Below are 72,089 nucleotides of genomic sequence, written 5' to 3'. Positions count from 1 at the left end.
GAGTCATGTTAGGCTAGTTAGAATAATCTTACTGTGTTTTGGGACAAGTCCTCACCACAAAATACCTCTTATATACCCGTAATGAAGCAGAAAATGGCAGCATTGCTCAAGCCATTTTGGAGAAAATAAATGAAATTGCATTAAAAATAAACTTTTTTGTGATTATGAATACATTTCACCCCAAAAAATTAATCCATATGATGGAAGAATTCAACAATTTTTCTTGCTTCAAATTTACACGCCATGTTGACATTTATAACTCTCTGGATTATTCACAGTAAATGTATCAAGTGAAGAGTTATCGCTCATGTTTGTTTTGCTACAAAGCCAATACATGAAACGCATTCCTTCATTATAAACAGCTAGGCTCAGGGGCCATAAAACTTAGATGAGCTCACTTTTGATCTCGGTCTCACTTTTAGAAAGGAATAGATAGTGGAAAAGTGAGACTTACATCAAAAGTGAGCCAATCTAAGTTTTATGTCCCAGAGCCAGGTGCATGGGACATTATCATTTTAACAATTAGAACATTTTATCGAATGTTAGGCCAGTTAGCTTACTTCATATATAATAAAAACGTATCCATTAACATGATCAATATTAATTAACAAAAAAATGACTTATTAATTTTTTTATGTATATTTTACATGTATAAATATCAATTGGCAAAAAATATGGTTGGTCACAGAAGGGTGTCCTAGGCTGCCTGTGTCCCTTGTACATCATTTACTCACTGATAATGTAGAAATGTTTGGTTTGTAATTACAATTAGAAATTACCTCCTTTCTGATTTAAGGTAACTACAATTAGAAATTACCTCCTGTCTGATTTAAGACTCATAAAGCCAGTATATATTCTTATTTAAATGATTATTCTATTTTCTTTATCCAGATGGCTCTTAGAGGTATCAAAGTGATTGAGTTTGCTGGTCTGGCTCCAGGACCATTCTGCGGCATGATTCTCTCTGATTTTGGGGCCAAAGTAATTAGAATTGATAAGGTATTTTTCTTAAGTGTTGCATGCAGTGAAATTTCATACACCAAAAAATACTTCAGATGCTTCACTTGGTGGGATTTTCTTTCATATCCATTTGGGTCTGAAAAGGGAAATTTTCACAGATGATCTTACTCTACAGTCAAATGGAGACCGGCATTAAAACTGTCATTCGTATCAGTAGCTTTTTATGTATACTTTGTAACAAAAACCAGTCACTGTGATAATTCTATTTGTCAGAAAGGTTATTAGTGAATATAGACTTGATTGTGTTTTGACCCAAATTCAAGGTCAATTGGATATTAAGTGGCAGTACCATATGACATTTTTTAATGTTTTATGAGATGTAGCTTTATTTAAAATAAGCCTTGTAAATGACAGTGACAGCACTGCTCTTTAACTGGAATCTAATTAGTAATGAAGCAGAAAATTTGATAGAGTTCACTCTGATTCCTCTTTGTCAGCCCCACTCAGTGGACATGGATAAGCTTGCCAGAGGGAAGCGCTCTATAGCCATTGATATGAAGAAACAGGACGGCATTAGCATTGTCAAAAAGCTGTGTTCTGATGCTGATGTTCTTATTGAACCCTTCAGAGCAGGTGAGGTGAAAAAAAAAGCTGTGGCTACAGAAAAGTTGCTGGATGATACTCCATTGACAGTAAAGTGGACATTATTTCCTTGTCCTACAGTACATGTATTTCAGTTGTAATAATCAAATTGCATACTTATAGTAAAGAATGTGTCTGAATTTCTCATGCAATCAAATTATCAAATGCTGAATAAAATATTATCATTGTTCTTCATGAAGTTATCATCAATAATGCACTATTTTCCAAATGAGTACCCAATACATATGTACCTGTGTAATTTATTCTCTTCTAAAAACATTGTTTATTTGATCCGAGTACATTGTTCTAATGTTTGTCTATTGTAGGTGTAATGGAGAAGTTGGGTTTGGGACTTGTTTATTTGATCCCAGTACATTGTTCTAATGTTTGTCTATTGTACAGTAGGTGTAATGGAGAAGTTGGGTTTGGGACTTGTTTATTTGATCCGAATCCATTGTTCTAATGTTTGTCTATTGTACAGTAGGTGTAATGGAGAAGTTGGGTTTGGGACTTGTTTATTTGATCCGAGTACATTGTTCTAATGTTTGTCTATTGTAGGTGTAATGGAGAAGTTGGGTTTGGGACTTGTTTATTTGATCCCAGTACATTGTTCTAATGTTTGTCTATTGTAGGTGTAATGGAGAAGTTGGGTTTGGGACTTGTTTATTTGATCCCAGTACATTGTTCTAATGATTGTATATTGTAGGTGTAATGGAGAAGTTGGGTTTGGGACCTAAATCTCTTCTGAGTGAGAACCCAAAGTTAGTGTATGCCCGGTTAACAGGGTATGGACAGAGAGGAATCATGTCCTCCCGAGCTGGCCATGATATCAATTACATAGCTACCTCAGGTGAGGTCCCCAAGCAGGTCATAATATCAATTACTTAGCTAACTCAGGTGAGGGTCCTGAGTGGACACAATTACATAGCTACCTCAGGTGAGAGTCCCTGAGCATGCCATGATATCAATTACATTGCTACCTCAGGTGAGAGTCCCTGAGCGAGCCATGATATAACATACCCACCTCAGGTGAGAGTTCCCAAGCAGGTCATGATACATATCAGTTACATAGCTACCTCAGGTGAGGGTCCCGAGAGGCCTACGGTATCAATTACATAGCTACCTCAGGTGAGAGTCCCTGAGTGGACCATGATATCAATTACTTAGCTACCTCAGGTGAGAGTCCCAAGCAGGCCATGGCATCAATTACATAGCTACCTCAGGTGAGGGTTACCTATTCAACAATTCAGCATCAATTCAGTTTTAAAATGGTATATGATACACATTATTTACTGTTGTATGATATATTTTTAAAGTAACTAACAGAATTATAATGTTTTAGCAAACTTTTAAAGATCATGATATCATACATAGACATAGAAGTTCTTGTAAAGCAATATTATAGCCCCACTAATGTAAATACATGTATGGTAGCTAGTACTTGTTTAATTCATGTCTTTGCAGGTGTTCTGTCATATCTTAGGAGGAAAGGAAAAAAACCACATGCTCCTGTGAATTTGTTGGCAGACTTTGCTGGGGGAGGAATGACCTGTGCTTTAGGGATTATGTTGGCCTTGTATGAAAGAACACAATCAGGTCAAGGTCAAGTCATTGATGCCAGCATGGTGGAAGGATCAGCCTATGTAGGTATGTCAAATGATGTTTGGCTGTCCATCTGTCCATTTTCATGAAGTTCTAGGTGGAATTTGCTATTGACCTACTTATAAGTTTTTTACGGATTTTGCTAGAATCTATTCACAATTTCAAAGTAATATTCTGTTGTATTTACCTGTGTTTCCAAGTATATTTTGGGGTATGACATAAATATTTGATTAGAGTTTTGGGCTAAAATTTAACTCCCAGAAATCTAACTTACAATCAAGTACGTATAGTATGTCTGAACAATGAACATGTATCTATAGACACTTTTGTTGTTATGCAATAAAACATATAGCTTTCACAGTTTTTCAAATTTTGTTTAGAGGATTTGTACTGTAAGTCAAAGTCTTCAATACATTTTGGGGTCATACTGCTTTGTGTATCTGTCTGAATGTCTATTTATTGACACTTTTGTTGTGATGGAAAAACTTAGTTTTCAATGTAACATTTTCAAATTTTACACAGAAGTACTTTACTGTAAGAAGATGCAACTATAAATTTTGGGTTCGTTCTGTCTGTATGTATGTCTGAGTGTATATCCATTGTGACACGATAACTCAAAGAGTTTTCTGACATCATAACCATTTCAAATTTTATACAGAAGGAGTGGATCTTAAATAAAAGAAACCTATTTACGTGTATATTGTGGTCCTTCCATCTGTAAACCTATTTACATGTATACAGTGTATTGTGGTCCTTCCATCTGTCTCTCCATCAACACTTTAGTTTTGACACTATAACCATTTTTTCACACTAATGTTTTTGAATTTTGTACAAAAATAAAATTTAGAGAATGTAATCTATAAATTTTGGGATGATATTGTTTTGTCAGTCTGTACGTATGTCTATATGTTTATCTATTGTGACACAGTTAGTCAGACAATTTGTACATTGTCATCGTAACAATTTCAAAGAACAAGTGCACTTATGGACCCTGGTAAAATGTGAAAAAATGAAGATTCAAATTAAGCAAAATTCTTCATCTCACGTTATCAACCAATCTAAACCATAAGATTTAACAAATTTTAGCTCTGAAATTCATGTATATGTATATACAAAGAGCCAAGCCATACAATGTGGTAGGGGTCAGCCGACATTCGTGATTTTCTGTAGTAAATCGAAAACAGGCATTCACTTCAAAGCCTCTGTTTACTGTCAGTCAAACATGCAAACTTGTGCCAAGGACAAAAGACACATTATACATTTAGAGAACTTGTGTTAAATTCGGAAATTTCGCAGTTTTACTTTTTTGCGATTTGACACAACTTTTCCACGAAAAAAATCCTGCTTTTCCACAACAAATTATACTGCTTTTCCGCGATTACATTTTTTGCTTTGCCGCGATTTATTTTAGCACGTACCTCTTCCGTTAGCCAGGTAAAAAATGTTTCTCACTTTTGGGCTAAAACTGCTTTCAACTGGCTTCAGTCATTTTTAGCTCACCTCGACGAAGTCGAGATGAGCTTATGCTATACCCCCGGCGTTGGCATCGGCGTTAGTGTCGGCGTCCCGGTTAAAGTATTAGGAGCAAGTTTATTCCCAAGTAACTATAAGCCCTACCTGGACCAAACTTGCATGGATGATGCATCTAGGGATGGACACTACCAGACTTACTTCGGATGCTGGATCTGACCTACATTTTCCAGATGAGTGACCAGGTTAAAGTTTTTGGAGCAGGTCCATTCCAGAGTAATTATAAGCCCTACCTGGACCAAACTTGCATGGATGATGCATCTAGGGATGGACACTACCAGACTTGCTTTGGATGCTGGATCTGACCTACATTTTCCAGATGAGTGACCAGGTTAAAGTTTTTGGAGCAGATCCTTTCCCAAGTAATTATAAGCCCTTCCTGGACTAAACTTGCATGGATGATGCATCTAGGGATGGACACTCACAGACTTGCTTTGGATGCTGGAGCTGACCTACATTTTCCAGATGAGTGACTGGGTTAAATTTTTTGGAGCAGGTCCATTCCCAAGTAATTATAAGCCCTACCTGAACCAAACTTGCATGGATGGAACATCTAGGGATAGACACTACCAGACTTGCTTTGGATGCTGGATCTGACCTACATTTTCCAGATGAGTGACCAGGTTAAAGTTTTTGGAGCAGGTCCATTCCCAAGTAACTGTAAGCCCTACCTGAACCAAACTTGCAGGGATGGTGTATCTAGGGATGGGCACTACCAGGCTTGCTTCGGATGCTGGATCTGACCTACGTTTTCCAAATGAGTAACCATGACAGTGTGTTTGGAGTAGCTCTATGATTATATGGCCTGTTATGATTTAACTTGCATAGATGGTGCATTCCAGACTTGCTTCAGATGTAGGAAATGAAAGACATTTTCTTGATTAGTGAACAGGTTAAAATTTTTGGAGCAGGTCAATTCCCAACGAACTATAAGACCTAACTTGCATGAATATTGTTTTCAGAATGCACACTAACTATAAAGAAAATATGATGTGAGATTTGCATTACTTTCACTGATAACATTCGTCGAGGTGAGCTTCGTAATCTTTGTTTACCTATGTTTTTGTCTTTACTGAGATTGTTGTATTCTTTTTATTTCTACCTCAGCAATCTCTTTTGCATCGGTTGCAATTGTGGCTTTGGATATTTTATCTTCAAAAATTTGCCCCCACAAAAAATGTGATTTTATAGTAGTATATTAAATTCCTCCTACCCGTACATTAATGCACCCCAACCTCCCCCTCCCCCAGCAAACAAGGTTTCATAGGGGAGGGAGGAGGGCTGGAATGACCATGTCTACTATTTGTCTGTCTGTGAACTTTTTTAATGCCTCAGTAATTGAAGATTTGGGGGTATATAGTTTTTGCTCTGTTGGCCCGTCTTACTATCTGTCTGTTTGTTCACTAAAACTTTAACCCTGCCCATAACTTTTAATTGGTTGGAGTTATAGCTGTCATATTTCATATGTGTATTCCTGGTAAAAAGACCTTTCTTTGGTTACCAACATATTTGACCTCTTGATCTTAACCCAGGAGTTTGACCTACTTTTGAAAAACTTTAACCTTGGCCATAACTTTTGAATGATTGGTGCTAGGGTTTTCATATATCACTTTTTTATTTCTTGTGACAAGACCTTTCCTTTGGCAACAGTAAGTTTGATCCTTTGTCCTTGACCTTGGAGTTGGACTTACTTTTGAAAAACTTTAACTTTGGTCATAACTTTTGAGTGGTTGGTGCTAGGACATTCATATTTCACAGGTGTATTCCTTGTGATAAGACCTTTCTTTGAGTACCAACATTTTTTATCTCTTGATGTTGACCTTGGAGTTTGACATGCACTTGAGAATGGTTAACCTTTGCCATGAGTGCCATATGGGGGCATCAATGTTTCACAATCACATCTTGTTTATTTCAGCAAATTGGTTGTGGAGATCAAGTGACCTTCCTATTTGGGGAAGACCTCCTGGAGAAAACCTTTTAGATGGTGGTGCCCCCTTTTATGATACATATGAAACAGCTGACAACAAGTACATGGCTGTTGGTGCTCTAGAACCTCAGTTTTACATCAAACTTTTGCAAGGTATACTCACATCAATGAAACCTTATTATAAGGCCATCTCTAAAAACAAGTTTGTTTGCCTTCTCCTGACAGACTGACTAAAAACAGTCTTACTGAAAACTTTCTTCCTGGAAACAATTATTTTTTTATTCATTCTGAATTTTTCTCATCACGTTAATTAATATTTTAACTTCACATTCCTAAGTGTTTTTGAATAACAAAAAATTTTCCCCTAAGCCAACTTTCAAATAATGTTTGTTTGCCTACTCCCGACTCAAGATGAAAAAATTTGTTCGGTAGGTAGGTGAGAAAATTTTTTTTCTAAGAAAATTTCAAGAGCAATGCCAATTTTTTTTTTTCTGGAATGCATCAAAAAAATTGCTACCTGGAGGTTAAAAAAGTTTCAAGTCAGGCCATTTTAAGCCAGTCAGTCAGGAAAGGGCAGCCAAACAAATTTTTAAAGATGGCCTTACTTGCCTACTCATTTTTTTTTAAATCTTGAGTCATTTTTAGCTCATATCAGCCAAAGATCGACTCTAGTGAGCTTTTCTGATTGAAATTAGTCTGTTGTCTGTCATTGTTGTTGTCATAAACATTTTCATCTTCTCCAGAACCACTGGGCAAATTTCAATCAAACTTCACACAGAGCATCCTTGAATAAAGTGGATTCAAGTTTGTTCAAATGAAGTGCCACACCCTATTTCAATGGGAGATAATTTAGAAAAAGTAAGAGCCCAGAGGACAGGTTGGGTCTACAATTGGTGATCAAGTTTTACAAGAGAATAAATAGGGAAAAGAATCTGTTGATGTAGATCAAGAAGGGCCATAGTAACTCAGGTGAGCATTGTGGCCCATGGACCTCTAGTTTTTATTTATTCCGAAGTTTTCTCATCCCATTTAATAACTATTTTAACTTCATATTCGCAAGTGTTTTTAAATAGAAAAAATTTTCCCTCTACCTATCTACCCAATCCTGAGTCTGGAGAGGGCAAGCAAACTTTTTTAAAAGATGGCCTAATTTAGCATAATTATAATGATCAATATGTAGCCAGGATTCTCTATGTTATTTCAGGACTGGGTCTTAGTATAGATGACTACCCTCAGAGCTTGTCAAAGTCAGACAAATTGAAAGACAAACTAATGCAATTGTTTGCAACTAAAACTCGTGATGAATGGACAGAAATTTTCAAAGATTCAGATGCATGCTGCACTCCGGTACTAGAGCCAAATGAAGCGCCTATTCACCCCCATAATGTGGAAAATAAATCATTTTTACAAAGCACTGATGGAAAATATGAATCGGGTCCAGCGCCTAAATTGTCACGTACTCCAGGTGTTGATAAAGTGTTACCATCCCCTCAACTAGGACAGCATACCGTAGAAATTCTGAAGGAAATTGGTTTCTCGGCTGACACAATACAGAAATTTATTGATTCTGAGGTGATACATCAAAGACAGAGCAGTGCTAAATTATAATTTTTTACCACATTTTCTGGCTGAATTATTATATGTTGTATTTTTGCCAATGATAATTTTTCAAAATTTTCAATTTAAGGAAATTATGATGAAAAATAGTAATATATCAAATCTTATCAAAATATATATATTCATATAAATATGTAATTTATTATAATAATATATAAATACGATATAGTATACTATTATTGGGGTTGTCCCTAAGACCCGGGGGCCGGGGAATCTCCCCCCCCCCTATAATGACGTAATCTTCTGGTATTCCTCCTTATCCCCCATTTAAGGGAGGAACCCCAAATCCCCTTCTACTTTTTTTAATGTTCCCTGCTATTTTAATTCTTAGGGACAACCCTGTATTATGGACTTTTGGTGGTGAATATTCACCATGGAAAGATTGTTTTATTTAATATATAGTCAAGATTCGAATAAATAAGATATTAAAGGCTGCAAGACGACACCATTTCCATAAACAAAACTTCTATGGCATAAAGATTAAAAAATGCCCAGGTTACAGGTTATTATTTGTGTGTTTTCTTTTCATGGTGTGTAAGACATAATTTCTTGTTGAAATATTTGAATAATAATCTGTTGATATAGGCTTGCTAAATCTTTTTACTGCTCAGATACACAGCTGGCTCCAGCTGTTACAACCACTGTTTACAAATTTATTTGAGGTGTCATTCATGACTTGCAATCATTGCAGCACACACTTTGACCCTCTGTTGAATAACAGCTTCAAGTCCAGTGAACATGTGTAGATATGTGTAGTGTTATGAACTGATTATATAGGGACTATAAATAGACTATATAATAAACTAATTTATTTACTTGTAAGGAATTACAATTTCACAATGCCAGTTTGATATAGAATACTAATATAATATTGATCGAGTGTAATGAAATTTGGATTAAGATCTTAAGGACATACGCAACGTAGTTTGAACATTATTGCTTTTCCCCAGGAGTTGAAGAGTTCCAATACTTGAAGGACTAGTGTGCTACTCTTTTAATGTCTAAATATGGTGCTGTACACCTCTTCTAAAACAAATTTGGATGAAAAAACATCTAGAATATATTTTCAGTAATTTCTGTATTATTTTTCTTTGAATAATACAAGATTCATCATTTAATATCTATTCAACCCCTGGTGATGCATGCTGCTTTTTTGAATGCAAATATCTAATGGTACCCTAATTTTAAATTAAGAATATCGTGAAAAGTTATCAGTAGGTAAGGTACATTGCATATGTCCTTAATTAAATGAATGCTTATACACATAAACAAATCTGTGATTTTAAATTGAAATAAATGTCATTTTCAAATTAAGTTATGATTATTTATTTATATTTTGGAGAGTTATTACTGCACTCAATTCAATATTTTAACTTATTCTATAATAGTGAAAAAGTAACCGCCTTGTTTTTTTTTTGTTTTTTTTTTTGTGTGTATGTACACATGCCAAGATGCTAACTCGGGTCTATTCGGCCCTCCGGTTTTCTTCCGTTATTAGCTGTTCGTTGTCATAAAAGTTGAACCCAGGACGAGATGAAACGAAAATAGGATTAATTTGACAATTTAAAACCTATATTAATATTATGCAGGTAAGGTTGAATTATTATTAGAATGACGTTAAAAAATCTATTATATATACTTTAGGTTTGTTTCAATCTACATGACTACGGGAAGGTTCAAGAACTTGCATAACCAGCTGCTTATGACGTATTTCGAATTTCCTCTAGTAACAGGTCGGAAACTAGTATACAGATTGGTAATTGTTGTAGGTCTGTTGGTGTTGAAAATGCATTCTTACCATTGAAGTATAAACCATATATAAAGCAAAATTCAAAGAAGGCTCCAGTGAAAGTTATTGGATAAGATTCCTTAGATTAACAGGTCTGGTACAATCACTAGATTTAGCTACGTAGCTTGAATTACCTACATAGCTTTATTTACCTACCTGAAGTAGCTTTATTTAGCTACTAAATCAAACTTATTTCTTAATTTAGCATTTCTCCCAGAAAGTGCAGAAAATTGCACTTTGATGCAGTGATAATTTTCAACTTTGAACTCATCTGAAAACAATTCATGAAAAAATCACTCTTGGAGATGTGTCTTTTTCTGCGCAATTGCAATCAAAGTTCTAAAAGTTTTGGGGCTATATACAACAGTTAATTTGTGACCTAACATTACTTCTTGAGTGAAATAACAAAGAAAACCAGTTTTGGTTAACATGAGCACATTGTGAAGTAATCATACTTATCCACGCCTCATCACACACAAGGTGGTGTACAGTTACTCAAACAATGGAAATACATATTTTCCTTAAAAGTGTTCAAACGCAGCAATGTTAAAACTATCTCTGCTTTAAATAGCTTTTTAAATAATACCTAGAAAAAATATTGGTAGACATTTACTTGCGACTTTTTTTCTTTTTAAAATAAAAAGCAAAATTGTGAAAAGTTGCCTTGAAATAGCTAAATAAAGCTACCTAAGGTAGGTAAATAATGCTACGATAGGTAATTTTAGCTACGTAGCTAAATGTACTGATTGTACTGGACCTGATTAATTTGCATGTGTGAGATATTATTTGAATTATTTTCATGGACTGATTCATCATGCTTCAGGTAAATAAACACAAGACAAAAACTGGAAACCAATACTAAAGGTGAATTTGTGACTTATTCTCATGAATGTGTAGCATGTACATCATTATGGTATTCTTTCACAAACACTTGTTTCAGACCCCCCCCCCCCCCCCCCCCCCCACTTTCCGGTATAATAAAAATGATATTATTATCAAATGCCAAATTACATGAAGTATGACCTTCCAGAGAATTGCAGTCATTTTCGTTTGCAGAGAAAATGCAGAGGAAAAGTCTGTAATACCATTCTCTTCCATGATAATTTAATATGTATGCATGACATGCTTGCCTTTATTGTCTTCTATCTGGGTAGAGTCCAGACATTCAGCAAATATATTCAGTAAGGATGACCAGGTTAAAGTTTTTGGAGCAGGTTACTTTTTTTCGGAGCAGGTTTAAGTTTAAGGAGAGGTCTCATTCCCAAGTACACTGTAACTATATGCCCTACCTTGATCAAACTTGCATGAATGATGCATGAAGGGATGTATTCTACCAGACTTACTACAGATGCGGATCTGACCTACATTTTCCAGATGAATGAACAGGTTAAAGTATTTGGAATATGTCTCATTCCCAAGTAACTATAAGCACAATGTAGAGCTCCAGATAATTTTTTTGTCCAAAGTGTATTTACTCCCTGATTTTCAAATCAATGCAGATTTTGATATTCAGCAAAATGATTTAAGAGTATTTTGTTAATTTATTAATGCTTTGACATCTATTGTAATTTTGAGATTGTTACCGAAATAAAGGTATTTTAAAAGAGGAAAGATAAAACAAAAACAGTTTCTGGATTAATTTAAATAAAATTTTAAAAATGCCAACAAGATTTTTGCTATGTCTGAGAAACTTTTTTTTTTGAGAAGGAAGATCATACAGTAGGTAAAGTAACCATAGACACATAAATTTTTTCTCCATTTAAGATGATATCGTAGCAAGTCAAGAGTAAACCGAGAAAAAAAATAACGAGAGAAATCAGAAATTGTCAAAAGCCATCATAAAAACAGAGAACCATAGAGACCTCTAGAGAATCTAAGAGAACTCTTAATCATTAAATTCAAATACATATTATGCCTAATGTCTCTCTACGGCAGTTTATTTAATTGGTCTTGAATTTAAACAGAGCTCGTTTTTTTTCGACATGGTTTTAATATGGTCTTCACTGCTCTTTTACACATAGTGTACTCTTTGACAACATTGCAGTATAAACTTTTTTCTCCGGCTAGGACTCTTTTTTTCTCCAATATTAGCCATTGTTTTCTAACATTGTTTTCTATTACTTATACACTTGTTACAATATCGTCTTACATAGACGACACAAGCTTTTGTGTGCTTCAAAGTAACTATGCCTAGTGCGTAGTCTTTCTATACAAGAAATCGATTTTGATCTAAATCATTGAATTCTTTCTTCCGAACTGAAATCCGTCGTTGCCATAACTTAGAATAGTCCTAGTTATTGATAAGCTTTTAAATCATTATTTCGTTATGAAAAAAAAAATTAATAAAACACTGAGATAACCTCAATTCATCAATCTCCCTTGCAGAGTTGTCGTTTGTTTCTCTCCCTTGCAGAGTTGTTGTTCGTTTCTCTCTCAGACACCTCTGCGATGGGCTCACGTCAAGATTTTTGACATAACGTAAAAAACATGACATTCCAAGGATTATTTCAAATTAAACTAATAGTTCTAGATCTTCTTAGTAAATATCTACATTAAAAGAGAAACATTAGTACAGGCATTTAATTATAATGAATTTAATTAAACGCACTATTTCTCGTGCTTATCACCGTGATATACGCAAGCCAACGACAGAGGTGAATGTATGAGCAGATGGTACTGAGTGTCAATTCATATCATTAGCTGAGTCATTCTTGTATTATTCAATCCGCCGTACGCAGTATTTTCGTAGCATAGTGCTTATTTACGATTGCTAATGCGTAACTGTACACCCTGTTTTAATTTTCAATGTGTATTTTGTAAAATTCAATGCGTATTTCTGCAAATACGCACCTTATCTGGAGCACTGACAATGGTGTCTGAACTTGCATGGATGATGCATCTATTAATGCACAATACCATACTTGCTTCAAATGCTGGATCTGACCTACATATTCAGGATGAGTGAACAGGCTTAAATTTTAGGAGCAGTTCTGTTTATAAGGACTTGTATATATATGCCCTATCAGGACCAAACTTGCATGGATAATACATCCAGGGATTCATACCATCAGATTTGATTCAGATGCTGGATTTGACCCACATTTTCTAAATGAGTGAACAGTTTAAAGTTTTTGAAGCATGTCCTTTCCCAAGTAACTGTAAGCCCTACCTAGACCAAACATGCATGGATTACCGGTATATATCAAGGGATACACATTACCTGACTTGCTTCAAATGCTGGATCTGACCTACATGTTCCAGTTGATTGAACACTGGTTAAAGTTTTCAGAGAAGATCTATTTCCAAGTATCATTCAAGCCATATGGTGATTAAACTTGCATGGATCATGCATCAAAGGATGAACATTACCAAACATGCTTTGGATGCTGGATCTTACCTGCATTTTCCTTATGAGTGACCAGTTTTAAGTTTTTGAGACGTATCTATGTCAAGGTAATTCAAGACCTTCCTTAAATAAACTTGCGTAGAAGGATTAACACTACAAGATCTGCTTTGGATGCCAGATTTGACTTTGATTGAGGATTTAGTAGATTTTAGATCACTTTGGTCACACAGGTGACCTATTGCTATGTATTTTCATCCATTGTCTTGTGTGTAGTGCGTCATTTGTCGGTTGTAAACTTTTAAATTTTTCAGCCTCTTGTCTTAATCCACCAAACCAATTTCAACTAATTTTGGTAATTTAGCATCAATGGGTGAAGGGATTCACAATTGTGAATTTCATGGTCCCTGGGACCTAAGGGGTTGGGCTGAAACCATCAAAATCAGTGATACCTTTTAAAATCTTCTTTATTCCTGGACATCAAGCACTCAAACTGTTGGCATGATTATTATAAGCAATTAGCCCTCTACCTAAATTCTAAAATTCATGGCCTTAGGGTCAGAGGGTCTGGAGTTAGGGTGAGGCTCTAATGATCACAGTGAAAATGCATGACTTCTTAAAAAATCTCCTTTCCCCCTGTATATTAAGCAGATAAACTAGGTGCATGAGTATGTTGAACAAGGATACCTCTTCAAAAAATTTTAAATTTGTGGCCCCAGGGTGGGGCTTGTATGGGAGGGGCTCTTTTGATTATATAGTGAAAGTGCATTATTTCATTGAAAATCTTCTCTGCTCCTGGGTACTAAACAAACAAACTAAGTGCATAGTTATGATGAGCAAGGGTGTGAATTCCAAAATTGTGAATTTCAAGACCCCTGAGTCGGGGGGTTCTGGTGCTAGGGTGGAACTCTATTGACTATATAGAGAAAAGTCATTAATTCTTTGAAAATCGTCTCTGCTTTGGGGTATTTAGCAGATAAACTAGGTGCATTGTTATTTGTTATGATGAGTAAGAATGCTTCTTTCAAAGTTGTGAAATTTGTGGCTCCAGGATCAGGGGTTCAGGGAGGGAGGGTCTTTTGAAAATATATTTAAATCTTCTTCTCTGACCCTGGGTATGTAGCAGACAAACTGATTTTATGATAATGATGAGCAAAGATGCCTTTTCAAAAATTTTAAAAATTCTTTAACCCTGGGTAAGGGGTTTTAGTGTTAAAGTGGGGCTCTTTTGAATATATAGTAACAATGCATTATTTCTTTGAAAATCTTTGTCAAAAGATATTTTGCAAACATACTAAGTGCTGGTTATGATGAGCAAGGGTGCCTTTTCCAAAATTTTGAATGTCTTGTTTCCTGGGTCAGGAGCTCTGGTTTTAGGATGGGGCTATGTTGAATCTATAGTGAAAATGCATTATTTCTCTGAAAATGCATTATTTCTCTGAAAATTATCTTCTCTGCTCCTGGGCATCTAGGAGGCAAGCAGAGTATATAAAGTTGTAATGAGCAAGGGTATTTTTATCAGACCTCAAGGTTTGAGTTGCATTTGAGAAACTTAAACCTTGGGAATGAGCTGTCTTATGGGGGCATCAGTACTTCACAAACATCTTGTTTTGAATAAAAAAAAATGAGAAGAAAATGCACTTATAGCACTTACAAAAGCAGATTCAAAGCACACCTCACTGTCTGTGTATAACTTAGATACTGAACAGTTAACTGTTTGTTGATGAATTTGTTTAGAAGCTATTGTGCATTAATTATTAAAATTATCAAGATAAAATGAATATTTGAAAATTAAAAAAAAATTATAGCTTAAAAAGAAAGAATAAAAATGACATACAAACCAGCATGTGTACATCAATAGAGACTTTGTTGGAAAACCCTTCATAAGTCATCTGTTCTCAAAATGAGGAAATTATCGCTTGAAAAATGTGTTACAAAATAATTTTAGAGTCACATTTATGGGTAAGTGAAAAGGTAGAAAGAAGGGCCATAATTGTATATTGTTCATTGTTTTTGTGGCTCAGTTTACTGATACATTTCAGTCAAGTGACTTAATTTAAGAACAGATGCTATAAACTTTCTTTTTTCAAAAATCATGATATTAACCAATTAAATTATTTTACATGTATATAGGTAAAATCAATAGGTTAAGCTGCATAAGGTTTCTTTTTTTTACTGTCTAGTTTTTGGTTTTATGATGGGATCAATCAGTTTGTTTGTGTAATAATTTGCATAACCACCAAAGGTGTTCATGCGTAAAATTATCAAACAAGCAAACTGATTGATCATCATCATAAAACCAAAAAAACAGACAGTTTTTTCTTATATTCACATTTTTACCTGTTCCTTGATTCCATAAAAAATATTTTATTCAATAATAAGAAATCTCAGCATCCCTGCCAGGTGTATTACTTAGCAACACACAGTGAAAAAGCATGCAGTCATGTGACTGCTAAGTATATATATATATATATATATATATATATCTATATATCTATATATCATGTAACTATATTATTATATATACCCCGGTATATATATATATAAAGTTGATGGCAAAAGGAAGAAATTGGAACATCTTAGAAAGTCTACAATTTCTTAATATTTTAGAGATATAATGGTATATGACATGCATCATTTACAAACAAAATAAATTAAAAATCATATACCAGTCTTTTAGATAAATGTATCTTGAGTTCTTAATTGCTGACAAGAAGTTGTGGGCCTTGACCCCTATGCAATTTTTGTTGTTGTAAGAAATGCTTATTATATCTATTCAATTTTTTCCATAACATGTAAGAGGTAAAAAAAATTAATTTGAAGTAAATTTGCTAAAGTAACGAAGAGTGAGAAAAAACTGTAGGTTTCAGCTATAATATTATGCATGGGTATCGACTTGAATATCAGTTGTTAGAAAAGTGCTAATTAAGAGCACCTTACCAGTGATGCTGTGGTCTCATGTTTGATTCTTGGTCCAGCCATAATTATTCTTCTTTCTCGATACAAAACAAACACACTGCACCTACTCTTGAATGTGGACCCCAGCTAACGCTATTCTAAGCTACATTCTAGTATTTGAAGCAATTTAGCTTGAACTTATTTTCAGTAAAAAAAATCTTGAAAATATTTTCCTTCATAAAAATCTTGAATAAGGTAAAATAAAGGAATATTACTAATAATACTAAATGCAGTACTGGGGGGTTTTAAGGTCATCTTTAAAATAATGTTCAGTTGCGGTTTCCTGACAGGGGATAAAAAATTTGGACAGATAGGTAAGGGGGAAATTTTTTTATTAAAAAAAAACTTAAGAATATAAAGTTGAAATAGATATTAATGGGATGAAAAAATTTGGAAATTAACTAAAAAAATAATTGTATCCTGGAAGTTTAAAATAATCCTGCTTTTATATAGAGGATATTATCTGGGAGTATTAGGCCGTCTTTAAATAATTGTTTGTTTGCCCTCTCCCGTCTGACTGACTAAAAACAGACCAATTCAAAACTTTTTAAACTTCCATCATACAGGTCCTGCATCAAGATGTAGGTACCCACTTTGTCCATCTCAGGGATCGACATTAACGGTTGCCCGATTGCCCGGGACAAGTAAATTCTCAGTTCAGGCAATGAAATTGTCGACGTACTTGTCCGATCGGGCAAGTGAATTTTTCTCATACAAATGTACATATTTATTTAGTTTACATTAATTTATAAATAACGCAATAAATTGAACACTTGATATTCACACGCACCTGGATGACAATGTTTTTGCATTCGGAATTCCTTGGTAGCTGGGTTATACCGTTCTGTCTGTTCATTTAAAAATCGGATTCGTTATTTTCTTTCGTAGTAAATACGCTCTCCATCTAACAAAATTTTGTTAACTTCTTATTAGGAAATTAGATTATTTATTCACGCACAGAATATAAGTACAGTGTAACACGATGTATCCTGATCAAGATAACATGTATGTTTCGTAGCAACTATCTTCCTTTAGCGTTGATTCACAGTTACCTCCGAAAGTCACGATTCACAAAAGGATACTACCGAAAATAATTTTTTAAAAATATGAATTTTATGAAAAGTAAACGGAAGGTTATTGCTGCATGAAAGTGTGTGTTAAAAGGTTAAATTCACAAGTACAGTCGTATATATTTATGTACAGTCGAGATGCAGCATCAAAACTTTTTTTCAGGTAGCTCAACTTGCCAAATTGACAGTAGTGTATTTGGTCACATTTTTTGTTATAATAACATTTACAGTAATTAATAATTTTCTTCTTTTCAAAAGTTCTTTCCTAATTCTGAGCAACAAAGTTTTGCATTCGGACAAGTCAAAGTTTGAGATCACTTGCCCGAAGGGCAAGTGAATCTGGAAGTTAATGTCTATCCCTGCATCTCTAATTTACTTGTCAATTTGTCTCCATTTTAAGTGACACAAACTTTAATACCTAGTGGATAGAGGTAGACTTAATCAAAGGTAAAGGTCAAAGTCATTTTATTTGCTATGCTCTTTTCACATTTTGTGCAATGCAATAAAAAAATTTAATCCACAGACTTCATATGTACTACATCTAGATGAAGAAGATGGTCAAAAGAAGATGCACTTTAAGACTTAAATACTAGATCAAAGATTAAAATTAGTTTGATGCAAACACATATTTCTCTGTTTCCTTTATAGACTAGATATTTATTATTCCATTTAGAGGGAAGTGACTGTCACCTAAATATTTATCATGACATATTAATGTTTTAAGTAGAACTATGTGTAATCTTTATATAACCATATATACATATATTAGCAGTGGCATAGCTAGCAAATAAAAATTACTGTACATTAATCAGAAAAGGTCAGGGGTCTCGATGCTGCTTAAGTTGGTAGTTGAAATATATTAAGATTTGCTATTATTTAAATTTTTTTTATGTCCTTGAAATAAAAAAGAAAGCATTAATTGAAACAAGAATGAAACTCTATCAAAGATCCATACACATGTATTTGAATTTTTGGCATCATTTTTTGTTGATAGCTTACCTGAGCTGAAGCTCAAGTGAGATTTTCTGATCAACCTGGTGTCCATGTCCATCCATCTGTCCGTCCGTCTGTAAACTTTTCACATTCACAGTATCAGTTCTTGTGTAAATTTTTGACATTTTTTTTTTCTTTAATTACCATCTTATATTAATAAAATAAAAAGTTTAACATTCTTGTAAACATTAACAAATTATGAAAAAAGATTGATCCACTCCTCTGTTTCTTTAAACTGCGCGTCCAACAAGTCGGTGAGGTCATACACGATCTGCTAGTACAGCAAGATCATACTCGGTGAATACAAGGGCGGTATTATTATGTAAAAACAGGTCATAATCAGTATATGATGAAGTACTTTGAGAAACAGGGAACACAAAAATTATTTTTGCATGGCTGATGACGGAAATCTTATGTAGGTATATCTTATTTCGCTTATTTAGTTTACGTGTGACGTCATAGTTGGTTTTTCCCGTACTCAGAAATGTTAACATGACAAGTTTTTGTGCTGCTTATGTCGTCTTTAATGATGTCCTGTGAAATATTGAGGTCAGCTTCATCATTCGAAATTTTTACAGTTAATCAATAATTTGAAGGACTTGCATTTCAATGTAAATTTAAAAATATTGAATGATAGGATTTTTTGTAAATTATGTTTTTTGTTGTTTAAGTTGGCTTAAAAAGTTCGTAATTTTCCCTATCCAGATGCAGTGTGATAGATGGAACTTGCCTTTTCGAATTTTAAACCCAATTCATACCCTGAAATATTTTAAAAGATACATGTTCACTTATATATTTTTTATATATGCTTTAAAAATCCAATTATGGACAGAGTAATGAGCCCGGCAACATGGAGAATTAAAACTCCACTTAGATACTGTAGGGCATAATATTTGTCAGTCAATATCTCTAAAATAAGGTAAGAAACCTAATGATATAACTGATTTAAGATAATGTGGGACATACTTACTAAGAAAGTATTAACAAATTATGAAAAAAGATTGATCCACTCCTCTGTTTCTTTAAACTGCGCGTCCAACAAGTCGGTGAGGTCATACACGATCTGCTAGTACAGCAAGATCATACTCGGTGAATACAAGGGCGGTATTATTATGTAAAAACAGGTCATAATCAGTATATGATGAAGTACTTTGAGAAACAGGGAACACAAAAATTATTTTTGCATGGCTGATGACGGAAATCTTATGTAGGTATATCTTATTTCGCTTATTTAGTTTACTTGTGACGTCATAGTTGGTTTTTCCCGTACTCGAGAAATGTAAACATGACAAGTTTTTGTGCTGCTTATGTCGTCTTTAATGATGTCCTGTGAAATATTGAGGTCAGCTTCATCATTCGAAATTTTTACAGTTAATCAATAATTTGAAGGACTTGCATTTCAATGTAAATTTAAAAATATTGAATGATAGGATTTTTTGTAAATTATGTTTTTTGTTGTTTAAGTTGGCTTAAAAAGTTCGTAATTTTCCCTATCCAGATGCAGTGTGATAGATGGAACTTGCCTTTTCGAATTTTAAACCCAATTCATACCCTGAAATATTTTAAAAGATACATGTTCACTTATATATTTTTTATATATGCTTTAAAAATCCAATTATGGACAGAGTAATGAGCCCGGCAACATGGAGAATTAAAACTCCACTTAGATACTGTAGGGCATAATATTTGTCAATCAATATCTCTAAAATAAGGTAAGAAACCTAATGATATAACTGATTTAAGATAATGTGGGACATACTTACTAAGAAATAGACAAAATATAAAAAAAAATTGAATGACAAGTATTTTTTCAGCTAAAGGTCCTTCTTCCCCTTAATGCAGAAACATTCTCTGGTATTGTAGATTCATTTTTGTTCAAATCACAACCCCTTTGTATAGGATGGGACCATTAAACTAAAAGGTGATCAAAAATGTACATAGGAATACATGTATTTTTGGGGAAAATCTGATGCAGAACAGCAGGGCCAAAAAGACTCAGGTAAGCATTGTGGCCCATTGGCCTCTTGTTTAAAATCTGTGTATTCATTTGCATTGTTGCGTTAAGGGTGCTATGCCACTGATTACAATGCACTTAAGTGTGGTTTGAGCTGATGCAGGTAATATGTCACTTGATTATTTATATACAGTACATGTAATTCAGCCCTAGATTTAATTAACAAAATTATATTCAGAAAAGTAAATGCAATTTGTCAGCAGGCATAACCTATATATGTATTTTAGCCCTGATCTCAGTAGATTCTGTTGATGGAATGTATTTTACAATCAAACATCCATGTAAGTGGAACGTGTTTATAATTGGTGCACTTCCTGTTTTGTCACAAGTTGAACTGTTAAAATGTACACACATAATACATATCATAAAGTCATGGATGTATTTCAGAGATTCAGGCACACAGTTGAACAATGGTAGACTAGGGAGGAAAATTAAATTTAGACATAATGGAGGACCTTAAAAGAGAAGAAGAAAGGGTTACAAGAAGTATAAGAGATGGTGTCCATTCTGAAGAAGGGCACCTGACTGTGAGGGACGCATGGACTATCTACCGACAAATCAGCTTCCAGGAACAGACGGACCAAAATCAACACGTATGTCAAGTTTTAGCTCTACAGGTCTTTGACCGAAATCAATATGTATGTCAAGATTTAGGTCATGCATTGACCAAAATCAACATGTATATATATGTCAGGTTTTAGCTCTACTGATCATAGACCAAATTCAACAAGTATGTCAAATTTTAGCTCAACCACTCAGTGACCAAAATCAACATGTATGTCAAGTTTTAGCTCTACTGATCATAGACCAAAATCAACACGTATGTCAAGTTTTAGCTCTACTGATCGTAGACCAAAATCAACATGTATGTCAAATTTTAGCTCAACCACTCAGTGACCAAAAACAACATGTATCTCAAGTTTTAGCTCTACAAGTTTTAGCTATACGTCTCAAAGATCAAAATCAACATGTATGTTAAGTTTTAACTCTTTAGGTTATAGACCAAAATCAACATGTAAAGCTTTAGCTCTACCAACTCATAGACCAAAATCAGCATGTGTGTCAAGTTTTAGCTTTACTGCTCATACATCAGAATCAACATGTATGTCAAAGTTTGTTAGTCAATATATCAAGTTTAAGCTCTACAAGTCATAGACCAAAATTAACATGTATGTCAAGTTTTTACTCTTACTGGTCATAGACCAAAATCAACATGTAAAATTTTTAGCTGTACCACTCAGAGACCAAAATCAACATGTATGTCAAGTTTTAGCTCTACAAGTCATTAGACCAAAATCAACATGTGTCATATATTATATACCGGTAACTCTATTGGTCATAGACCAAAGAACTTACAGTATTCATTGATATTAGAAGCCCCTCACACGTTTGTCTTCTGTCTGTAAACATTTTTTTGCAAAATGCTATTCATTCTATAGATTTTGTCTGAACTGAATTAAACTTGGTAAGTTATTGAATTCATAAGGATACATATTTTTCAATTTTGATAAAAAGTATTGGTGCTTTTCTTAAAGATACATATTGCTATGCATCTATTTTCATGGCACCTTACTAATAATAGAATATTATATAATTATTTCAAGTCAATAAACCTTCAGAAGCCCCTGATTTGAATAAAACTGGATAAAATAACATATCAGTCTTTGTATTCATATGATTCTTTGCCCAGAAACTCTTATTTTACTCATATGATTAAATTTCAAAGTAATTTTTAATAAAAATTTACCCATTGAATTATAGGGTAAATAAATTAATTACCTGGTATAATTACATGTATATGGTAAATATGTTAATTGTGATTTATGAGAAATAATTATAATGATGATATAAAAAACATATTGATATATTTTTTTTCTTCTACCTGCATCAAGATAACAAATTATAGCTTTAACTGAGATGAAGCTTTTTGAAATTTTGTGTTATGAATTAAATTTAAGATATAAAGTAAATTGTGATAATGGTCATTTTCAAGTCTATGTGTCTGTATTTGAATTGACATAAAATATTTCTTTTTCTCATTGGCTGATAGATGTATTTCATGTCAATTTTTCCCCTCCTGAATTCTTGGTAGAGGAAGATGCCAAAGATTTAATTTTTATGCTAATATGACAGACATGCAAATTATGAAACAGTTCCATAATTATAGTGAAATAGAAATATTTTGATGAGTAAGCAGACTTTAAAGGAAATAAATACAGAGGAATATCTGTACTGCATTAATTTAGAATATTGCAGGTAATAGGCTCAGGTTCTTCATTATCTCCATGTACTGACATTTTATTGCTTTACTAATGCCGTTCTGCTGCTTTTAGATTGATCGCTATATAAATCACGTCTTTATTCCCACAGCTACAAAACCTATCTCTCAATGCTTTCCTGCACTTGTTCCTGAAGGAAGCTGACAACAATGTCGGAATCCAAGGAGTCGGGTAAGCTGATAGTTTGAGACACAGACAAGATTCTGGCACTGGTTAAGTATTGTGAGGCTAACTAGTCAGTGGATTGCTGATATCTATTTGTCTTTTAAATATGTATTATAATCTCTGTGCTTCACTCACAACATTTGTACCGTAATTATTTTTGACATCAGTCCTCATCGTCATCCTTGAAATAGGTAAATGAATTTTTTTGTCTCTGTTTATTATGACCTACATGTACATATTTTGATCATAACTTATCAACTTTACACAAATGTAAATTATGATATAAAGATGCTAAAATTACACAATGCCATTGAACTTGGGCTTCACCCTATATCCCTGCTATCAAACAGTCAATCCTCCCTGGGGCCTAAGGGGTGGGACCTTCTTAACCCTGGACATCAATTAGTCAGTGAAACTGTTGGCTTAATTATAATAAGCAATGAGCCCTGTACCAAAATTTTGACATTCATGGCCCATGGGTTCACAGTGCAGGCCCAAGGGTGGGGCTAAGTTAGTCATACATGTAATTGAAAATGCATTGTATCTTTTAAAATCTTCTTTATTAAAGGATATCCAGCAGGCAGTCTATTAGCTTGATTATAATCAGCTCTCTACTGTTGACCAAAATTTTGAAAGTCATATCCTCTGGCCTCTAGGGTTGAGCTTGTTGGTCATATTGAAATAAACCTTTGAAAATCTTCCTATCTACTCATGGAAATTTAGCAAGCAAACTTTTTCCATGAATAAATTATTACATGTATTAACCTTTTACAAAATGAAGAAAAAGAAAATACCAGTGCAAACCTTTAAATAAACAATTAAGGATGTACAACTCCCCCCCCCCCCCCCCAATTTCTGTCATTTAATTTTCGTTATTTTTGTACATTTTATGACTATATCTCCAATGCATATGCACATTTTGGAAAAAATCATTGGAGTCGTATTTGGACAGGAGGTTCCAAAAGTTAACTCCCTTTGGTTGTTCACGAGGAGAGGAAATTTTTAACCGGCGAACTATATAATCCTTGATTTTAAAAAAACTCAGGTTAGCCTAGCTGTCAAATTTCAGTGACTTATTCTTTTAACCATTAATCAAACATTACAGTCAAATAAAGTAGTTTTGTAGAGGTACACATCGACAAAAACAATTTTAAAGAACTTAAACTGAATAACTATATGTTCATCTTAGCCTTCAAAAATGCATGTTTTTCAATTTAAATATTATTTTTTATGAAAAAACCTATCATTTATTTTGGAAAAAAACTTTCTTCATGTAGGTACATGTAGTTACCAAAATAATTTTGATGATTTTTTGTAATTTTTTTTAAATGACCTGTTTTGAAATTATAGTGGACCCCCCCCCTTTCTTTCTTAGTCAAACCCCCTCACAGCGTCTTTCAGATTTAAGATGAAAACAATGCTATGAATCTACAAATACACATAAAAAATCCAAGCTTGAATATATCATTTGGTTTAAATAATTATGTTTTTAATGTTTCAACACCTCCAGTTTTATTCACAGCATCATTGGTAATAACTTGAGAATGAGGAAGATAGGTCTTTCTATCAATTTTGACTTCATGACCTTGACTTAGAGGTTTGACCTACTTGTAAAAAAATTTAAAGTTAGTCATAATTTTTTCCCCAGAAGAAACAGGGCTTTAATTTTTTTTTCACAAGTACATTGATTGTGACAAGACCTTTTGGATTTTATTATGATATTTGACCTCATGACCTTGATCTTGAAAGTTTTTTAAAATGCAGTTTTGAGAAGCTTTTTAAAATCTCTGCCAAAACTTTTATTAATTCCAAAATTATATCCTTTCTGTGTCAGGATGAACTGACAAGACAGGACACACAAACAAGACAGTTACAATACACCATCAAGACTTTGTGTATCTAACACTCTATAGATTGATATTTTTTAATGATAAACTATTAGTGCTTTATATATCAGTAGTGAGTATTCACATTATATCTTCAAGTTTTAGAAAAACACACACTTTTATTGAAATAAACAGCAAATAAGGAAATATAAGCTACAAGCTGGTACTTACAGGTACTTGGTGATGTACACCTACATAGATACATGTAGAAATGTTATTTGCAAAAACTGACCATGTAATGACAGATTTTTCCGGGGGAATTTCCTGCTATACGTATAAGTTTGCAGACGGATTGATTTGCAAAACCTCTCTACTCTGTAGGATGGTCAATATTTCTTAGCCATAATATTTTTAACCCCCACCCCATTATCTATAGAAGTTTAATAGGCATTCAGTATTTTGCAGCCATAATGTCTTGATCCCCCACTGCACCCTATCACCGAAAAAAAAAAAAAAATTTGCAGGGTTCAACATTTTGCGGCCATAATATTTTGAACACTGGTTCAAAATATTGTGGGGTTCAATCTAGTACATGACAGATATAACAAGACCTGAAGAGAAATGTGAGCTTGCTTCATTTAAAAAGCAAAGGTTATGATTTGTGGGTCACACACTTTTGTCCTCATTTTATCAAATACATTGATCAACACTCCTATTAATTGTATTGGTTATCTATCTATGCAAACATCTTATCGTAGTAGGTTCCAACATGGGAATAGTCTATTTTTTTTAATTACAACTTAAAGGTAGCATCATATTTTTAGTCATTCTGTTTCATCACACTTTGTAATCATAGATTTCCCAGGAGAGTAGTTTTAATTGTACTGCTCTATATTTTTATATTACTTTTATATAATCATGGTTTATCTTTTGAAATGCTTGGCAGTAGTGGTCTCATAAAGGTTGATAAAAGATGACCCAACCAAAGTACATAATGAGATTAACAAATAGTTATAATAATTAAATAATAAGGTTGAAATAAGGTAAAGTTGTAGTTCATGGTTGTAATTTCTGAATGTTTCAAATATCAAGGTTGTCAGAATGGGGGGGGGGGGGGGGGGCTGGGTGCAATCGCAGCCTTCCCCCTTAAAAAGGTATTAAAATACCATTTTTGAAACTAAACAAATTTAACATTCATCTATTTAAAAGTAATCCTACCACATTTTGCTTATTGGGGGGGGGGGGTGACTTCCAGAGCACCAGACCCCACCGAAAGAAGACCCATTTATACAGAAATTTTCTGGCTTAGTGGAGGGGATGTCCCTCCCGCACACCCTGCTTTCCAGAAACCAGATGATGGCCCTGCATGAATATGACAATCTAAATTTGCAACGTCAAAATTTATTTTAGTTGAACGGATCCAAAACTCAAGTAAACTTTCTTAATCAAAATTGATAATCATTATCTTTTCCTTTATCATTCTTTTGTTCAGATGGGAGAAATTTTTGCAATTTTACAATTAATAAATTTTCACAAAATTTATCAAAATGGTTTTCTAAAGTGGTACTGTACAACAGGTTTTAGTGTATTTTTGAAGCAAAAATAACTCCCTTTTTCAGCTCAGCTGAGCCTTAAGCTCCAATGAGCTCCTCTGATAAAAAGGATGAGTGGACTAAAGAGTTCTGAAAAAAACCCCATAAATTGATGTTTAATAAAATATTTACATTGTACATGTATTTTCCTTATAAAGTGTGTGGAAAGCTATGGCATTCAAAACACTATACATGTAACATGGACGGGAGATCAAAAGATTAAAGTATGAATTTTATTTTGATGTCACAAACATTGAAAACGTTGAACATGTTTAATGAAGATTAAAGTTCAAGCTCACATTGAACAGTCTGACACATGTTCAAAACAAACTTGTCGTTATGGAAAAATTTGACATGGAGTGCATTAATTTAAGGTATATCACTCGTCAGCCTTTTAGAAAATTTCAGTCAGAACCTCTTACTTAAAAACTATTTATTACAATTCAATCTTTATATCATATTTAAATTAAACAATGTAAAATGTTCAACATTCAATTAAAGAACTGCTCAAAAATTCACAAAGAAGCAAGATTTATAAGGGACTATTTCTTGTGGCGTAAGGATATTTAGCAGAAAATTCTGCAAATCTACACATTTATTAAATTTAATATCTTGGAACCTTAGCCTCACATACTTTTACTCAGAGAATATTTTCCGTTATGATATGCCTGGAATATTAAATATAGGTCTCAATTTATATTTTTATAACAAAATTTACACCTTCGCTCAACAAACATTGCCAAGAAATGAAGATATATTAAGGAAGTCGAGATAAAATTTACACAGTTTTTTGCCTGAAAATCGCATATTTTGACCAATAATTCAAAATTTACATCACTGACCCCAACTTTTTCTTTCATTATTTTAAACTACTCGATACTTTTGACCGATCAGCACTTAAGTCGTAAAAAGTTTGATACAAGAAAATATTCTATTGTCTATTTAGATTTTTAATACCCCAAATATGAGACTTTTTTAGTGCAAATAGGTCACACAATAATTTACGCGCATTAATTTGCATGATTTGTTCAATGATAAATATTATTCAAACTATTTTAAGTAAAATAAGATTATGTTTATTGCCATAGTTACATCTTATAAAATATGATAACGGTCAAAGTGATTAACAAAAGTGTTACAATTTAAGTGCAAAAAGGTCAACTTAATTGTACCGTAGCTCAGTTAGATGCACACTGACCCCCCGTTTTCTCTGCGATTTTGAGTCATACTATATGAGTACTTATCCAAAATATACTTCTCAAAAAATCCTTGATATAACAAATTTCACGAGTGACATACCTTAAATATTTTTAAAATATATGCATAATGTTTTGAATGTATTGATAGAACAAGATAGAACATGATGTTTCAAACACATTGATAGAACATAATATTTCAAACATATTGATAGAACATAACGTTTTGAGCATTGATAGAATATGTTTTCAACATATTGTAGAACATAATGTTTTTAGCACATTGGTGGAACATAATGTTTTGAACAAATTGATGGGTCTGTCACATGGAGTGCATTTGTAAATATTTTCAAAGTAATGATTGGAATGTGATTATTAAGTTAACCTTTTAAAGTGCAAAAAATAAGAATTAAAAAAAAATAAATAAATAGGAAAGAGTTCTCAAAATATAGTATTATCTCCCCAATTATGTAATTCCTCTTATAGCAAGGATGCTTGTTTGCATTTTTTTTAGCTCACCTGAGCTGAAAGCTCAAGTGAGCTTTTCTGATCACATTTTGTCCGGCGTCCGTCTGTCTGTAAACTTTTCACATTTTTGACTTCTTCTCAAGAACCACTGGGCCAAATTCAACCAAACTTGCCACAAAGTATCCTTGGGTAAAGGGGATTCAAGTTTGTTCAAATGAAGGGCCACGCCCTCTTTCAAGGGGAGATAATTAGGAATTACTGAAAAAATAATGGCATCATTTAAAAATCTTCTTCTCAAGAACCATAGGGCCAGGAAAGATGAAACTCACGTGGAAGCATCCTCAGGTAGTGTACATTCAAGTTTGTTCAAATCATGACCCCCGGGGGTAGGGCGGGGCTGCAATGGAGGATCAAAGTTTTACATAGAAATATATAGGAAAAATCTTTAAAAATCTTCTTCTTAAGAACAGCAAAGCCATGATGAGTCATATTTATATGGAAGCATCCTGAGGTAGTGTAGATTCAAATTTGTTCAAATCATGACCCCTGGGGGTAGGGCGGGGCTGCAATCGAGGATCAAAGTTTTACATAGAAATATATAGGAAAAATCTTTAAAAATCTTCTTCTCAAGAACAGCAAAGCCATGATGAGTCATATTTATATGGAAGCATCCTCAGGTAGTATAGATTCAAGTTTGTTCAAATCATGACCCCCGGGGGTAGGGCGGGGCCGCAATGGAGGATCAAAGTTTTACATAGAAATATATAGGAAAAATCTTTAAAAATCTTCTTCTCAAGAACAGCAAAGCCATGATGAGTCATATTTATATGGAAGCATCCTGAGGTAGTGTAGATTCAAATTTGTTCAAATCATGACCCCCGGGGATAGGGCGGGGCTGCAATGGAGGATCAAAGTTTTACATAGAAATATATAGGAAAAATCTTTAAAAATCTTCTTCTCTGAAGAACAGCAAAGCCATGATGAGTCATATTTATATGGAAGCATCCTCAGGTAGTGTAGATTCAAGTTTGTTCAAATCATGACCCCCGGGGGTAGGGCGGGGCCACAATGGAGGATCAAAGTTTTACATAGAAATATATAGGAAAAATCTTTAAAAATCTTCTTCTCAAGAACAGCAAAGCCATGATGAGTCATATTTATATGGAAGCATCCTGAGGTAGTGTAGATTCAAATTTGTTCAAATCATGACCCCCGGGGGTAGGGCCGGGCCACAATGGAGGATCAAAGTTTTACATAGAAATATAAAGGAAAATATCTTCTTCTGAAGAACTGCAAACCATGATTAGTCATTTTGATATGGAAGCATCCTCAGGTAGTGTAGATTCAATTTTGTTCAAATGATGACCCCCAGGGGTAGGATGGGGCCAAATGGGGGAAGGAAAGTTTTACATAAGAACATATAGAAAAAATATTTCTTCTGAAGAACAGAAAAGCTATGTTTAGTCATATTGATATGGAAGCATCCTCAGGTAGTGTAGATTCAAGTTTGTTCAAACCATGACCCCCGGGGGTAGGGCGGAGCCACAATGGAGGATCAAAGTTTTACATAGAAATATAAAGGAAAATATCTTCTTCTGAAGAACAGAAAAGCTATGTTTAGTCATATTGATATGGAAGCATCCTCAGGTAGTGTAGATTCAATTTTGTTCAAATGATGACCCCCACGGGTAGTATGGGGCCCAATGGGGGAAGGAAAGTTTTACATAAGAACATATAGAAAAAATATTTCTTCTCAAGAACAGAAAAGCTATGTTTAGTCATATTGATATGGAAGCATCCTCAGGTAGTGTAGATTCAAGTTTGTTCAAATGATGATCCCTGGGATAGGGAGGAGCCACAATGAGGGATCAAATTTTTACAAAGGAATATATGGGAATTTTTTTTAAAAAATCTTCTCAAGTACAACAAAGCCATTTGTTATATTGACATGGAAGCATCATCAGGTAGCCAATGTGCTCAGGTGAGCGATGTGGCCCATGGGCCTCTTGTTTTTATTTGTTTTTGTTTTTTTGAGCATGAGTACTCAGCAGGGCAATGATAATCTTATCAAGGAAATTTTTAGTTTAAAAAATTTGAATTTTTTGAGAATCCTAGCAAAACCAAAGATAAATTTGTTGAATTCAGGCAGTCTTTCCAGAATTAAAGTTAACATGGTAATTTAGTCAAGTCTTGATTACCCCCAAACCTATGGCATCTGTCAGTAAGTCTCAGCTGACTTGAGTGGGTGTTAATGTGGCCCATGACAACGGGAACAGTGTAGAATTTCAAATCTATCTCTCATACCCCTATTTCAGAGGTTTGATTGAAAACTAAACTTCAATTATATTGTTGATCTCTAGTTGTAGACTGAAGATAACTTTATTTAGCTAAAACACAAAGGGGGGTAAATATTTATATACAGTCAAACCTTGTTATCTCGAACTCAATGGGACTGAGAAAAAACTTTGAGATATCCGAGGATTCGAGATATCTGAGGTAAAATACTTAAAGAATAAGGGGTTGGGACTTCCAGATCACTTCAAATATCCATGGTATTTGAGATATCAGTGTTCGAGATAGCGAAGTTCAACTGTATAATATATATATATATATATATATATCATAATTATGTGCTGTGTTTAAGGTGAATAGAGGATATTCAATGTTTTTAAGTTGGATATGTCGTAAGTTTTTCATATAACAGGGAGTTTTCTATATAACACTCGTGTGAAGGGAATGAAAATCTCAAATTTTACAACTTTGTTGATATTTTCTCAGTGAAAAATGACACTTTTAATATTTTTCACACTGAAAAATATCACTTTTATTCAATGGATAAAATCATAAATTTAGAGTATTTTACTGTTGAAAATGTAATTGGTAAATCTCATCGAATAATAGGTTAGTCTTGCATCCACCTGAGACATTAGGATTAGCCTTGCACCCACTCAAGAAATTCATTGTAAACATAATTCGTTTTATTATACTTTCATGTTAAATAGTCAAATTTAATTTAATGACATTTGCTAAAAAAATATTACCCTACCCTGTGCATAAACCAGGCACTCCAGATAACATTACATTGCAACAGTTGACAATGGGTAACGGGACAAAAATTATTTTAAAACTGCAGCAGAATACTTGAAAATGTACGACAATGGGCAACAGTACAAAAATTGTTTCAAAACTGCAGCAGAATACTTGAAAATGTATGACAAAGGGTAGCAATACAAAAATTGTTTTAAAACTGCAGCATAATACTTGTGCTTGGTTCACTATGATATTTTTTTCTTTAAATTCAGCATAACAGCTTAAAAAAAATTCTATTAGCTTGAAAACATTTGTTGACCTCAGCTTCGCCTCAGTCAACAATGCTTTTTGTGGAATAACAATTTCTCGTTACCCTTAAAAACATGATATTTTTTATAATATCTATTAAGTTTATTTATAATATGTCTTAAAACTACAGAAAATGAAAATCTTTTTGCTGTAGGTGTGAATTCATACTGTCATTGTGTTTTTAACCTTGCAACTTTGTTATTTTTGTTAATTTAAAAAAAAGGTCTGGAAAATTTCTAAAGACTAGTAATGATTATAAAGTATGTGTATTAGATGTTGGTATTTCAATATTTTTTAGATCTAGATGTAACATTACATATTGGATGATAATACGTCGGCTTATTAATTCTGTTGGTCAGTGATAATGGTCACCCCGAGTACAAATATATAATGTAATACACTGATAACCTGTATCCGTGAGACTGTGACCCACGGTCAGAAACAGAACGTGTCAAATAATCACGTTTTTATTTTACTTTGGTAGCAGAAGTAATTAGTATAGAAAAACTGACTTAAATTAGAGACTTTTCATTGTTATGTTTTTATGATGTTGCAATAAACTTAACCATGTAAGTTTTGTAAAACATCTGAAGAAAAGTGAAAGTGCATTTACTGTGTTTTCCTTTATTCCTATTTTTTATTGTATATATATAGAGAGAGAGAGAGAGTGAGAGAGCATACATGTATTATTTCTATTAGCTGGATTACATAATTACATAGATAATCAGATTAAGAAATCTGGTATAATTTTTGGACTTAATATAGCAGTAAAATTATATAATAAGTAGTTCATATTTGATAGTGCAAGTTTTGTGTTTGGATGCAGTCCATCAGGGACAATATGTACCCAGATCCCAATAAGCTTATTAGGTCAGGACTATGTTTGACTTTGATTTTAAGATAACTCACTTTATATTAATCAGTGATTGATATCAATTATGGCATTTATTTATCGTCAAGTGTTAAAGACTGTTGAACTCTATTTTCCAATTTTATGATATATGCTGTGTTTCATTGATTTACAAATCCAAATTGTGAGTATTATAATTCAATTTCTCTACAAAGTAGAAATGATTTGGAGTTAAACTTTAAGCAGTCCAAATTTGGAAAAACATATTTGTAAAAATAATGACAAAATAATTTTTTTCCATTAAGTTTCCCAAACCTAATAGTCAAGAGATTACTTTCTCTCTCTCTGGAATTTCTAGTGAAACTTTATTCAAGTTTCACTTCAAATTCCAGAGAGAAAGAGAGAGAGAGAGTTATCAGAAAAATAATAATAAAATGAGAATTTAAGGAAAAAATCTGCTATGTTGATACTGGTTGTAAAAAGGCTAAGATGGTATGGTCAAACTGTTATATTATGTACAATGATAAAACTATAAAATGATTTCAGAAATGTTTCTTGCCTCTACCTTTTCCTTTTTAGTACAAAAAAGTAAACAGCATTTGAAATGCTAATACCAAAGAATTCTTCTTTTTTTTTTAAATAATTGCTTTTTTGACCGTTATTTGAATATTTACTCAGTCATGTATACTGGTTATTGACAGAGAGACAAGTATATATAAGCAAAGATATTAAAAGCGCCTGACACAATAGCATACACTCTTCTCAAGAAGGAGGAGTGAATTGAGTTTATATGCATATAAAACAGGTTTCTGATTAAAGTGGGGGACGTGGTCCTATTTTACAGAAGAATTACATCCTGCTCTGGAAAATGACAGTTTAGGGTGTAGATTTTGTTCTGTTTACACAAAACATTTCAGGTTGAATTACCTGGAAATGTAAGGTCATAGTGAGAGAAACATGTGACACGATTTATTTCTCAAGGTTGTTGAATTAATGGAGAGTTTTTACAGTTCAGTATTATGGTCTTTCTGTAATTACCTGTAGTGTTTTGTAAAGAATGGCAGAAAAGACTTGCAGGATAATTCTTGAAAGGTATAGTGTAGACTTGAGATAATCACTTCTGTTTTCAGATTTCATTTTATAAATAGATAACAGTGCATGTGAAGATCCTTGGTTTTATATACGGGAAATTATATTGTGCCGGTAGTATTAATGATTTGATAATGAAAGCTTGATATGCATCATTAAGCACACTACTTTCTTTAAATTATATAATTTTAAAAGAAAATTGAATTTTTTCTAAATGTTATTTTTTTATGAATAATCAGTTTAATACTGAATGTAATGATTCAAAACAAAATTAACATTTTTTCACCAGCTGTTTATTTATTTATCGAGACTTTCATTACCAATAGTCTCTGGTGCCTCATCTAGGTCTGAATTGTGGGAAAACAGATGTTTTTAATGAAAAGTTTGGGGTTTTTTAGAAGAAGTGAAAAATTGAATTAAGGTAGATATTTTATAAAAAGGCTTGACTCTCAAATATTATATCTATTAAGTTCATGTTACTAAGTTAAAGTGAAATTACTGTTTTGAACATATTTTTTTGTATAATTAATACAAAGGGATTGGTTACAAGTTCTAACAACTTAAAAAAACCTTTCCCTGTAATATATACAATGATTATAATGATTTATCGAACAAATTAAATACAGTTGTAATGGTAAAATGAAGTTATACATGTAATAATTATATACATTGTACAAACATTTCAAAGACACTTATTATAAGTTTAGAGTCAACAAGTCTCAAATGATACATGTAAATAATTACACAAAGACAACAATAATCATCGTCATCATCATATAAAATAAATAAACAAACTTTACACATAATAAAGATATAAAGTTATATACATGTATCTATGATAAATACAGATTTGAAAAATTTGGGGATACATGTTGTAGATTAAAAACTACCCTAATTTTTAATAAATTTGTACACTGCAAAATAACTGATTATTTACATCAGTAGACAAGGAATCATTTCCTTGTGATAAAAGGTGAGTATATATTGACTTGTCAAATGGTTATACACATGTAATGAAGAATATTGTTTATTGGCTCATATTTCCTGGCCGTTCATATTTCTTACATGCAAAGAAGAAATGATATACATTATTCTTCTTTTTGACCACATGAACAATTAGGTGAATCTGTTATATTCCTCCGATATAAATCATGATTAAGTATACTGTTGTGTCTTAATTTCATGTGTATCATATGAAACTAAATCATTAAAAACTATACTTAAAAAAAATATACTTTGTTTTTTTTTTTCAATTTTTGTCAAAGAGATATTCACTCTTGTATTATAATGTCATATATGTTTTGCAGTTAATAGTCCATAAATTTATAAAGTATTATCAATTCTTAACTAATTATAACATTAAATTTACTGTCATTTATTTGTTTAATATGTATTGACAAATGAACAAAGAAAATCAATTCATGATATATTCATGATATATTATTGAGAAAGTATGTCTATTAAAATTAACAGTTGCAGAAATTTCAAAGTTCTAAAAGTTTTTTTTTTTAATTTAGCTTTTAAGATAATTTAGAGGCAAAACTTTTTATTGATGCAGATGTATGTTTATATGGTTGAATTAATTATGTTTTTAACCCTTCTATGAGCCGGTCTGTGAGTCTTTCGTATATGTATGTTGTTATTACCTGATATTTATTTTATCTCAGAGCAGCTTAAATAAATCGGTCAATCAAACTATCTCCCTGTCATCTCATCTCAATATAATGTGTGACAGTCAAATTTCAATTAGCTAAGAAGCTTTAAATGTAAAAGCTTTAAACTTGTCAGAAAGTGGTAATTATGTGTGTATATGAAGTTTTATTTTAAAAACCCAAACTAATCTAAGGACCACCAACAGAATAAAAAATTGTACTCAAGACAAATCTCTTATCCTTGGCAGAATCTTGAAACATATTCTTGGGTCTCAAGATGAATTTAGGACCCCAACAGAAGGGAAAAAAAGTGAATTTTGAATTATTTTTTTTTATCATTCTTACTTTTTTCCCAAATGTGTTTTTTTTTTTTTTTTTTTTTAAAGTTAAATGATTTCTATTTGTCAAGACTGGATGATTGTTTTTTTTAAAGTTAAATGATTTCTATTTGTCAAGACTGGATGATTGTTTTTTAAAGTTTAATGATTTCTATTAGATATATTTTAAATTTGTTATTACACGTGTACTTGGATGTTTGAATGTGTAAATTAAGAGATTCAACAAGACTATGCTAACATAAGTGAATTTTCTGTATTTAAATCTAATTCAAGGAAGTTGTTTGTTATAAGTTTAGTAAAAAAAATTTGGTATTCCCCTTCAAGAAGGTAGAGGGATTAGTTACCAAAAGTTCTGTGAAATATTAGGTATTTCCATTTAAGAAATTTAAAGGAAGTTAGAAATGCACATTAGCATTATCTGTTGAAATAGCCCACCAAGATAATAGTGATGGGTAATAATTAGATATTTCTTCCTTTGTCTTATAACAGTGACATGAGGTGTGTAGCTAACCACCTGTGTCAGGAGTTTATGTCTGACATCATTAGTGTCACCGGGTCCTCGGAGGACGAGGATGATACTCCTCTACAGAATTATCTCCTCAGGGAGCGTGGCTGGCTCCTCCTCTACACCATTCACAGAAACGGCACACAGGTATGACACAGTATAAAACACCATCCACAAAAACGGCACACAGGTATGACACAGTATAAAACACCATCCACAGAAACGGCACACAGGTATGACACAGTATAAAACATCATCCACAGAAACGGTACACAGGTATGACACAGTATAAAACACCATTCACAGAAACAGTACACAGGTATGACACAGTATAAAACACCATCCACAGAAACGGTACACAGGTATGACACAGTATAAAACACCATCCACAGAAACGGCACACAGGTATGACACAGTATAAAACACCATACACAGAAATGACACACAGGTATGACACAGTATAAAACACCATCCACAGAAACGGCACACAGGTATGACACAGTATAAAACATCATACACAGAAACGGCACACAGGTATGACACAGTATAAAACACCATCCACAGAAACGGCACACAGGTATGACACAGTATAAAACACCATCCACAGAAACGGCACACAGGTATGACACAGTATAAAACATCATAAACAGAAACGGCACACAGGTATGACACAGTATAAAACACCATCCACAGAAATGGCACACAGGTATGACACAGTATAAAACACCATTCACAGAAATGGCACACAGGTATGACTTCACAGTATAAACACCATCCACAAAAACAGTACACAGGTATGACACAGTATAAAACACCATCCACAGAAACGGCACACAGGTATGACACAGTATAAAACATCATACACAGAAACGGCACACAGGTATGACACAGTATAAACACCATCCACAAAAACAGTACACAGGTATGACTTCACTGTATAAACACCATCCACAAAAACGGCACACAGGTATGACTTCACTGTTTAAAACACCATCCACAAAAACGGCATACAGGTATGACTTCACTGTATAAAACACCATCCACAAAAACGGCACACAGGTATGACTTCACAATTACAGGACAAAACACCATCCACAAAAACGGTACACAGGTATGACACTCGCAGTATAACCATCCACAAAAATGGTATAATGACGCTCACAATTGAAAAATTCATATTATATGATTTTTTATCAAACAAGGCTTACCAAAGAGGAATAATTTTTTTGTCATGGGTTTAATGAAAGAGCTTTTCCACTGGATAAGCATTTTATTATACTGATATATATTTCCTGGGGGGTGGATAGCAAAGTATAGCTTTGTAGAACTCTTCAGTGTTGGAGAAAATTACCAACTAATCATACAACAAAATCAGAGTGGCATCTAAATGTGAATGAAATTTTTCTGAGGAATGCATAACACATTTAACCTCTGGGGTTAACTAAACTATCTGTGAAAATTTTCAGACCATAAAAATAGTTATTTTACCTCCAAACCTTTGTAAAGGAAACATTTTAAAAGAAGTATAAAAATGACTACTATGTGAATATGATAATATAATAACTTTGAGAAAAGAATCATATATATTATATATAGTATATGTGATGCAGATTAGCCTACAAATTTAAGTAATTATGATACAAATGTGTTTAAATAGTCCAGTCTATTTCAGGGCCTTACTGTGGGAAAAGATTTCAGTAATCTTCTTGTGTCTCTGTTACCATGGTGCTTGAAATTTCCTGTGGACAACCCAAACTCTCAAGCAGGTACAATACTAGAAAGATCAGAATATTTAATGCTGTTTCAATCATCAGTAAAGATGGTTATTTTTTCATTTTACTTTTTGCTTTCAGATGAGCTAGAATCACTTCTTCCCATTAATACTTGCTTCCTCCATCTGGAGCACTCCTCAAAATGGCAGCGGTGTTCCTCTCAAAGAAACAAGGTGCTGCCTCTCACAGACAAACACAAAAGCAAATCCCGCTCATCAGGAGGCCCAAAGAAACATAGGAAGATTCCAGAAAGTATCAAAAGACTGCAGGAAAGGTCTGACAGTGAAGCTGAGAGTGTGACTGAACCGGTGCGGAAACAACGGTCAGGTCGGAGATTTGTGAGGCACAGGAGCATATCCCAGAGTCTAGGGAAGGAGCCAATAGAAAGAAGTCAGTCTAGCAAAGAGGAGGATGAGGAAGAGATGACAACACTCTTATCTAAGTACAACAATGGCTACAAATCTATTTCTCCTTACAAACTCTGTATGCTTATTTTGAATGTACTCTCAGATGTGTGTCTTTTAGATATTGACCAATCAAATCCAAGCAAAACATTGTCCCCAGTCTTATTGCCTCACTTGCTACATACTCTTACTAACTTGTACCCATCTTTGAATGGAGGAAATGAAGATTTGCTAGCTTTTCATTGGCTCAAAAGGCAACAGACATACTTTCAGAGAAAGATTCTTCGACTTATTTTAGTCATGGCATCAATTGTGGCCACTCAACCCAATGGAATAAATATCATTGTAGGACATAAGTTAGTGTCAGTTTTATTGGATGTGGCTAGACAGATTCAGCAGCTGCAAAATCTGAAGGAGCAACTTTCATATGGGAAACAGAAGACATCAGATGATCTCTCTCAGATAACTGATGACTTTGTACTGTTTACAGAGTTAATTCTGGGCCTTCTGATGGCAATTGATGTCACATTCCAATGCTTGCCATTCAATCTAGTTCATGTGAAGAGTGCCATTCAGTTGGTGGAGGAATTTGATGAGGGACATGGCTTTATTTTGTTAGAGAACATCATTCAGATGCTGGACAGTAACACGGTGAAAGCTACTTCCATTCAGATGAAGCTTGGTATTCATGTTACAGAGCCAGTGAAAATCGCTGCTTCTTTTCTTAGCACCTTGAAATCCCTGAAGCTCAATTACATTCACACTATGAAATGCACTAAACGGAAGCATAAGTCGTGCCAGTTTCAGCAGTATTTTAACCATCATCATAATATCCTTGGATTACCACATTCTTCTAAGGTTGATGAGAAGCTGGAAGGAATGCCAGAATCTTCCCTTGATAACACCACTTGCCTGATTGCTGTCTGGTGCCTATTTCTGTTGGATTTACTTTCAAAAGTCAAAGACATTTCATTGCAGGTAGAGATTTTACGAACAGTGGAACAGACAGGAAACTGTTGTTGTGTTTCATTGGAAACCATTTTTGAGCCAATAAGAAAAAGTCTGCTGTTGTTTAGTGTTGGAATCCAGAATTTTGCCATGGAGGTGTTTAATAGAATTCTACTGGAACATTTCAGTAGAAAAAATAAAAATAACAGTGAAAATCTTCTGGAGCTTACAAATTTTCAGTGCAATACCTGTAGAGATGTGAAACTAGTCAGTGTAGAAAATGTAGAAACATCAGAAAAAGCAGTCTCTTTTGCCTTGGATAGTGGGTTTTCTAGTCATGATTTTCCAGATAAAAAACCAGAGATGCCAAACGGCTCTAAGAAAGTGATGCAGGGCTTTAAAGACCTGTTGTTTTCTTCAGAGGGTAGAGTTGCAGAAGTGACAGCAAAAAATCTGGGCACCTTGGCTCAGCTAGGTAGTGAGTCACTGAAGAAGGATCTCTTTTTCAATGTTTATGTCCATGCTTTTGAGTCTTTCCTTGTTAACGTGAGTAAAAATTCATCTAGTATGTCTTCAGAAATGCAGGAGGATGAGACTTGCCATTTAGAATTTTCGTCTAAAGTGAAAGTCCACTGTTTGCTTGCTGTGCCAAATTTGTTAAAAGTGGATTCTGTGATGAAAGCTTTTCTCACAAAGAGAGGGGTAGGCCAGATTTGTAAAATGTTAGATGACAATGTTTTACGTGCTCCAGTCTTGAAAGTATTTGAGGCACTAGTTATTCTTGATGAAGTCAAACAGAGAGAATTTGAAAACAGCTTGGAAGCTGGAGAGGAATCCAAGTCAAAAGCAGGGATGGTTATCTCAGCATTTATTGATGGTCTTGCTAAGAAGACAGACATGAGTTTATCCCTGTATCTTTCCAATGAAATAAAATGTGAGAAAGATTTGTGTAAAATTGGTCCTGACAATAAATATGTTCAAAATCTCACAGTTATGGTAGACATGTGGGAAACATGTGCCAAGATCTGTCTGAACAGTGAACACTTTGTCATGCATTTATTGGAATCCCAGTGTCTTCCAATAGCAGGAAATCTTTTACTGAAAGTTCTGAAACAACTCAAGTCCTCTGTTGGTTGTACTCTGGCTCAGCAAAGAGGACAGGGTGAGGAACAGAGCAAGGACTCCTCAGAAGATTCTGGACAGGAACTGGAGCAGTTGGTTTCCTTGACGATGAGCATGCCCTCTGTATGCTTCCTGAAGCTTGCTCTGCTTCAGAGTCTTCTGACTGTTTGTAATGTCTGTTACAAGCACCATGGCCGGCAGGTAAGTTTATGTTATAAATTTTTTTTTGAATATAATTAAAACATAGAGAAATTGCCATTCTTTTTAAAAACGTTTTTTTCTTACCATATTTTGTCTGGTGTCTGTCAGTTTGTCCATCTGTAAACTTTTCACATTTTCTACTTCTTCTGAAGAACCACTGGGGCAATTTCAACCAAATTTGCCACAAAGCATCCTTGGGTGAAGGGGATTTAAGTTTGTTAAAACGAAGGGACACACCCTCTTTCAAGGGGAGATAATTAAGAATTAGTGAAGATTTAATGGCATTTAAAAAAATCTTCTTCTCAAGAACCAGAGAAGTTGAAACTTATATGAAATCTTCATTACATAGAGTAAATTTAAATTTGATAAAACCATGGTGCCCCAGGGTAGGTTGGGACCACAATTGGAGATCAAAGTTTTACACAAGAATATATAGGGAAAAATCTTCTCAAGAACAGCAAATCTATGATTAGTTATATTAATATCGGAACATCTTTAGGTAGTTTAAATTCAAATTTGTTAAGATCATGGCCCTTGGGGTAGGGTGGGGGGCCACAGTGGGGGATCAAAGTTTTACAAAGGAATACATAGAGAAAAAAAAACTTAATTTTTTTTTTTAGAACAACAAAGCTATGATTATTCATATTGATATGGAAGTATCCTCAGGTAGTGCAGTTTCCAATTTGTTCAAATTGATGACCTCCCTGGATAGGATTGGGTCACAATGGAGGATCAAAATTTTACATAGGAATATACATGAACAAATCTTTAAAAATCTTCTTCTCTAGAACAACAAAGTCTGATTAATCATATTGATATGAAAGCATCCTCAGGTAGTGTAGATTCAAATTTATTCAAATCATGACCCTTTAAGGGTAGGTTGGGGTCACAACAGGGAATCAAAGTTGTACATAGTAATATATGATAGGGAAAAAATCTGCTGATGAAGAATGGCAGGGCCATATTGGTTCAGGTGAGCGTTGTGGCTCATAGACCTCTAGTTAACTTATTGTGAGAAGAGTAACGAGCTTATTTATGATAATCTTGATATAAATTTGATAAATTTAACATTTTCAGAAGTAAAATTAGTTTTTACAAATCATGACACTAAGTAGCAATTAAGTATGATGTACATTCTCATTTGATATGCATTTAGATTTTTGACATAAAGAGAAATATTGAATATAAATTCTTGATAACAATTTCAATGGATTTTTTGTGTGTGTGTGTGGGTAAAAAAGAGGGGGAAAAACACAGGAGGGGAAAAAATTCTAAAAATAGCCTATATTTAAGGGGAAAAAAGATGTCAGGAAATTATATTGTTTGAATGACTTTCTTCTTTGTTTTTCATTAATGGGTTAATTGGTACACGATTGTGGAGTTCACTATAGCACATTGTTGACAGGGTAATAAGGATATGTACACCACAAACTTTGTCACAAGATGAGATGATAATGATCAAATGATGTAAGATGCTATATCTCAGATATGAGTTACCATGTAGGGAAACACTTTGTTTATGCCTGTCCTTGTAGGTAAATTGTTTTTGTTTTTCAAGCGTATAAGTAAGACGTAAATTACTACAGGGCTGGGCATTGTAGGTGATCATTCTTGTCATATTTTTTGTCCAATTAATCTGTTGATGGAGGATAAAAGAATCTCATTAATATTTTTGTTTTGTTCTGTAAAATTATTATCTTGTCATTACTATCAATTAAAAATACATGTTTGTTTATCATTATCAATTAGAAATACATTTTTTTCATCAGTATCAATTTGAAGTTCACAAGTTTTTTAAATTAAAAAAAATATAATATATAAATAATCTTAATCTTACTGTAAGAAGAAATTTTTTTAACGCACTGTGGCATTTAGTGCAGGGAATTTGTAAATTTTAAGCAGTTGATGATAGCAAATTGATAAACAAAAAAAGGGTTAGGGGCACATGTGAATTGCATAACTTGCAGTGCCCGTGAGTTACATGTCATTGAATAGATGCACTTTAGTTAATGTATCTATATATGTTTATTTACACACACTGAAAGTTATCTTATGAACATAGATAAATAAACCAATTAAGAAATAGTGTTTATTTTTCATATTGATATGAAGCTTGTATCAATCCCAGGGGTACACTAACTGGTACAGTGTTACAGATAGGAGAGAGGAAAAAAATAAATAGATATAATATATAAATGTGCATGTATGTATAACCTACATACATGCACATACGTTATTAAAACTTGTAATTTACATATATAATACATGTATACTGATAGTGGCTGAACATACACATGTACCTCATTGAGTTTAAACTGGTTTTACATATAACTGGATTGTATGGGATGTAATGATTGAGGGGGACTTGAATTTGATTGTTATAAGAAATTTGATAATAGGTACTTAGATTATCAAAGCTTACTGTAAATGATTTTTTTCACTTGCTCATCATATACTTTAGTGATTACTGAGTACATGTACATGTTTGGATATAAACACTTGGTTAAATTATTTCTTTTTTGTTTGTTTTTGTTTAATTTGTTTTGTTTGTTTGTTTTTCATCAGTAAATGTTATATTTCCAATGTCATTGTTATAATTACATTTTTTCTGATTAAGATCTGTATAATGAAACATCGATTCTGTCTGTTATTTTTCAAGATTTCTTATGACATTGCATTAGTTACCTATGATTATGGTCTGTGATCAGACATTTTTCTTATTGTAGGATGAAATCAGAATGTGGGGGAGGATAAGGGAAGCGTTCCAAGATTGCGCTGTTCTACCAGCCTCCCGCCTCAAAACATTATTTGACATCATGTTGATCTCTGCTATGCCCAAGAAGGTCACAGTTTTTGACTCCAACCAAAAAAGTAGCATACCTCAAGATGTAAGTAAAAGTTGTACATATGGAGATAAGAAATACTTTTTATGAATACTATAGAAGCACAAATTTCATTGAATTGTCATTTAAAAGGTTTTGTGGACATTAAATTTCGTTGTTTCGAAAGTAATCCTTTTCAATATATAGTCATATAAAAATTTTGTGTGGGATTTAATTTCGTTGATAATTGTTAACAATATTAAAGAAATAAACAAAATTTAATCCCCAACAAATATTTCTGCTTTTACAGTACTCAATTGTAAATAGTATTAAGATGTTTTATTTACATTTTTAGTTAAATTTCTCTTGAAGGTAGTATATACATTATTTGATAATATATTAAAAATTAGACTACTTGTTTAAAGTTTATAAAGGATGATGATATTGATGATGATGAAATTCGACAACTGTTACATGCGAGCAGTGAAGACGATGGAGATTCTGTCTGGGTGATAGAGAAAGGTTACGATGGGGACACAGAAACATCGCACGATGATGTGAAGAAATGGGGCTCAGACTCCCCCTCCAGGAGGGAGTACTTTCCCTCGCTGTTCAGACTGATGGTAGAGCTACTGATTAACTGTCAGAGACACCAGGCGGGGAGGGACATCCTCCCCCAGGTCCTGTTAAAACTTTTACAGACTCTGAAGGGGAACTCAGCAGCTGTGATGGTCATCTGTGAGGAGGTTTGTAAGGGTTTCCAGAGATGTACATTAAAACTCGGTCAGAGCATGCCCATACTCAATATCTGCTTGTAACAGTCAACATGAAATGAAACACTATATAAATATTGCATGTAGTTGAGGTAAACATTGAAAATTTTCATCCCAAGAAAACCATTGTCAACCAAGACTCCAGGAATCAGATCTAAGTAATTGATTAATATGAAAGTATACTATAATAGAAATATCAACTGTATTATATGATGTATTATAGCTAAAAACTAAGGAATTTTTTACTTTTTGTGGAAGTTTGCTAATGACATCATGCTTTACCTTATTTGGGTCTGATAATTTGAAAACTACCATTAATAACTATTGCTATTTATACTTAATTGTAGGGGCTGCTCTATAAGTTACTTACAGGCTTCTGGACCCAGCTTACTGCAGAAGATGATAAAGGAATGGGTAAGAGTACATGTGTATACATATGATAAAGGAAAGGAATGAGTATATATCAGTGTAGAAGAGTTCTATAGTACTACAGTTTCTTGAAGAAATTAGATCCTATGTTTGAATATTAAGGAGTGCTGGGTGTCCTGTTTTCTAAATGTTTGGCTAATTTCAGTGAGAACATATCTACTTTCCCTCATTCAGTGCTTGGCACAACACAGGATCACATCTCTAGAACTCCAGAAAATCCTACAACTCTTTCAGCACTCACATATTTCAAGAGTATGTATATCTATATCTGAAGCTTGTTGATGTCATTATACTTTATTACAAAAAATGTATCTTCGGAAAATTTATGTAAAATGAAATTTGTAAAAAAAAAAGTTTTGCTTTTGGTAGAATTTTCTGTTGTCGTGTTTGTTGACGATTGTGGAGCAGTCTAGTGTCCAGCCACACTACAGTATTAAGTTTCCTGTCAAGTCCAGTCCCAGAAAAAGTTCCTCCACCTCATCCTCTGTTTCCTCAGGCAGCATAAAGCAGTCCACTGAACTCCCAGCTCCAAAAATAAAATCCACAGAAAAAGGTAGTGCAGTGATTCCTCTTCTACGGTCCTTGTCTACCATGGTCACCATGATGCCTACAAATGATCTGAAGATACAACAGGAACCAGAAAATTCCCAGAAGGCTTTTGAACAGGAAGTATGGAATGTGATGGCAGTGGAGATCCCAGTAGGCATTGGGGTCACTTGGCCTCCTTATCAGTCAGGTTTGACCTTTGCCCTGTGGCTGAAGATCTGTGAAGAGGAGGGCATGACCTTGAAGCCCACAACAGTCTTATCAACAGGGAACCACGTTTATGCTTCCAGTAGTGAGGGTATGTTTTTGTTAAAATGCTACCAGTGTTTCATGTACTAAGTTTTTACTGAATGTGCAAATAAGTACAAATAGTGCAATGAGGTGAAAACTGGAACATTTTTGTTTTCCAATATCTCAAGAGATAACAGGTCCTTTTTTTATTTAGATCTGACCCAGAAAGGTGTCATCAATGGAAAGTCTGTGAAACCACTGGTTATGTCTGAGTGTATCCATGTGATGTCAGTTGGAACACGAGAGAAACTGCTAGAGGTGTGGATCTGTTGTAAAACAGGAAAACTACTCTTCAGGTGAGTGTGAGTTAAAAGTGGCAAGTCAATATAATTGAATTTTTATTGTCAGCTTAAGAGTTTTTCAGCATTGTCTTCATTGTTTAAGAAGGAAATGCACTAAACTTTAGTACATTTGCTTTTCAGACTAACATCAGAGACAAATGAAGATGGGTTGGTGTTAGATGAGGCCACATCTCGAGACTGGGTGCATCCAGGGAAATGGCACCACATCATGTTCAGCTATATAGAGGCTCTGGAAAATACAGACAATGTGGATCCAAACCTTGTTGGCAGGGTGTGAAATTAATTCCACTCCTAGTATCAAACTTATATTGACTGAATATTCACAAATGTAGAAATTAAGTGTAGGGATACATATACTGGGTAATCTCACTTAATTCAGAAAATGTTGTTAAAATTATAATATTGTTAAACGTATAGTATGTTATAACACTGAGTTTGTGATGGTTGTTGTTGTCATTGTTTCCATGGTAATTGACAGCTGACCTTGACAATTGATGGGTGGCAGAGACAGGAAATTAGACTAGAGCAGCCCAACCCCTCAGTCAAGGTCGACACACTTGAGGGTAAAGGCAGGCTCTGTGTGGGTCATGTCTATGAAGAATTGCGAGAAATGACAAACTTCTTACCCTGGCAGATGGGGTCTTTGTCAGTATTCAGAGGTGAGCAGACATTTGTAAAGCAGAATGGATACGGTTTGGCTGTGTTTTGTAGATTTGGATGTTTATTTCTTGCATACAATTTCAGGTGTAGATATTAGTGAGGAGGAATGTTTATATTTGTATGCCCTTGGTCCTAGCTGTAGGAATGTCAGTAAATGTGACGGTCCAGAACAACCAATCTCCTACTCCACCTTTATATCAAAACAACTGATCCAGCATGCCAACATCTCTCATGATACTCTGGTGGGACTGAGGCTAGTAGATAGAGATCAGCTCAGGGTGAGTGAGGACTCAGTTTAACATCAAATAATTTATCCTGCTTGATGCATTATTTATTTGTCAGGCTCTTGTTTGAAAATAAAAACATTAGAAAACATATCAAAAATTACAGTCAAACTTCATCATCTTGGACTCAATGGAACCGAGAATAACTGAGTTTTTTGAGGATTTGAGATATTGAGGTTAAAATACATTAAGAAAAAATGGTTGGGATTTCCATCTCACTTTGACATATCTATGGTGTCTGGGTTGTTAATATTTGAGATACTGAAGTTCAACTGTATATTGATCAAAATCTCTAAAGAATGATGATATGATATAATGTGGAAAGGTTTTTAACCATTTAATAATTGGATTGCAGATGAAGATTATGTTACACTACAGTGGAGGCAATCCTGACCAGGTCCTCTTGTATGAGTCTGCCCTGAGGTCAGAAATCCCCGCCCTGATGGCAGGTAACCTTGGAATTCCCCAGCCGCAGTCTCTCTTGTTGTGCCAGCAACCATTGCCGACTGGGGTGATGACTCATGGGAAAGTCGCCACTAAGCTTTGTTATGGACTGGAGAAAGCTGTTAAGGAAGTAGGAGGCATGGAGGCCATTATGTATCTAGTGGCTAAGGTATGTGTGTGTGAGCATCCTCTGTGTCTCAGTGTTTATAGCAGTGTGTCAGTTTGTTTAAAGTTTGAAAAAGAATTGATAGAATTAACTGATGGTCTTTCTTTTGTACAGACATGGATAATTTGACCTAAACCATATCATTTTCTTATAAACTAGAGAATTCTACCGATTCACAGACACACTGAAGATAACATACACTGTACATTTGTGAAATTATACCAGGTACCTGTTTTTGTTTTACAGACAGTGGAAGATAACACATATGACAACCATGAGAATGACCAATCAGAGGAGTGTATTCAGTCTAAAGCCTTGCAGCTTCTATTCTCTGTGGTCAACTTTTCACCAGACTTAGATAATGACTATATGACAGCCAATGGAAACAAACTTCTGTCTAAAGTCCTGACCACTTCCAGGGGAATTTTGGGATATACCACACTCAAGGTAATTTGTCATTTTCGCATGCCATTTTTCCTCTTATAGTGCTAAGAACATTTTAAATCGGCAGAATATGGCAGAATAAATCACATTTTTGTTAGTACATTTTGTCTGAAGTAAGGAATTCTTAGTAAAGTGATCATAATTTGGTTTTTGAAGATGGTACTTGATTCTTTTACAGGTGCTTTTTGATGCTTCCACCACAGAGTCAATCTTTAGGTTTGACACTGACACTGGTAACCTTGTAATGAGGAGAAAGAATGAGGCAGTGGTTACCAGGGCAACAGTGATTGAGGAGTTAATCCTCAACTGGAGGATCTGGGAGGGTGCTGAAGAGGGGGTTCTAGATCTGCTGTTTAGAGGGCTTGCCTCACTGATAAGGGAAGACCACTCTCATCAGGCTTTTAACATCAAGCAGTTCCACTCTGTGTCTGTTGTGGACAAGATATTTAATATTTATCAGGTGACTTCAAGTGTAATTGTAATTCAAAAAATGGGCAATGTACATAGAACATAATCTTGTTCTGTAGTGAGAATTCTAGACATCGGGGGTCTAGAAAAAATAACAAAAACTCCTAGACCCTGTGAATGGACAATCATTTGGATAATGATCCATTACTCAATCAATCAATAATTAAATAACTAATATTCCATATATAAAGAGGAATATTGTGAATTCCTTAATGACTGTACATGTATCAGATTCTTTGCAAGTCCAAACACATATTCCTTTTAAAATACAATGTATGGTGCTAATTTGTTCGAAAGAGTGTATTGCATTGTTTTTAAGCATATAGCAAAAATTGGTTTCCTTTGTTTGGATCTTCAGTGTTCAATATTGTAATTCAGGAAAGAATTCAAGATGGCTGCCCAGCTTATCCTGTGTCCATTGGTCAGTCTGTGGTCAGTATCATCACAAGCATGATGGGAAGCCCACCAGATATGCACATCATTGTGTCGGTGTGTGATTTCTTGTTGTTTGTCCACCCAGCAGCTAACACGTATATCAGCTGTTCTCAGTCAGGCTTCTACTTTAAGCTGTGGTGGGGTGAGTCTCAAAACTGCCTATAAATTGTGTAGTTTTAAATTAAGTATGTGGTACAGAAAAAATTCAACTGAAAGGCATTTAATTTTGTTTTCTCTATATTAAGAAACACTTTATTTGAATTCGTAACCGTGAATGTTATATCCAATGGTATGATGTAATTGATGAGGCTTCTGCAGATTCAGGTAAAGACCAGACAATGAGATCGAGTATGAGCAAAGTCAATACTGTGAGAACACCTTCAACAAGTACCCCCCACACTAAAGCTTCTGAGGAATCAGACCACAATTTTACAGGTAACCTCTATTTTTATTGAATTTTAGATGTTTTTGTCATGCAATACATTGAAAAGTGTGACATGGGTATAACATTACACATGTTCTTGGGCTAACTAAAGAAAAATTTGGATGTTGGTGTTGCACCTTATAAAATTTCCCAGAGGTTGCATGTCGGTATCATTGTGGGTATTCATAGCACTCAGATACATGTATATTTACTCTCAACGAGTACAAAAAATGTTTGATAGATGAGAAAATTTTCTTAATACATGTAATATAGATCAAATTGTTTGCCTTAAAATTTACTTGTATTTTCAGAGGTGGATTTTGTCAAGAAGAATCTGTTTAAGGAAGATGATACAGTATTCAGAGATGAAGCATATCCTCCAGTAAAAGTGTTACACCACAAACAAGGCAGCTGGATGGAAATTATCACTCCTGAAGAATTCAAAACTAATCAGGATGATGATGGTACACTTCCAAAAAGTTTGGATCCTCCCATTTTTTCAGACGACCCAAAGGCAGCAGCAGAAATTAATGCTCAAGACTCAGGGGAATTAAATAAACAAGGTCACTCACCAGGCACAGGAAGAACCAAAGACCAGTTGAAGGATGGGAACCAGTCAGCATCTGATGCTGTGGTGATTGACAGTGAACACTTGGAGACCGTGTCAGATCTGGAGGGGAGCAGTGGGTCCACATTCCATAGCAGCCATCTGCCCACTCCTACTGACCTTGACAATGAAACCTACACTCAGTTTGAGAATCCATTCACAAAGTCTGTGTCTTCTTACACTTCAGAGGAAATCCATCATGATGATGAAGGACTGATTGTTCAGAAGCCAGATGTCAATTTTGATGAAAAGGCAGAAGATAATGACTTTGAACGTGGTCTGATTGCTGTCTGCATTGGTGAATATTTATTTTATTCTTATGTTTTACAGTTACAGAGCTGTTGTAATCAATCAAAGTTTCAGAGATACTAAATCATGCACTAATAGAGATTTTTTTCTCTGAAAATAATCTGTTTTATGGACAAGTGGTATTCACATAGACCTGCCGTCTGAAGCATGTACATATTCAGATGTACCTTGCCCCAGACTATTTGTGAGCATATGGTGGAAAAAATTATTTAATTGTAGGATTGTTGAAGACCTTGTCCAATGTTGTGATCAACATGCCTGATACCATGGTAACCAAAGTATTGCAGAATGTCATTAATACAGATATTCTGATCATTATGGCTCACAGTAACTCTCCTGAAGTTAGGACATGTGTGATTAAGGTAAGACCAATACAGAACATATATGATTTAGGTAAGACCTTTACAGAACATTATTGAGTTAGTTAACATTAATTTATGATTTGATGTGGGTTACTTAGTTATATATAGAACAATCATAAGGAAATGCTTGTATTGTAAAATAGGTGATTTTTCAGTATGCAGTCAGCTAAGTAAAACATGTTAATGTACATCTTCTATTTTTTAGTTGCTGAGTAGTTATTTATTCCGAGCTCCACCAGAGCAGGTGTCTGACTTCCTGAAAAAAGAGAGTTTCCACCTATTGGGGGCCCAGTTTTACCAATACCCATCTCATACTCAGCAGTTGGAGGAGTCTATCTCACTAATACTTGGCTTGAGATTCACTTTTGACTCAGAGTATGTTATCACACTGGAAGAGTTGCTATTAATTTAAGAGTCAAAAGCCTCTAAATTTCGTAAACCTGATGACTTACTACCACTTATATTAATATTTTCATGTTATTTATTAGTATAATTTTATTATATTTACATTTCCAAATATTTTTCCTTAAGATTCTTTGCAAAGTAGAAGACTGTTCATTTTCTCGTGAACTACCATGGATGAGCATGAATATCTCCATTGTTACGTCATAATACCGTACTTGACGTCAAAACTATAGTGCAGACTGTTTTGCTTTAAAAATGACAGTTGAATGGTGTAATTTGTGGTAACTCATCAGAAATTAATGTAAATATAAGAAATTAATTTAATTTTTGAAGATTCATGAGGTACATGAACTACAACGCTTCACGCCGGCATATTTATCATGAAGCGCTAACACGCTTCATGAAATATGATGGCGTGAAGCGTCGTAGTTCATGTCCTCATGAATCTTCAAAAATTAAATTCATTTCTTAAAAATGCCATTTTTTACATCAGTATATGTAAGTAATATACTAAAGCTTTAGATTAATTGTATATAATTTCTTTTGGTTTCTTTAAGCAAGCAGAGATAAAATACATGTAGCATTAAGCATCCAGTAGAATTAATATGAATTTTTCACATTATAGTTTGGAGATTAATAAACTTGAGATGACTCCAGTCCAGCAGTCAGCTGTTGTTCTTCTTCTGTCTCTGCTGGAAAATACTCTGTGGGACGTGGCTCTCTGTCATAATGCCCTAATTACAACTAAAAAGGTAAAAATAATGTCCTACTCAGAACTATAGAAAGGTAAATCATAATACCCTACTCTCAACTAGAAAGGTAAGTCATAATGCCCTGCTCACAACTAGAAACATAAACCTTAATGCCCTACTCTCACGAGAAAGGTAAATCATAATGTCCTTATCATAACTAAAAAAGTAAGTCATAAAGCCCTGCTCTCAACTAGAAAAGTAAATCAAAATGCCTTAATCACAACCAGACAGGTAAGTCATAATGCCCTAATCACAACTAGACAGGTAAAACATAATTCCCTACTTACAACTAGAAAGGTAAATCATAATGCCCTAATCACAACCAGACAGGTAAGTCAAAATATCCAGTAATGAGAGTCATTGTCCAGTAACTAGTTTGCTCAATCAAATTGTCTTTTTTTTTGGTTTTGGAGACATTTTTAAAAGGAAAAAGTCATCTGACAAAATTTTGTTTTAGATGTTTGAGAGCAGCTCAGTCCTTGGTTCACTGATGTTGGAGGCAGGCCTGATAGAGGTGCTCACAAACATGTTGGCACGGATCCATCGACTCTCCTCAAGGTATTATTAAACACAGTTATCTTTCTTGAAAGACAATTTTAAGAACAAAGATACAGTGGAACTTTGGTATCTCAATATTTCAAATACCAGGAATATGTCAAAGTGAATTGGAAGTCCCAACCAATTTTTCTTTATTTGTTCTAACCTCAATATCTCAAATCCTTGGAATCTCTGTGTTTTTCTCAACTCGGCCAAGTTTGAGATAACAAGATTTGATTTGCTCCTCATTAACTATTTCTCTATCATACATTTTTGTCTGCCATATGAGATGGTATGATACCTGCAATAACATCCTGGGTTAATTTTCAGGAGTACAGATATAGCTGGAAGAGATGAACACCAGATCTGTGTAGAAGATTTACAGAACCTGGTCTGTGTCATTGCCTGTAGGGAATTCAGGTAAACAAGTTACGTTATGACCAAAAATGTTTTAAGCTTAATCACAGACAGTCAAAGATAATTACTTGATGTATAGTAATATTTTGGTGAACTTTTGACATTGAGCATTGATTTTGTTTAAAGTGCAAGTGGAGGCCATCATCTTCAACAGTTTGATGATCTTCGATATTTACTACGGCAACTGGAGACCAAAGAAAAGGCTGTGTTTGGTAGGATTAAAACATTGCAAACCAGCTTGCCAAATAAATTCTTCTAATTTTGCAAGCGCTTTCATACAAATGACTTTGTTGTTTTTGTTTTACAGGAGAGAACAGCCAGGTTTTACAGAACCTGAAGAGTCTACAGTATAGCGTGATCCTGTTCCAGCTCAATGTGGTGGAGAATGCAGGCCAAGAAAAAGTCTTCCGTCAGGTGTCAGTACCTGAAAGTCTCACTGAATCACCTGGTAAGAACTCTTTGTACTAAGTGTACCAATTTTGATGGAACACTTTTTAAAGTTCTTAAAATATATGTATTTAGGAGGATGCTGTTTTGTCAAAGCAATTAAGATTTTTTTTTGTGAGCTCTGACCTTTTGATTTTCAAAATCATTTTCCATGATGGTCTAAAATTAAAAATGTTACCTGCACTGTAAAACTCTGTACACTGTTTCCTCCATAGGGTATGCATTTGGACCCATTTTCCCAACCTTCACAAACCGTCCTGAAAACCTCACTGAATCCCTCCCCAGATTATCAGCTCTTCCTTTATCATTTACCTCATCTGTAGACATTGACAACCGGTCGAGCTATCATGGAGATTCAGACAGTTCTGCATCATCTGGGCGTTTGTCTCGTCACCAGTCCTTAGTCAGTAGCCTGCCTTCAGATGCACCTCAACCCAAACCGAGCAAGTCCTCGTTCTCCATTGCCAATATGTTCAACAAGTTTAGCTCCAGGAAAAGTCGTCTAATGGTCCTACCACTGTCCCAGTCAGAAGTGAACGAGAGATTTAAAAAGCTCCTGACCTCTGCTGTAGACATGATTGTCCATACAGGTATTCACTGCTGACAATTTTGTGTACATTATTAACAACTTTGTCAAGTACTCATCTGAAATTCTGTGAGTAAAGTTTGTCTATCTGGTAAAATAATAGGAAGACTTGTCTTACAATTTTATCATATTGTGATAAGTTATTATCATCGAGCAATATTAGTCATAATTTTTTTTTGTGTATGCACTGTATATATATGTATGTACATGTTAAGAAGTTATTACATGTAATACTTGGTATTTAGAATTAGTCCTGTTAAGTGAGTATGACATTGTTTCACAGATAAGGAAGAAGTTTCAAAACCAGCTGAGAGGAAATCCCTAAGCTCATTGTTTGAGGGGTCTGAGCCGGTCTCTGTGGACACAATTTACATGCGACGATTATTTGATTTTCTGTACAGAGGATTTGAACATACTCTTTATAACCAGGTATTATACCTTCTCTTAGATTTGAACATACTCTTTATAACCAGGTATTATACCTTCTCATACTCTTTATAACCAGGTATTATACCTTCTCTTAGATTTGAACATACTCTTTATAACCAGGTATTATGCCTTCTCATACTCTTTATAACCAGGTATTATACCTTCCCTTAGATTTGAACATACTCTTTATAACCAGGTATTATACCTTCCCTTAGATTTGAACATACTCTTTATAACCAGGTATTGTGCCTTCCCTTAGATTTGAACATACTCTTTATAACCAGGTATTATTAGTTACATAGTTTTTTAGTGACAGGGTACGGGATGATACCTGGTTAGTAAATTTCATACCTGGCGAGGCGAAGCCGAGCCAGGTATGGAATTTACTAACCAGGTATCGTCCCGTACCCTGTCACTAAAAAACTATGTAACGAATTTACCCCACCGATAAAATATTTATGCATTGTCTGTGGTTTGTAAAATTGTTTTTCTCACTGTATATAAACAATGCCTATTATGACGTCACGTTGTGTGACGTAATGTTGTTTTGCGAGTGTTTCGTGCTGTAATAACGTACTGACAGTTTTGAAGACTTTCAGTAAAGGGAGAAAAAGGTTCCATCTTCGTTACTTACATTAGTTAACTGTAATAACATTGTCAACAGACACTCGGCAAATCGCGTGAACTCGAGTTGTTCGAACGTAATAAAAGAACGATAACTCCGTATCGACCATGTATTGATTCTCAAGCGACTAGGTATAAATAATACACCCCCTTCGCGTGACAGACTTCAACCAATCGTAAGCCAGGATTTCATCGAAAAATCAACAGAGGTGGGGTAAAAGTAATACACCCCCTTCACGTGACAGACTTCAACCAATCATAAGCAAGGAATTCATTGAAAAATCAACAGAGGTGGGGTAATATACCTTCCCTTAGATTTGAACATACTCTTTATAACCAGGTATTGTGCCTTCCCTTAGATTTGAACATACTCTTTATAACCAGGTATTATACCTTCCCTTAGTTTTGAACATACTCTTTATAACCAGGTATTATACCTTCCCTTAAATTTGAACATACTCTTTATAACCAGGTATTGTGCCTTCCCTTAGATTTGAACATACTCTTTATAATCAGGTATTATACCTTCCCTTAGATTTGAACATACTCTTTATAACCAGGTATTGTGCCTTCCCTTAGATTTGAACATACTCTTTATAACCAGGTATTATTAGTTACATAGTTTTTTAGTGACAGGGTACGGGATGATACCTGGTTAGTAAATTTCATACCTGGCGAGGCGAAGCCGAGCCAGGTATGAAATTTACTAACCAGGTATCATCCCGTACCCTGTCACTAAAAAACTATGTAACGAATTTACCCCACCGATGAAATGTTAGTGGTCTGTGGTTTGTAAATTTTTTTTTTCACTATATATATGTTTCATCACTCATACAATGCCTATTATGACGTCACGTTGTGTGACGTAATGTTGTTTTGCGAGTGTTTCGTGTTGTAATAACGTACTGAGTTTTGAAGACTTTCAGTAAAGGGAGAAAAAGGTTCCATCTTCGTTACTTACATTAGTTAACTGTAACAGACACTCGGCAAATCGCGTGAACTCTAGTTGTTCGAACGTTACAATAGAACGATAACTCCACATCGACCATGTATTGATTTTCAAGCGACTAGGTATAAGTAATACACCCCCTTCACGTGACAGACTTCAACCAATCGTAAGCCAGGATTTCATCGAAAAATCAACAGAGGTGGGGTAATGTGCCTTCCCTTAGATTTGAACATACTCTTTATAACCAGGTATTATACCTTCCCTTACAGACTGGGGATAAGAGTGTTTTTAGAGTTTCTGTCATCAGTCTGCTAGACTGTCTCTGTGTTCATCAATTTTCACAAGATTGTATTTGAGCTGTGACTTTGTGACTGAATTGAAATAAATGTATTCAAACTTGTACATATTGTTGCCCTTGACTTAGAAGTGAAAAAACATTTTGATTCAAGGTCATAACTAAAAGATCATTAGCAACAAAAGGTTAAAATTTGAGTCAGGCTGTAACTTTGGAAACTGTAACTGAAGTATTACCTTTTTCCACCCAATACTATAATAGATGTTTAAACTGACAAATTATGGATGTAACGAGACACCCTTTGGCCACCCCAGCTGATTCATTATAATCATGTTTTACTGGACTATCAGCTGGCATAAGGAGAGCCATATTCTTGTGTTATCTAAACATTTCAAAATTTAAGTGTGTATTTCATTATCACAGGACAGAATGTTGCTTAGAACCCAGAAGAACCAAGTTATGTGGGGATTACGAGACACGACGAGGATTCAGGTTTGTCTTAACTTTACTACAGTTGAACTTCGGTAGCTCGAACACTGATATCTCGAATACCATGTATATGTGGAAGTGATTTAGAAGTCCCAACTACTTATTCTTTAAGTATTTTACCCTCAGTATCTGGATTCATCGGATATCTCAAAGTTTTTTTCTTGATCCTACCAAGTTCAAGATAACAAGGTTTGACTGTATTATTATTGTTAGATGGGAGTTAAAATACATTGCTCTAATGTCCTTCTCTTTTGACAGCTGGCCAGACTTCTGGTCTATATGCTTTCTACCAGACAAATACTGGAGGACAGGACCTACATTCTGTCCTACATTGTCAACGAGATAAAGGGACTGGAAATCCTAAAGATCCTCATTAACACCTCCACAGAATACGTAAGTCTCTAAACTACATCATTAATACAATCTCTAGCCCTTCTCACAAAAAATCTTATTAATTTTTACTGTTTGAGAAATCGTATAATTTTATTCCTTTTCACTAAAATTCTAATGAGAAATTATGTGTAAAATTTGTTGCAACTTTACTAGAGCTCTAACCCTCTCGAAAGTATCATAGAGCTGACTTTAATTTAAAAACATAACAGATGAAACCAAAATACATGTTTATTTTAACTTTCTTACAAACCCTCCAATAGCATTTTATATTTTTCACAAATATAGACAAAAAATTCAATAAAATATACTACAAAATATTAATGATGGCAGTTTATCTTAAGATTTTCGTATGACCTACTTTTATGTCTTGATGCCTGAACTCATCTGCTTTTTTTTTTTTCAGGCACATGAATTGGGCTATTACATGTGGGACCTGCTTGAGAATTGGGGGGATAGTTTAAATAGCCAGCATCGGTCAGATGGATCAAGAATCCTGCAGATTCTAAAGAACTGTGACATACCTGTTGTCTCCCCAGGAAAGGGGGAGGAATGTCAATCTTTTCTTACAGAGGTAAATGTTATGAAATAATGTCATATGAAGAAAATGCTTGGTTTTAAATGAATTTTTTGTTAGAGGATACATAGAAATTTGGTATTACATGTATAAAGAAAAGCTGCAAGTGGATGTTTTATCAGGTCAGCTGAGTTACCTTTGACCTGTTGTTATTTGTTAGCATTCAACATCATTTTATAAAGCTGCTATTCCAGTTTATATTAATTTTGGTTTTAGTACATGCATGTACAGTAAATTCTCAAATTTTCGCCATTTGATTCTTCACCATATTCGCAGTAATGCAATAATTTTTCAGTAACGTTTTTTCCTGCTATGTAAAATTCTTTTTATAACACCATATTCACATACTGCCATCCACCACAAAAAAATTTGCTGATGATGACAGTGGCTCGACGATTTATACAAAGTCTGTTTAAGAAATAGTGATATGTATTTAAATTAATAATGAAAGTTTAAGCAATGACAATGCTATAGATGTTTTTTTTTTCTCTATAGGAATTCATTATTATATACTGTAAATTACTTTTTATTTGCAAGAACTTTATTTTCACGTAATTACGCGAGACGGGTGCTCGCCAAAATTTCATTCTTGCCTATATTAGTATTCCTAAAGATTATATAAAGCAATAACCACAATTCATGAAAATTTAGTGCCGCTTATAAAGAGTAAATGGCTATCTTGTGAAAATAAGGTGTTGTGAAAATTTAGTGATGTACAGTACTACGGCAAGTAGATTGATCAAGACAATCGACACTGGATTTTTTAATCTTCAGACGTTCAGTTTTACATGCATTTAGTACATATATTGTCTCCCGCATTCACTGAAAGTTTCAATGGAATTTAATATCACAACTCTCCATGACCTAAAAAAGACCCCTATTAATTTTGATGCCAAAAAGTCAAAGGTCAAGGTTAGAAATTTATGTATTGCAAAACATGGTTTCCACATGATAACTTTAGTTCTCTCTAAGTTTTTTTCAAGTTTTTGAAGTTGTATACCATAACTCCTAGTGACTTAAAGACACCTAATTATTTTTAGGTATAAGGTCAAGGTAAGAAATTCATACAATGCAAAAAAAAAATGGTTTCTGGATATTAACTTAGTCTTTCTTTAGCTTTTTTCTATAGAATTTGATTTCATAACTCCTAATAACTTAAAAAAAGACCCCTTTGATTTTTTAGGTCAAAAGGTCAAGGTCCAAAATTCACATCATGCATAAAATAGTTTCCTGGTGATAAGTCTATAGTTCTGTTTGAGATTTTGCAATGAAATTTCATACCTTTAGTAAATGACATAAAATGACTCCTATTGATTTTGAGGTCAAAAGGTCAAAGACCAACATCAGAAATTTTGTTATCGCATACAAAGTTTTCAGGTGAAAAACTTGAGTTCTCTGTAAGCTTCTGCAATGAAACTTACGGTCATGAATTTCTTTAACCTAAAAAAGACATTGACTTTATAAGGCCAAAAGCTGAAAGGTCAAGGTTAACCTCTTTTTGTCTCCTTCTGCAAATTTTTTCAGTCCTCCCATCCTCTTCTTTTCTCCTGAAGCAAGGGACACAAATTCTCTGAATTAACTTGTTTATTTTGAATTTGTGTATTCTTTAAAAAAAAGTTGTTGTATATAACACAAATCTACTTACTATTTTATGAATTTTCAAGTGGGATTAAATATTATTAAGAAATTCAGGAAATATTTAATATTTAACAACCATGAACGGCAACTCGATTACTTATTTTATTATACAAAAGAACAGTAGCTCTATTTCTCCAAGATAATAAATTCAGCATATCACCAAATTGGTTATACCACCATGATTTATAAATTACAAAAGACAACAGTTTATTGAGAATTGACTGTAGTGTCTTTGGGTGAAGAGATACAAATGTTTTGAATTTCATGGTCTCCAATCTGCACTCTGAGGGTGGTATCAGAACTTCCAGAATGCATTAATTCCTTAACATTTTTTTTCTACTCCATATTGTAAAATAGTTGTCCCCTAGGTTTAAAATTGAGGCCCCAGAATGGAGTTAATTTGATTGATAACTGAGAAATGGAGAACGATTCCTGTTCATACTTATGACAAAGATTGCTTAGGAATAGAGGGTCTCTCGTAGCTAAGATTCAAGGTCATTTGAACAAGTTCTTGAGAAAGGAAAGGTATGAAATTCATTTTGGGTCATATCTATGTTGCTGTGGAAATGAAGATGCTGATACATGACAGAAAGTTTATTCCTGAACACAGTGTGGTTGTGCATCTGTTTCTGTATCATTTTGACATGGTCAAAATCTCTGATAGAAAAAAAAATAATTGTTGGGTAAATATGAAAACTTGTATGTTATCACACAATCATACCTTATTGAGAGAAGTAGAGAAAATTGCTGCATGTTACTCAGTGACCATCAAGGCCCATGGCTCTCTTGTTTAACAACTAGAGCTTATTAGCATATAGACTAGAAAATTGGTCAGCCCTATCTTAGGTTGTAGTCTAAAACAGTGCATGCTGTTTAATAGACAGTTTGTGTAAAGGCTATCTGCATAGTATATTTAATTGAATTCAATTCTTTTCAAGGAAAAACTGATAATTGAAATGAGACTTCAAAAGGGAAGACAACTATGGAAGAAAAAGAGTGAAGTCAATGTTGATAAGTGAGTTCATATGTGGTACAATGTTATTAAGTTTATAACTTTATTTTAAACACCAAACTTTACTGGATGCTAATTTTCATAATACATAGTTGTTGTTTTTTATAAGCAGTACAATTAAGATTTTGTAAAAAAAAAAAAAAAAAAAAAAATATAATAATAGTGTTTTCTTTCAAAACTAGGGCAATACATCGCCAGGATAAAGTGTATTCCAGTTTATCAACTCTTGCCATGGAGATGACCCAAAGAGTAACAAAATTGCAAGGTCAGGAGAGAAGCAAGTTTGTGGAACACATCAAGAGAACTATGACAGAGAAAATTCAGATTAAAAAATCATGGCAGCAGATTGTCCAGAATCTTACCCATGAAAGGTAACAAGTTTGTCTTGTGAAATGTTTGTGACATACTCACAATTACCAAAGTTTTACAGATGTACATGATTGTATTTTACTTTTTTTATTGCTGTTTCAGAGCTGTGTGGCATGATGCCAAGTCGTATCCAAGGTCTTGGCAGCTTGATCCCACTGAGGGTCCAAGTAGAGTCAGAAAGAGGCTAAAGAGGTGTCACCTTGGAATAGAAAAGAAATTCATTACTCCTGAAAATCAGTATAAAATAGGTATGTTCAGTAAACTAAACATATTTAATTTGCAGAATGAATCATGAGCATAACATGGAGGAGCTGTTATTTTCATCTAAGCATTATAACTACATCCTAACTTTATTGTTGTAGAAAGTGAAATGGTAGATCCACCCCTGATCTATTTGTTTGAAGATGACCACCAGACTTCAGACTCAGCAGCTTTGATTTATCAGCTTTACAGGAGTGAGAAAATCCAGTGAGTGTTTCTTTTATGTAATGGTTGATGTCTAACGTCTCTGAAATGCAATGTTTACTGAAGTTAATGTTTATTGTTACAGACATACTTGTAAATGTACAGCTGTGTCACCATTCAATGAGAGCAAAGGAGAACTACTGGTCGGTAAGTTATTGTATTACCAGTCATCTCAGTAACTATTCATATATTACCCCTAGATAAACAGGTTCCTTTGTTATATTCATCAATTTATTAATTTTTTACTAAAAGACGTTTACTTATTATAATTTTTTTTCTTTAGGAGAAAACAGTATTTTCTTTGTCGCAGATGAAGCAATTTCAGATGCCAACTACACTCAAGTAAGAAAAATACTGTATATTATGATGTACATATATTTGTAGACTGAAAAACTCTCCATATCATAGTGGTATATAAGCTTACAATTCTGAAATATGATGCTGTAATGGATATAGATTGCTTTTCAATGTGAAGTAGATGATGTGTGGCTATAATGTTTGTGTTTTGCTGCTAGGTGTTGTTAGGTAACAAGGACCAACTATCAATGACATGGCCTTATGAAGATATCAGGGAAATTCACAGACGCTGGTTCCAGCTTAGAGATGTAGGCATCGAAATTTTCTTGACCAACGGCAAAACATGTTTGTTAGCTTGTCAGAATAACAAGGTAGGCAACTCTTGTTAGAGAAAGAAAAGGTTAGAATTTTGTGATTTTTGGTTTTAAACTTAAGATAAATTCTTTACTGAGGATTCATTTCTTAGGCTAGTATGTGATTACATGTGTATAGTCAAACCAGTGAGAATGTTAGATGTTTCTATTAATTTTGATTTCATTAGATGCTTAATTAAAGGTCAACTGTTGCCAGTGTGAAATTCTAATCAAGTGTATGACATTAATTTTTACTTGATGTAGGAAAGAGAAGGCTTATATCAGCACCTTCACACACTAGAGCTCCCGAACTATGTAATACTGGAGGAACTACCTAAAGTCCAGCAGTCCTGGATCGAGGGCAGGATGACAAATTTTGACTACCTTACGCATCTCAACAAAATTGCTGGCCGGTCATTTAATGACCTGATGCAGTACCCGATCTTCCCTTTTGTTCTCAAGGACTATTTTAGTGAAAGGTTGAACTTATGTGATGAGAAGAGCTTTAGGTATGTTCTTTTTTTAAAGTTTTCTTTTGAGGGGTCATAAAAATCAGTTCAGTTTATGAATTAAGTTTTGTTTATTTGTTCATTTACCTGTATCAGATAAACTTTATTAGCTCACCTGAGCTGAAAGCTCAAGTGAGCTTTTCTGATCACATTTTGTCCGGCGTCCGTCTGTCTGTCTGTCTGTCCGTCTGTCTGTCCGTCCGTCTGTCCGTCTGTCTGTCTGTAAACTTTTCACATTTTCGACTTCTTCTCAAGAACCACTGGGCCAATTTCAACCAAACTTGGCACAAAGTATCCTTGGGTAAAGGGGATACAAGTTTGTTCAAATGAAGGGCCACGCCCTCTTTCAAGGGGAGATAATAGGGAATTAGTGAAAAAATAATGGCATCATTTAAAAATCTTCTTCTCAAGAACCACAGGGCCAGGAAAGATGAAACTCATGTGGAAGCATCCTCAGGTAGTGTACATTCAAGTTTGTTCAAATCATGACCCCCGGGGGTAGGGCGGGGCCACAATGGGCGATCAAAGTTTTACATAGAAATATATAGGAAAAATCTTTTAAAATCTTCTTCTCAAGAACAGCAAAGCCATGATGAGTCATATTTATATGGAAGCATCCTCAGGTAGTGTAGATTCAAGTTTGTTCAAACCGTGACCCCTGGAGGTAGGGTGGGGCCACAATGGAGGATCAAATTTTTAAATAGAAATATACATGTATAGGAAAAATCTTTTAAAATCTTCTTCTCAAGAACAGCAAAGCCATGATGAGTCATATTTATATGGAAGCATCCTCAGGTAGTGTAGATTCAAGTTTGTTCAAACCGTGACCCCCGGGGGTAGGGTGGGGCCACAATGGAGGATCAAATTTTTAAATAGAAATATACATGTATAGGAAAAATCTTTTAAAATCTTCTTCTCAAGAACAGCAAAGCCATGATGAGTCATATTTATATGGAAGCATCCTCAGGTAGTGTAGATTCAAGTTTGTTCAAACCGTGACCCCCGGGGGTAGGGTGGGGCCACAATGGAGGATCAAATTTTTAAATAGAAATATACATGTATAGGAAAAATCTTTTAAAATCTTCTTCTCAAGAACAGCAAAGCCATGATGAGTCATATTTATATGGAAGCATCCTCAGATAGTGTAGATTCAAGTTTGTTCAAATCATGACCCCGGGGGGTAGGGTGGGGCCAAAATGGAGGATCAAAGTTTTACACAGGAATATATAGGAAAAATCTTTAAAAATCTTCCTAAGAGTCATATTTATATGGAAGCAACCTCAGGTAGTGTAGATTCAAATTTGTTCAAACCATGACCCCCGGGGGTAGGGCAGGGCCGCAATGGACTATCAAAGTTTTACATAGAAATATATAGGAAAAATCTTCTCAGGAACAGCAAAGCCCAGATTTGTCATATTTATATGGAAGCATCCTCAGGTAGTGTAGATTCAAATTTATTCAAATCTTGACCCCCGGGGTAGGGCGGGGCCACAATGGAGGATAAAAGTTTTACATAGAAATGTATAGGAAAAATTTAAAAAATCTTCTTCTCAGGAACAGCAAAGCCCTGATTGATCATATTTATTTGGAAGCATCCTCAGGTAGTGTAGATTCTATTTTGTTCAAATCATGACTCCCGTGGATAGGGTGGGGCCACAATGGAGGATCAAAGTCTTAAATAGAAATATATAGGAAAATATCTTCTTCTGAAGAACTGCAAACCATGATTAGTCATTTTGATTCAATTTTGTTCCAATGATGACCCCCAGGGGTAGGGTGGGGCCCAATGGGGGATTGAAAGTTTTACATAAGAACATATAGAAAAAATATTTCTTCTCAAGTTCAGAAAAGCTATGTTTAGTCATATTGATACGGAAGCATCCTCAGGTAGTGTTGATTCAAGTTTGTTCAAATGATGACCCATGGGATAGGGAGGAGCCACAATGGGGGATTAAATTTTTACAAAGGAATATATGGGAAATTTTTTTTAAAACTTCTCAAGTACAACAAAGCCATTTGTTATATTGACATGGAAGCATCATCAGGTTGTTTAGAATTCATGCCCCCCCCCCCCCCCCCAGTAATCTTTTCAATACTGAACTGATTTGTGCTTTTGCCTAGCCAATGTGCTCAGGTGAGCGATGTTGCCCATGGGCCTCTTGTATGTTTTAATAGCACTGTATTTACATAAACATGACTTACATATAAGAATTGAAGTAAGAAATCTTAAATAGAAGAAGTTTGTAACAAATGTTGATTTTTTTTATTTTACAGGAACCTTAGTAAGCCCATGTCTGTGCAGTTTGAAGAAAAGAAGCAGAAGTATATAGACAACTACAACGTTAGTAACAAAGCATTCAGTAGACTGATTGAATTACTGTATACATGGAAATTTTATTTTCGCCCCTTTTGCCTTAATCACAGATGGGCGAATTTAAAACGGAGCGAATTCAAAGAACACAGCATAATTTCTTAAACAGAACTGTGACTGGTGAATTCAAAATGGGGCAAAAATGGTCGCAAGTGCACTAGGGTGAAAATAACATGGGGCGAAAATAACCCTGTATACAGTATTTCTGATTTGAAGAATTCTGAGATAGACTAATAGTTTGATCAGACAATATTAAGATTTAGGTTGATTCATAATTATTCCTCTTGTTTTTGTGAGTTGATTCATTATTTCTCTTATTTTTGTGAGTTGATTCATTATTCCTGTGTCATATTTTGAGTAGATTCTGAAGCAGGAGAGAGATCGTGGAGAAGGCACTGATAACTCGTTGCTGAGGGTGGAACCTTATCATTACGGCAGCCATTACTCTAATAGTGGCACTGTCCTCCATTTTCTTGTTAGACTTCCACCATTCACAAAAATGTTCCTGAGTTACCAAGGTAACTCAAGTAGGAAGGTTTTAATAAATACAGTCACAAATGTATCGGAAGTTATGAACTAGGAATGTAAAAATATTTCTTCACAGTTAAGAGTGTGTAACAAGATCAAGGCTTTCTTTTTATATAAAAAATAATATCTGAAAGTTGCCACACGCTGTCCTCAAGACTTCAATGTAAAAAAATAACTTTGCAATCTATTACCGGTACATTTTAAGTTTAAATTTTGTGTTAGGTGTAATTACAGTAAATGAATAGGTTTGTCAATGAGTTTATATTTATCTCTAATAGTGGAACAATATTTTGTAGATAAGAACTTTGATCTGCCAGACAGAACATTTCACAGTGTACAAACAGCTTGGCGACTTGCCAGTTTTGAATCAGCTACAGATGTTAAGGAGTTAATCCCAGAATTCTTTTTCCTTCCAGAATTTCTGAAAAACAGTGAAGGTAAAAGAGTCCCCTTTTATTGTAATACAGAAAACAAAAAATGTGTACCATAAAAGTGTCCTAGTCTGACATCTTGGTGTAGAGTGTTGTTTTAAAAAGTAATTTGAAATTTACTGGTAGGTTTTGACTTTGGAAAAAGACAGAATGGAGAGGTTGTAAATGATGTAAATCTTGCTCCATGGTGCAACAATGATGCCCGTCTATTTGTGATGATTCTTCGTCAAGCATTAGAGTCGGATTACGTCACAAAAAACCTTCATAACTGGATAGATCTGGTTTTTGGATATAAACAGCAAGGAGAGGAAGCCGTGAAGGCCATCAATGTTTTCCATCCTTCAGTAAGTGTTGTCTAAACTCAGGTACAGTCTAAACTCAGGTACAGTCAAAGTCGAGCAACGTTAATGTACAAATAGATCCAGTTAAAGACGAGCAATATTAATGTACAAATAGATCCAGTCAAAGTTGAGCAATGTTAATGTACAAATAGATCCAGTCAAAGTCTAGCAATGTTAATGTACAAATAGATCCAGTCAAAGTCGAGCAATGTTAATGTACAAATAGATCCAGTTAAAGATGAGCAATATTAATGTACAAATAGATCCAGTCAAAGTCGAGCAATGTTAATGTTATATAGATCCAGTCAAAGTCGAGCAATGTTAATGTACAAATAGATCCAGTCAAAGTCGAGCAATGTTAATGTACAAATAGATCCAGTCAAAGTCGAGCAAAGTCAATGTACAAATAGATCCAGTCAAAGTCGAGCAATGTTAATGTTCAAATAGATCCAATCAAAGTCGAGCAATGTTAATGTACAATTAGATCCAGTCAAAGTCAAGCAATGTTAATGTACATGTAAATGTTTACAAACCCAAAGTACTGATGCTTAACCCTTAAGGAATGAAACTTGATATATATTCATTATTTATTGAAGATTTTTGTATCTATGTATATGAAGAGTACTTTCTATAGAGTAAACATAGTGTTAATGTACTGTTGCTGTTTAATTTCAGACCTACTTTGGAATGGACATAGATAGCGTGACTGACCCACTACGGCGCCATGCACTGAAGACAATGGTCAAAACCTATGGTCAAACCCCTAAACAGCTGTTTAAATGGCCTCACCCCCAGAGAAATTCCCAACAGGACACACCTAACATCATCTCGCAGTTGTTTTCTACAACATCATACCTAGCAGAGGTACCAGTTAAACAGATGCCTCAGCTTCCCTATGTTGTGAGTCCCTCTCCTGTTCCTAGATGTGGTCAATTTTAACCATTGTCTGCCTCTGGCATTATGACACAGTCACCCAGCTGACCAAATACAAGAACAAAGCTTCTTTTAGAATCATTTTAATTCAAGAAGATGAAAATTCAACAATCAAGATCAAAATCTTGGCCTCAAGCATAAAAGAATTCCCAGTCTATTATGCATAGCAACATTGCTTAATTCTCTTCAGTCTAACTCTGCCTGCTTTTTGCACTAATCTTGTTTTTGAAGTACTTTACTGTTGGATGACTTAAGGTTATCACTCTGAAAATGCCATCGTTACTATTTTTAGCCTAGCCCATTGGCCAGTGTGAATGGTATGAAGTGGGGAGTGTATGTTGGATCCCGAAATTTAGCTCCCCCTGAAATCATTTGGCAGGGTCGATACAATGCTGTGGTGGCCAGTCTGACTGCTTTCCCTACCGGAGAAGTGTTTGGGGTTGGGGAAAAATGCCACTGTCTCACAATGCTCAGCAAACAAAAAGGTATAAATTCAAAGTCTTTAACATGTCGTAAAATTTTTTATGCACATATATTTATTCAGCCGTTGTGGAAAAATATAATTTGTGAATTGAATTCTGCATTTTATTACCACCATATTTCTTACAGTGTCTACTATTTACAATTCCACGGATGTTATTTGGGCAGCCATTCTAGACTGGAAAGAAGCAGATGGTATATTGAGAATTCGTCAGGTGAAAAAAGAAAATCCGCCAATTAATCTTCTTTCCCACTCACCGTTTGAACAGGTATTATATATATTTTCCATCAGTAATTTTCTGTCCAATAAACATGTTTTAAGATATTTTTCCCTTTTTCTATCGATGTGTGATGAATTGATCTGATTTGACACAGGTAACGTGTTGTGCCTCTGTACCAGACTGTCGTCTGCTGTTTGTTGGAGGGACTAGTGGAACCATAACAATCTACAACACTGTGTTCAATCAGGCAAAGGTAAACTTACTACAACTCTTACCACACAGGAGAAAAGAAAACAAAGGATTGAGGTGAATCTAAATAAATGTAATTTTGTATTTACAGGAAAGCTGCTTACAAATCAAAGGCAGCAGACAGGTGCTCCACGGTCATACAGGGAGTATCAATGCTCTGGTGGTGTGTAAGCTGTACAGTGTGGTAGTCAGTGGGAGTGAGGACCATACCTGTATTATCTGGGACCTCAATAGGTCAGGGGTATTCATTATTCAATTTCATCAATACTTTCTATTGTGAAAAGAGAATGTTGATGAACAAAAGCCTGTTGTATAAATATAATACTAATGAAATTTTGCATTTGAGCATCTTGTCAGAAAAAATTATTGTTTAAATATATGTACTTTCAGTGGTTAAAGATCTGTTGATACTTTAACAGGTTGTGTTACGTGAGGTCTATTACCAGTCATTTGTCACCTGTTAGAGTGGTGGCCATCAGCAGTACACTGGGAGACATTGCCTCGGTCAGTCAGAAGGGTCCAGGCAGTCAGTTAATGCTTCACTCCATTAATGCCACACCTATAGCCAAGAGCACCACACTGGAGAGTTGTATAAACTGTCTGTGCTTCTCCACGGCCCCGGAGGGTCAGTCTGTCAACATCCTCGCTGGGGGGATGGATAATGGAATCATTAGGTACACCAGCCGTATTTACTGTTCGAAAATATCTTTGTTTCTGTGACAAGTGAGGTAATTGTAGAAAATAAATTGTCAAAAGAAAAATTAATTTAAATTAGGGATGGCAGTTTGTAACCCGTTAACCGATTACTCGGTCGGAACAATGTTAATCAATTAGAAAATCTGTAATCGGTTAATCGGAAAAAAATAAAATATATGTAAATTTGAACGCAATTTTCTTAAAATTTATTTAAAAAAAAAATATTGCACAAACGGTGATAATTTAGCGTTTTTACATATCTATTTAAGGTTATTTGGAGGTAATTATGGCTCTCTTGATCGAGATTGCATGGGTAATTGGTCAGCTTGTGAAGAGTTAATTACTGTTTAAACAACCTGTCGGTACCCTGACTGATCTGTAATTCTTTAATGATATTAATTTAATCAGAGTTGAGCACTGTGAACCGTCTATCTTTTGCCGTTTTCTATTAAATTATAGCTTTAGACAAACATTGTAACTTAAGTGAAAGTTCAGACTTAGTCATGGTTATAGTGACAATGCAAGACAAGAGAACAGTTTATTCTCAACTGGAACAAAGTTTAGAGAGGAAGAATGCAGAATGAACTTGTGGGACATCTTGAAAATTATAAATGTCTGATTTCTCAGGCATGTTTCATGGTTTTCTTCATTTGTTTCTTGTCTATTGAAATTGAAGTAAAACATAATTATGTACAAAAGGTTTCCTGATCAAGATAAACAAATAGTTTACAACGTCTAACTTCCTTTTTAGTCTTCTTGTGTATGTGAATAAAGAAAAAAAAGTCAAGAAAATATGTACATGTATTTTGATACGATTAACCGGTTAATCAGTCGGAACGTCTTGCAGTTAACCGATTAGCAATTCTGTATTTGATTGTCATCCCTAATTTAAATACAATTTTTTTCTGCAATTAAATTTTTTTTTATTCAAATATGCAAGACTTTACCCATTTTAAGACTTTATACTTGTTTTTGATGGCTTAGTATTAATTGATTTTCAGTAATTTTAACCATTACATCGAAGAGCTTTAAGTACTTGTATTGTGATCCTCTTGATTATTTTTGTCAGACTCTGGAGCAGTATGGACTTGACAGTGCTTAGAGATCTGCAGACTGAGAATCTCTTGCACAAACCTGTGATCAGGTAAGATTCCAAGCAGGTGCTCTTTGTGTCTAAGTCATGACTCACTTACTAGAAAGGCTGACACAGGAAAATGTAAGAAATGGGAAAATGTTGAGAAATTCAGTGCTACATTTTGAGCTACTAAAGAAAATAAAAATGGATAATTACATATGATATGTTTTATTTTGGTATTCTTAACATTTGCTAGAGAGTTATGAGTCACTAATTTGATATCTGTAGGCATGAATAAAACCATTTTTCCCTCCAATCCATAATATGTTCAGAAACATTGACATTGACCATAGTCCTTCTTCACTTCTGATTAGATAAGTCAGAAAATTCCCATTCTCCTTAAGCAGATGTACACACTTATTGCCACAGTCACTTAACAAAATGTTACTAGCAGAATCACAAGAAATTCCCCTTGGATCAAATTCTGATTGGTTTGGACCATTTCCTTTGTAGCGATATCTGAGTTTGCCCTGTGAAAGTACACACAACTGTCCACTGTCAATTGCTGTACGATCAATCACACAAATATCACCATTGGTATTTACTGATATCCTGTAAGGGTATAAAAATAAACTTGTCTTTCCATCTTCATCATATTGGTAAACCTTTTTGGTCTTTCCACTATTTGATAAAAGCATGACAACACTTTTCTTTGGTTGTCTCTTGGTGAAGAGATCTTCACTAAAAGCTGTGGTATCTATGGCAGAAACAAGGAATCGGTCTTCTGCTGTCGCACAAATTCCAACAGGAAACAAGGGGGATAAGTCTGCTAGCTTGACCACTTTGTTGGTGGACATTTCACTGATGTTAGCCTTTGGGGGAGAAATTTTCATCACAGAATGCCCTGCATGCCAGGTGTATATGTGAACTCCGTTGCTTAAAGTGATAAAATCATCAGGTATGTGATCAGATTGGGTCTCCCCAAACATACACCCGCTCTCTGCATTTCCATTGGCAATGTTGAGCAGAACGTTCTCTGAGGACCTGAATTCCCTGAACCAAGCTTGTGTGTCAGATATGGGAGAAATATACTTTATCATTCTGTTCCCTTTCTTGGCTTCAAATATTTTTGTGACTGTGACTTTGTCATACTTCAGGAATATTTCTCCTAAAATAGATTGATACATTTTCTCATCCTTTTTTCCCTCATTGAATTCTATCTGATGCAGAGTTAAATCTTGTTCAGAGAGTTGTAAAGGGTCGGGTACAGATTCCACATTTTTCTTAAGTTGTAGTAATTTGGACAAATCTATGGTTTTACTCTCTTCTTCTATGTCTTTCAAACTGGATTCAAACTGTGATAGGTAAATTTCTATTTCCTTTTCTTTTGCATCTAGTTTTTCTTCATTCTGCACTTTGATTGCTTTACAGTATATAACTAACCCAGAGCAAATTCTCTGTAAATTCTTCATGACAGTTTCAGTGTGTGTCAGAATTTTCTCTGTTTTTTCTGCCACTAGGTTTTCATTTTCCTGTCTTAGTTCTTTGATTTTCTGGATTTCTGCCTGCAGTCCAGGGACTCTGTCTTGCCTGACCACATTGCACTGTTCTCTCAGCTCCAGTTTGATACGATCCAGTACTTTTAATGTTCTACTCCAGTCATGAGAACCATGTTCTTGTTGTCCACATATCAAACAAATCTCCTCCTCACAATCCACACAAAACATGTCCAGCAAGTCCCCATGGTCATGACATGTCTTCAGGGCTGCCTGAGCCTGAGTGTTGCAAAAAGCTGCCATGATATAAACATTATCCAAACTGTTTCACATTTGAATTACCATTCTGAAATTAATTCATGCTTCAAACTTTCCTGTTCTAAAATCAAATTTTTCCTGTTAGATATTCAGCTTTGATAACTTTTAATTTTGGGAAACATAGCTTTGAGGAAGGAATAGTGAGGAAATACACTTGTTTACAGGAAGTCATACATATATATATTCTGTAGATTTTTGGTTTTGGAGTAATAAGTCACTGATAAAATAATTCAGCCAGAGGATTATTTGAATAGTTTTGTACATAATAATATAGGAGGCACATAGCCTAGTTTTTTCAAGGGAGAGGGGGCAGAAAATTATTGACGAGCAAAAGAAAAAAAAAAGAAAAACAACCAAAACTCAAAACTATTTCTTTCATGTATGTGTGTGTGTTTGGGGGGGGGGGGGGAGCATACTAAAATGAGGGGTTGCTGTTTACAAATTGTCTTTTAGTGATATCCCCACACCAGAAAAACAGCAAAATGCTATTCTCATATTCTCAGAAAAAGTGTGGGGAAGTGTGATACTGTTATATATAATTAGTATAACCATGTAGATATATTTAATTCCAGATTTAACAAAATTGAACTTGATGTTACAATATATTGTTTAATTCTAGAAAGATTTATCTAAGAAAAGAAAGACATTTAACTGTGGAATTATGTTACAATACTAGTAAATAAAGGTAGTCCATTTTTTCATTTGCTTTTTTAATCTATTTCAGTTTGACATTCACTAATGATTCCTCGCGCCTGTATATGACGTCTTCTGATGGGACAATTACAGTGTGGGAGTCACCTCCCTTTGGTCGAATCAGACCAAATAACCTTCTCCTTCACATCTAAAGTCGGGAAGACTCGTGGCATCTCACCAGCTAGACTGTATCTTTTGTTAGGGCAACACACCTCAGAATTCTGAGTATAATTGTACAGAAACATTTTTTGATCATCATTTTCATATACATTGTACTCCACTTGATCAATTAAACTGTGAAATAATGTACATAGTTCATTAAAGTCACGTTGTAGGCAGCTTGATATAGTATTTAACAATTTTTAATTAAAGGCAATCTTTTTATATATTGATATTTCAATTGGAACCTATTGAAAAACGTCATGAAAATACATGATACGTATTAAACAAAGATACTGGATAATTTAAATGATAATTAAGCAAATAAATGTATTTTATATTTATATACAATATAATATATTTGTATAATCTATTCATAGTATACAATCATTTTTACCAAAGTCATTTTTGTATAAATTGACCAATATTTGCTCAATACACTTTATTCAACATTCCATACGCCAGTATACTGATATATACCGGTATATGATCCTAGTGCCATGTTGTATTTGACATTGATTTTCGTGTGAGAATGCTTTATACTGTAGTGAGTTCAGATTAGGCTTGGAGCTTTTAGTGTGGGAGAGTTGTATTACAACAA

The 72,089-nt window shown here is 34.3% G+C and overlaps 3 protein-coding genes across 4 annotated transcripts in view; 2 read left to right on the top strand and 1 right to left on the bottom strand.

Moving 5' to 3' along the window:
* LOC133181792 (alpha-methylacyl-CoA racemase-like) overlaps positions 1 to 8,358 on the top strand; it is a 9,271-nt gene extending 913 nt beyond the window's left edge. Inside the window, exons 2-7 of the mRNA XM_061316388.1 lie at positions 892 to 999; positions 1,458 to 1,593; positions 2,309 to 2,452; positions 3,067 to 3,249; positions 6,650 to 6,814; positions 7,866 to 8,358. Coding sequence (XP_061172372.1) covers positions 892 to 999; positions 1,458 to 1,593; positions 2,309 to 2,452; positions 3,067 to 3,249; positions 6,650 to 6,814; positions 7,866 to 8,269 — 1,140 coding nt within the window. The 3' untranslated portion in view covers positions 8,270 to 8,358. The remainder of the gene's footprint in view (positions 1 to 891; positions 1,000 to 1,457; positions 1,594 to 2,308; positions 2,453 to 3,066; positions 3,250 to 6,649; positions 6,815 to 7,865) is intronic.
* A 12,523-nt stretch (positions 8,359 to 20,881) lies between these two features.
* On the top strand, positions 20,882 to 71,844 carry LOC133181789 (lysosomal-trafficking regulator-like). 2 transcript variants are annotated; one of them, XM_061316385.1, is made up of 52 exons: positions 20,882 to 21,038; positions 22,816 to 22,895; positions 35,729 to 35,891; positions 37,417 to 37,510; positions 37,598 to 40,191; positions 42,918 to 43,079; positions 43,439 to 43,759; positions 44,134 to 44,200; positions 44,361 to 44,467; positions 44,585 to 45,059; positions 45,207 to 45,348; positions 45,475 to 45,625; positions 45,833 to 46,013; positions 46,099 to 46,292; positions 46,654 to 46,911; positions 47,155 to 47,355; positions 47,531 to 47,812; positions 48,199 to 48,397; positions 48,574 to 48,690; positions 48,991 to 49,584; positions 49,815 to 49,957; positions 50,163 to 50,332; positions 50,988 to 51,114; positions 51,572 to 51,672; positions 51,982 to 52,071; positions 52,195 to 52,280; positions 52,376 to 52,516; positions 52,731 to 53,105; positions 53,385 to 53,530; positions 55,822 to 55,890; positions 56,146 to 56,280; positions 56,684 to 56,851; positions 59,431 to 59,507; positions 59,687 to 59,875; positions 59,976 to 60,121; positions 60,236 to 60,341; positions 60,424 to 60,485; positions 60,622 to 60,680; positions 60,854 to 61,006; positions 61,253 to 61,497; positions 63,772 to 63,838; positions 64,230 to 64,386; positions 64,693 to 64,833; positions 64,954 to 65,171; positions 65,844 to 66,032; positions 66,394 to 66,586; positions 66,711 to 66,850; positions 66,957 to 67,055; positions 67,143 to 67,285; positions 67,471 to 67,725; positions 68,817 to 68,891; positions 71,361 to 71,844. In XM_061316385.1, exons 1-52 carry the CDS (start codon positions 20,892 to 20,894, stop codon positions 71,479 to 71,481), a joined length of 11,115 nt encoding a protein of 3,704 aa, XP_061172369.1. In that variant the 5' UTR covers positions 20,882 to 20,891; the 3' UTR covers positions 71,482 to 71,844. The 2 variants fall into 2 exon arrangements, with proteins under 2 accessions (XP_061172369.1, XP_061172368.1); XM_061316384.1 differs by having other exon boundaries at positions 65,844 to 66,068.
* On the bottom strand, positions 69,012 to 70,626 carry LOC133183323 (tripartite motif-containing protein 2-like). The gene has a single exon (XM_061318284.1). It carries the CDS (start codon positions 70,619 to 70,621, stop codon positions 69,083 to 69,085), a length of 1,539 nt encoding a protein of 512 aa, XP_061174268.1. The 5' UTR covers positions 70,622 to 70,626; the 3' UTR covers positions 69,012 to 69,082.
* Positions 71,845 to 72,089: the final 245 nt, after the last annotated feature.

This window comes from Saccostrea echinata, unplaced genomic scaffold (genome assembly GCF_033153115.1).
Source record: "Saccostrea echinata isolate AGI-Se365-2 ecotype Australia unplaced genomic scaffold, CSIRO_AGI_Sech_v1 ptg000009l, whole genome shotgun sequence".
Classification (NCBI taxonomy): Eukaryota; Metazoa; Mollusca; class Bivalvia; order Ostreida; family Ostreidae; genus Saccostrea; species Saccostrea echinata.
This window is presented reverse-complemented; position numbering and strand designations above follow the sequence as displayed.

Bases quoted from the DNA above. Each gene is read 5' to 3' on its own strand.
- LOC133181789 (XM_061316384.1), top strand. From the start codon at position 20,892: ATGGAGGACCTTAAAAGAGAAGAAGAAAGGGTTACAAGAAGTATAAGA. The intron at 22,896-35,728 runs GTAAGCTGATAG...GTCTTATAACAG, and splicing joins GTCGGAATCCAAGGAGTCGG to TGACATGAGGTGTGTAGCTA. The intron at 47,813-48,198 runs GTGACTTCAAGT...ATTGTAATTCAG, and splicing joins AGATATTTAATATTTATCAG to GAAAGAATTCAAGATGGCTG.
- LOC133183323 (XM_061318284.1), bottom strand. From the start codon at position 70,621: ATGGCAGCTTTTTGCAACACTCAGGCTCAGGCAGCCCTGAAGACATGT.